The 72,089-nt window shown below is 37.8% G+C and overlaps 3 protein-coding genes across 6 annotated transcripts in view; all 3 read left to right on the top strand.

The window, feature by feature from the left end:
* The window catches only part of LOC130885842 (cathepsin Q-like), a 4,120-nt gene extending 2,809 nt beyond the window's left edge, over positions 1–1,311 (top strand). For both annotated transcript variants that reach the window (XM_057787641.1, XM_057787640.1), the window contains exons 6-7: positions 310–427; positions 1,212–1,311. In XM_057787641.1, coding sequence (XP_057643624.1) covers positions 310–427; positions 1,212–1,311 — 218 coding nt within the window. The remainder of the gene's footprint in view (positions 1–309; positions 428–1,211) is intronic.
* An 18,896-nt stretch (positions 1,312–20,207) lies between these two features.
* Positions 20,208–24,338, top strand: LOC130885843 (cathepsin Q-like). Of its 2 annotated transcripts, none has more exons than XM_057787643.1 (7): positions 20,208–20,333; positions 20,614–20,733; positions 20,825–20,971; positions 21,592–21,816; positions 22,563–22,725; positions 23,359–23,476; positions 24,239–24,338. In XM_057787643.1, the coding sequence occupies exons 1-7, from the start codon at positions 20,208–20,210 to the stop codon at positions 24,336–24,338; spliced, it is 999 nt and encodes a 332-aa protein (XP_057643626.1). The 2 variants fall into 2 exon arrangements, with proteins under 2 accessions (XP_057643626.1, XP_057643625.1); XM_057787642.1 differs by having other exon boundaries at positions 20,611–20,733.
* Positions 24,339–50,220: 25,882 nt separating this feature from the next.
* Positions 50,221–54,540, top strand: LOC130885802 (cathepsin Q-like). 2 transcript variants are annotated; one of them, XM_057787586.1, is made up of 7 exons: positions 50,221–50,346; positions 50,633–50,752; positions 50,847–50,993; positions 51,449–51,673; positions 52,708–52,870; positions 53,521–53,638; positions 54,441–54,540. In XM_057787586.1, exons 1-7 carry the CDS (start codon positions 50,221–50,223, stop codon positions 54,538–54,540), a joined length of 999 nt encoding a protein of 332 aa, XP_057643569.1. The 2 variants fall into 2 exon arrangements, with proteins under 2 accessions (XP_057643569.1, XP_057643568.1); XM_057787585.1 differs by having other exon boundaries at positions 50,630–50,752.
* Positions 54,541–72,089: the final 17,549 nt, after the last annotated feature.

The raw sequence follows: 72,089 nt of genomic DNA, 5'->3' as shown, positions 1-72,089 counted from the left end.
AATTTATGCCTTATAAGTTTAACTTGGCATTAGACACTAGTAGAAAAAGTTTAAAGTTCCAAGGAGTCATTTCGTATTCATGCAGTTTGTAGCTATCAATAAATCTCACTATTTTGAATATTTTCAGTTTTCTGTGAAACTTTATGTTTCTGTTTTTGTGTGTGCACCCATTAGCGTTTTTGTGAACAACTAACTGGCTCAAGTCTGTTTGTATCATTTCAATGATTGTTGAAATAGTTCTATTTTGGTGGCTATAGTCACTGCCAGGTGTCCTGTGCATCTTACATCAGTTTCTGTGTTATTTCTCAGGCATTTATCACGAACCAAATTGCAGCCGTTATAATTTGAGCCATGCAGTTCTGGTGGTTGGCTATGGATTTGATGGAAATGAAACAGATGGTAATAACTACTGGACAATTAAGAACAGGTATAAATTGCCATAAAAATCTTTATTTAAAATTTCGGGGCCTGGAGAGATGGTTAAGTGCTTAATGACACTGGAGGCACATCCAGGAGATTTTGATGAAATTGCAATTTTCAGGCAGTATTTTGATATAAAGTTAGAAGATTTTGTTTCGTTTAATTTGAACAAAATCTGTTCTTGTTTTCCCATGTTCATGGATGAGGTGTATTTGACTGTTTGCATGTCTGCAGACATGTGTGCACCAGTGAACATGTGTAGAGCTCTGATGTCAGCATCAATTGTTTCTCAATCACTATATAACTTCTATATTAAGACAGTGTTCTTTTCTGATCTAAAAGTTAACTATTTAATCTGGCTTACCAGCTTGTTCTTGGTATGTTCTGTGTCCATGTCTCAGGAATGAGGTTTACAGGCATACTATAATATCAATCTGGCTTTCCAGTCGCTCTTGAAACTAATCTCATCTCTTTAACGGCTGAGCTCCCTTAAGTTCTCAGAACGTACTAACAGTATGTTCTCAAAAAAATTTCCCAACCCTTCATTGCTATCTAGGGTATCAATGTCATGTGTGTTACATTGATTTTGTACAATGCTACACGTTTGATAGTTTTGAAACATGTAACAGTAGAAATGCATTCTATTGCGATGTTCACATTCCTGTGTGAGGCACATCTTGGTGCTCAGGAATAGACCCTCTGCCTTTCCTGATCATTTTGTTAGATTGGCCTCTTGACAAGTCCATCATGTGGTAAGCTTTGTCCTAAATGGAAAATATGATTTATTTCAGCTGGGGACAAAGCTGGGGCATGAACGGCTACATGAAAATTGCCAAGGACAGAAAGAACCACTGTGGAATTGCTTCATTTGCCCAGTACCCTCTTGTGTGAGCAGCCTGATGCCCACAAACAATCACTTGGCAGGAGACTGCATTTCCAGAGATGTTATATCCACTTCAAAAACCAGCCTTTGCTTAGTGTGTTAAACTGCTGAGTCTCTCAAGGTCCACACTGCAGTGTGAATTCTAGGAGCTTTCAAATACTTGAAATTACAAGCTTTATAACTGGTTCTCTAACTAATAAGTGTTTATGATTCCGGAGACAACGTTATTTTCACTCTTAATACCTGTGTAAATAAAATCATTTAAAATTAATTTCAACTGTCATTTCTAGTTTCTCATCTTTTTTGCAGTGACTTTATTGTGGTCAAACATGCAATTCACCTTGTAGTGGGGACTGAGTGTTGTGCTGGTGTCTGGAAGAAAGGGTGGGAGGGTCCTCCTTGATGGGTAGCATTCTTCATTGTTGTGGTTTGCTTTCAGTGTTCTGTTTTCCAACAGCAACCTTGCTCTGAAAGACTCTATGATAGTTTCTGGTTTTGACACTTTTAGCTGGCACACATGTGGGAGCCCACAGAAGTGGATCCATTCCACATTGACTACAGGTCAGAGAGTTCACATGTTTTCTTGCTTCTTCAATGCTATTGACAAGAGGGCGACTTAAGGTGTGGCTTTAAACAAGATAGCTTAGCTTATGGTGTGGTTGTTTGGTGTTTTGTGTATTAAGATGGCCCATAGAGGGAATCTCTTCCACCTTGACTGAAGGTCAGAAAGTTCAAGCCTATTCCTGCTCCTTCAAGGATATGACAGAAGGCTTGATCCAGGGAATGGCTGCATACAGGATACGTGGTCCAAGGTGTGATTGTTGCACTTCCTGCTTAAACAACATGTACTTAATTCCAAATACAGTCGTTTGATGTTTCAGTATTAATAAGGTAGGCTTGGGAGAGAAAAGAAAAAGGACAAAGACCTTAAAGAAGGGTCCTAACACTTTGAAGGCAGAGGCAGGTGAATCTCTATGAGCTAAAGGGCTTCCTGGTCTACATAGTGAGTTCCAGGACAGCCAAAGATACACAGAGTAATCCTGTGTCAAAAAAAATTTAAAATAAAAATAAAAAATAGAACTTAAAATAAAACCACATAAAGATGGTAATACACAGAATATGAATACTATATGCTATTGTGTTGTTTTCTAATTCTTTGATGGCTGAGGAAGAAGCTATAATTGCGAAAAGACATTTGATTATGAATGCTTCTGGATTAAACCAACACATATATTTTGAAAATGCCTTGACTTCAAAATTTAAGTCAAAAGGTATGTTACTTTGGAGAAGAGGTTTTGCTTTTGGTTTCACAGGAAATGACAGGCTGTGGATTCAATTTTTGCTAAAAAAAAAAAAAATCAGGTTGACCAAGGAAGACCCCTGAAAAATCTCTGATAGAAGTGGATGACCCAGGTGATCCAACATTTCAGAGGACCTCTGTTCTAGTTTCCTCTGAGTTCTAGAACCAAGACAGCCTCAAGTCTGCTGGATGAGATGATCAAGCCTCACTAAATATCCCAGTCAGGACTTGATCATAATTCTAAATTTTCTTTATGTTCCCATAAGATTACCAGCATCCCCAATCACCAAGAAGCAACCTGGAAAACTACGCTTACATTCCAAAAAAATGATTATGGATGTTTGTCTCTTTTAGAATGTTGGTTATAAGTTTTTATGGATAATGGTCAGGAAAAAAGATCTAAGCAGAGGAGATAGATTTAGAGTTCTCATTTTGCAAAAAAAAGGGGGGGGGAGGAAGAGTGCTATGAAACAATAATCTTGTATCCTGTAAAGATTTGTCAGTTGCATTGCTTTAATATAATGCTAATTGGCCAGTAGCCAGGTAGGAAGTATAAATGGGGGAACCAGAACTGGAGAATTCTGGGAAGACCAAAAGTGCAGTTTGCAATCATCATCCAGACCAAGAGGAAGAAAGATGAGACTGCCTCACTGATAACAGGTATCAAGCAATGTGGCTAACACAGAGAACAATAAAGCATTAATGTAAGATGTAAGAATTAGTTAATAAGAAGCCTGAGTTAACAGGCAAACCAGTTAATAACTAATGTAAGTTCTGTGCATTTCTTGGTACAAATGGCTATGGGAACAGGTGTAACAGAAACCTCTGTCAACAACCTAAAGCTGTAGAATCTTCTTAAAAATATACATACATTAAGTCCATACTAGGAAATAATCAAATTCTGGTTGAGAGTGGACAACTGTGACTCTCAAAGTATATCTTCTTGTGTGTTTTCTTCTTGGACTCTTTTCCTTTGTTTTAACCTATTCCGATATTTTTGCTTTTATTTTATTTTCTTATATTTAACTCTGTAATTATTTCGTATATAACTGTTTGTTTTGAAGAGACAGAGAAGTGTGGATCTGGATAGCAGGGGATGTGGGTAGGAATTGGGAAGAGAGGATGAGAAATCATAATCAGGGTATATTGAAAATAAAAAAGTTTATTTTCAACTAAAGGAAAGTTATATCAAAAAAATATAAAACCTCTATTTCATTATACTGTGAAGGGAATTTAGATACATATGACATTAAAATTAAGACAAAAAGAACTGAATCATTAAACGGATCTGTAATCAGCAATCAGGTTGAAGCAACAATAAATGTCTAAATAAATCAAGTCTACCCTCAACTCATAATTAAATCCCAGGGACAGATGGCTAACTATGAACTTCTTTTTTTTTAATTGCTTTTTTTTATTTTTATTCTTTTTTAATTAAAATTTCCACCTGTCCCCGTTTCCCATTTCCCTCCCCCTCCTCCCAAATATTGCCCCCTCCCGCACTCCCCTCCCCCTATCCCCACTCCTCTTCTCCTCCCCCCACTCCGTTCCCCCTCCCTCTCGATACTGAAGAGCAAGAGAAATTCCCTGCCCTGCGGGAAGACCAAGGTCCTCCCACTTCTATCTAGGTCCAGGAAGGGGATCGTCCAAACAGGCTAAGCTCCCACATAGCCAGTTCATGTATTAGGATCGAAACCCAGTGCCATTGTCCTTGGCTTCTCATCAGCCTTCATTGTCCGCCATGTTCAGAGAGTCCAGTTTCAACCCATGCTTATTCAGTCCCAGTCCAGCTGGCCTTGGTGGGCTCCCGATAAATCAGTTCCAATGTCACAGTGGGTGGGTGCACCCCTCGTGGTCCTGAATTCCTTGCTCATGTTCTCCCTCCTTCTGCTCCTCATTTGGACCTTAAGAGCTCATACAGTTGCTCCAAATTGAGTCTCTGTCTCTATCTCGATCCATCGTCAGATGAAGGTTCCGCTAGTTCCCAGTTTTTGGCCGGCAATCTTGTCTACTTCCCCTTTCCAGGCGGATGACTATACGATTTTCTTTGGGTTCACTTTCTTATTTAGCTTCTCTAGGATCACAAATTATATGCTCAGTGTCCTTTATTTATGGCTAGAAACCAATTATGAGTGAGTACATCCCAAGTTCCTCTCTTTGGGTCTGGGATACCTCACTCAGGATAGTATTTTCTATTTCCATCCATTTGCATGCAAAATTAGAGAAGTCATTGTTTTTTACCGCTGAGTAGTACTCTAATATGTATATATTCCACACTTTCTTCATCCATTCCTCCATTGAAGGGCATCTAGGTTGTTTCCAGATTCTGGCTATTACAAACAATGCTGCTATGAACATAGTTGAACAGATACTTTTGTCATATGATAGGGCGTCTCTTGGGTATATTCCCAAGAGTGGTATTACTGGATCTTGGGGTAGGTTGATCCCAAATTTCCTGAGAAATCGCCACACTGATTTCCCAAGTGGTTGCACAAGTTTGCATTTCCACCAGCAATGGATCAGTGTACCCCTTCCTCCACAACCTCTGCAGCAAAGGCTATCATTCGTGTTTTTGATTTTAGCCATTCTGACAGGTGTAAGATGGTATCTCAAAGTTGTTTTAATTTGCATTTCCCTTATCACTAAGGAGGTTGAGCATGACCTTAAGTGTCTTTTGGCCATTTGAATTTCTTTTGTTGAGAATTCTCTGTTCAGTTCAGTGCCCCATTTTTTAATTGGGTTAATTAGCATTTTAAAGTCTAGTTTCTTGAGTTCTTTATATATTTTGGAGATCAGACCTTTGTCTGTTGCAGGGTTGGTGAAGATCTTCTCCCAGTCAGTGGGTTGCCTTTTTGTCTTAGTGACAGTGTCCTTTGCTTTACAGAAGCTACTCATTTTCAGGAGGTCCCATTTATTCAATGTTGTCCTTAATGTCTATGCTGCTGGGGATAAACGTAGGAAGTGATCTCCTGTACCCATATGTTGTAGAGTGCTTCCCACTTTTTCTTCTATCAGGTTCAGTGTGTTCAGACTGATATTGAGGTCTTTAATCCATTTGGACTTGAGTTTTGTGCATGGTGATAGATATCGATCTATTTTCATTCTTCTACACGTTGACAACCAGTTCTGCCAGCACCATTTGTTGAAGATGCTCTCTTTTTTCCATTGAATACTTTTAGCTCCTTTATCAAAAATCAGGTGTTCATATGTTTGTGGGTTAAAATCAGGGTCTTCTACTCGGTTCCATTGATCGACTTCTCTGTTTTTATGCCAATACCAAGCTGTTTTCAATACTGAAGCTCTGTAATAGAGTTTGAAGTCAGGGATGGTAATGCCTCCAGACGATCCTTTATTATATAAGATTGTTTTGGCTATCCTGGGTTTTTTGTTTTTCCATATAAAGTTGATTAATGTCCTCTCAAGATCTGTGAAGAATTTTGGTGGGATTTTAATGGGGATTGCATTGAATCTATAAATTGCCCTTGGTAGAATTGCCATTTTTACTATGTTGAACTATGAACTTCTAAGAGAACCCAGAGAGCAGGGATTCATCTACGGCAGTGAGTGCCCATGAATGAAGCCTTGTCACAATTTTTAAACATCGAGTATGTTCTTTTTCAGTCATTCATGAACAATTATTACACTGAGGCATTTCTCTGCTGAGTTATTTTTCTATGTTTGGTTCATAACTGACAAAGAACATTTCAATTAGCCAGATATAGAGGTGAAAGGGTGTAAGGAAGTGAGCAACATGACAGAGAAAGAGAGTATAGGTTCTCCTTACGTCTATCAGGAGGCACTTGCGTAGATGTGACTCAGGAGAAGTGGATTGTTTTGGCCCAAGGCTTCCATACCTGTTGACTAGCTCGTTCATGCTGATTGTATCTAACTCTTAGGGCTCAGGGAGCATCTGACTCAAGGTCCAGAATCATTTGTCACTGGGACAGAGAGTGATGGAAGTTCATTATGACTTTCCAATTTCACTGTAATTACCTGATGCAATGTCACTCAAGTGGCTACATGTGTTCTGACAATTTTGTCTCCACAACTAACATATCCTGACCAATGAGGGTCTTAGTGGTATATGCTAGAGTTTGTAGAATGGGTCTCTACATTTGGACATAGAACAATAAAGAGAAGAAGCCCTTAGAGATCACCAAACAAATTCACAGTACAGAGTGAACTAGGTCTTCTGTTTAGCTACATGGATGAGGTGTGAGGTTTACTGTGTAACACTTCTGCTGGTAATGAAGAGGAAAGATTTCGTGCCATTCTCTCCTGCTCAGTGACTTCAGTTCTTCACACATGGGTGTATTTAAAAGGTTAGTGTGCTAATAGAATTTATCAAGCTCCCCTGATATTTGAGAACTGTGCCAAAATGATTCTTGTTTAAGAAATATAGAGTTACCAATTCAAGTCAATCTGTCTTTTCTTTTGAAATCCTCAATCTGATTTCTTTATCTGAGGAGGTAATGATTGGGGGTATTTCAAACACAAAGTGTACAGGGAGAGCCATCTTTCTACCCAGTATTTCCAGGATCTAGGAAATATATTAAAATTTAAGGATGAACAAAGAAAAAATATTAAAAATTCATAGGAAGCTGTAGTGCAGAGTCAAGTACACAATCGAGTAGTATTTGAGTAATCCATAAAAAAAAGTCAACATTACTGGAGTTAGTTGTTGGCCCTGTCAAAAATCTCAGAAAAGATGCACTTGGATCATATGCTATATTTTGATTACTGTTTTTGGCCAAGCAATATTCATTTTACTTCTTTGTCCAGGAGAAGACTAGAAGGTAAAAAGCCAGTTTTTATTTAATCTGAAATCACTGGAAATAGTTGGGACCAAACTATTGTGTGTCACAGGGTGTTCAAAGGTTCAATCGCCTTCCTTCTTCATTTGATATCAAGAAAACATATAACACAATTAAAATTGAGCTACAGCTCTACATAGAGAATTGTAAAAAGAGTTAACTCAATGGTTGAGAAACACTTAAAGAAATGTTCGGCACTTTTAGTCATCAGGGAAATGCAAATCAAAACTACCTTGAGGTAGCGTAGTATAGATATATGAAAAAGACAGATAAATAAATGGAAAAGAATAGAGGGGTCCAGAATCATTGGCTACTGGGACAGAGAGATGGAAGTTCATTTGTATATCTTTCGAAGGTAGAGTTCACTGTAATTGCCTGACCCAAAGTCACTCAAGTGATTTCATGTGTTCTGACCATTTACCCCACAACTAATATAAACTGAAAAGTGAGGGTCCTAGTGGTATATGCTAGAGTTTGTAGAATGGGTTCCTAAATTTGGAAACAGAAAAATAAAGAGGAGAATCCTTTAGAGATCAGCAAACAAATTCACACTACAGTGTGGACTAGATCTTCTGTTTAGCCACATAGATGACTTGTGATGTTTACTGTGTAATACTTCTGCTGGTAACGAAGTGGAAAATTTTCCTGCCATTCTCTCCTGTTCAGTGACTTCAGTTCTCCACACATGGGTGTCTTTCAAAGGTTAGTGTGCTAAGAAAATTTAACAAGTTCCACTGATATTGGAGAACTGTGCCAAGGTGATGATAGTTTAAGAAATATGAACTTACTAATTCAAATCAATCTGTCTTTTCTTTTGAAATCCTCAGTCTGACTTCTGTATCTGAGGAGGTAATGATAGGGGGTATTTCAGATACTAAGAGTACAGAAAGTGCCAACTTTTCCCAGTATTTCCAGGTTCTAAAAATATATTAAAAATTAAGGATGAAGAATTTTAAAAATAATTTAAAAACTCACAGGAAGCTATAATGCAGAGCCAAGTACAATATTGAGGAGTATTTGAGTGATCCATGAGAGAGCCAATTTTACTGGAGTGAGTTGGTGGTCTTATCACAAATCTCAGAAAAGATGCATTTGCACCATAGGTTATATTTTGATTAGTGTTTTTGGTCAAGTAATATTCATTTTACTTCTGTGTCAAGGAGAAGAGTAGAAAGTCAAAAGCCAGTTTTTGTTTAATAAGAAATCAGAGGGAATATTTGGGACCAACTAACTCTACATCCAACAGAGAATTAGTGTCCTGAATATGCACAAAACTGAAAAATGATAAACAAGAAACAAACCAATTAGAAAGATAGGCTTTCTAACTGGACATAAAGTTCTCAAAAAAAAAGAAAGAAATAGAAATGTCTAGTAAATACTTTTAAAAGTTTTAAAAATACTTACATACTTGGGAAATGCAGATTAAAACTACGTAAATAATTCTGTCTGATGTCAATCATGATGGCAATGATCAAAAAGACACATGACATATTCTAAAGGGGAAAAGTGTAGGAAAGGGCACCTTTACACACTGTTCCTGGCAAAAGAACAGCTCCATTTAGTGATCATACCAGGCTCAAACACATTTGAACAGACGTGCCAGTCATTCTTGGGAGGGTTAGACTTCACAATAAGAAAGTGAGAGAGGATTCTAGAAACCCAAATATGTAGCAGGAATTCAAACAGCAATGCCACCACTGACAGCACTCATTCTCACACCTCTGGGAGGACACCCCAGGATTAGATGTAGATAAGTATGACCCTTGGACCCAATGCAGATATAGTGAATGGAAGGGGGCAGACACAGTCAGCAAGAAATACGAAAATACTGGCTTTTTTTTATGTCAAGTTGATATAGACTGGAGTTATCTAAAAAAAGGGGGGGGGAGCACCTCAACTAAGAAAATGTCTCCTTAAGATTGACCTTGTGATGGGGCCTTTCTTACCGATTGATGGGGTTGTGTCCAGTTATTCTATATTGTGTCACTTTGATTTGATGATCTTGGGGTCTATAACAAGCAGGCTGTGCAACCATGATGAACTAGGCAGTTGTCAGCACTCCTCCTTCAGATCCTCATCAGCTATGTCTTCAAGGTCCCAACCCTGCTTGGGTTTCTGTTCTGACTTCCTTTGATGATGGACTGTGGTGTAGATGTATACTCTGAATGAAGCTTTTCGGCCCTAGAGCTTTTGGTCATAGTGGTTTATCACAGCAACCTTAACTCTAAGACAGCCAAGAGATTAGCATTTCAAAGTCTGGCAAATAATGACATAAAAGCAAATTTCTATCTTTTGTCTATATAAATGCAATATATTTAGATTCAACTACATTTGATATTTAACCCTAGTCTGTATATAAGGCATGTTAAAAAGATGTGTTAAGGAAAATGAGGCCACTCCCATGAAGATTTACTTCCACCAGGTGTATGTGATTTGCCTTTCATTAGACAAGAAGTGAGATATATTGATATGAGTAGAATAAACAATTACTACACTAGTATGGAATGCCTTAGTAGCAAAATTGGTCAATTGGACAGATAATATCAAGCCTTGAAGATAAGAAGAGGATCTAGACAGTCAATGAAAATTATGAATAAAGAACTTTGGTAGACCATGAAAGGCAACATCTATGAACTGTCAGCAGAGAAGGAAATGAATTCCAGCTGGATGGCGTAGACCAGATCTTCAACATGTTCCCAAAAGACAACGTCACGAATTGCTCAAACTAAGAGAAGTCATACCCGTTCAAAACCAAAAAGACAGAACAACAAATAGCACCAGAACAGAAACTCCACAACAAAAAGAGGAATTGAAAACTATGAGAGAAAATTCACAAATCACAAACAAGGGCAAACCCATTAGAATAACAAGTAAATCCTCAATAGAAACTACAAGATGAAAGGGATTATCAGAATGTACTCCTATTTCTAAGAGATCACAGATGCCAGTCCAGTAACATTATCAGCAAAACTATGTGACAGAGTTGAAGGGCAGGGAAAAATTCTCCATGATAAAGGCTAGCAGACTATGTTTACCAAACCAGCGTGATGGTTAATTCTGTTTGTAACTAAACATACATGGGAAAGAAACCCTCTTTTGAGAAAGAGCTTCCATCAGATTGGCCTGTGGGCATGTGTTTGGGGTTTTGTCTTGATTGGTAATTGACACGGAGGGGCCCATCCCACTGGGAGTGACACCATTCCCACACAGAGGGCCTGGACTATACAAAAACTGTAGCTGAACATGGGACTGGGAGTAAGACAGAATTAGACATTTGAGCATACTTTTTACTTCAAACATGTGCCATGTATCCCATTTGTCCCAATGATGATCTATAAATTGTCAAATCAATTCTTTATTATCCTGGTCATGATGTCTAGCATAGCAACAAGAGCCACAATAGAACCAATTGGTGATGTTGAAATAGGTTTTTGCGATGGCAGTTCTGACTGCATTGTTTTGGAGGATTGTGGTTTCCAATCAAGCTTTTCCTGTACAAGTCATTTTGAGCTCAGAGCTTAATGGACAGTTCGGTGGATTCTATAAATTATGTAGAATTTCAGATTCAAAAAAAATGTTGTTCATTGTAATTCTCCTAGGTCAATCTGAGTGTGAAGCAATGAGGGAAGAGATGATTGCATAGTGTGAATATTAATTATGTCTAGGAAAAAACACACAATATCCTACCATATGTCTCTGAATTTAGATTCTACCAATGCAAGGAAGAAAACTGATAATTTATGAACCATGTTGTGTGAGTGGGAATGATGTAATGCATATGGTATCAAAGTATGGCACCAGTGACTCTGGTAAGAGCTAGGCATCATGAGCAAGCTACAGGCAGGGCACTAGGCAGCTCAAATATGAGCCTAGCCCAGGATATATCTGAGATAAGCTAATGAGCTAAATCCAGCTGGTTCTGATGTGTTAGGAAGGCAGAACCAAGCTGTGAGCCCTGATAGTACAAAGCTAATGCCTAATTAAAGGATTAAAAATAATGGAACTATGGGAGTGGTTGTAGGATGATACTACTGTCCTCCAAAGACATGAGTTCTCTAGCCTGGGTGTTGATGCCCATTTTAGAGAGGACTAAAGATTCCATGCAGGGCCCTGGCCTCAGTGACCACTGACTTTCAGATTGTAGGTAGGCCTACATAGGCCTCCTGTAAGTCATAACCATTCTCTAAGCTCAAAAGAATATCCTGTATGGCTACCATTGCCACCCTCATGATGCTGCAAATGAAGGACTTCACAGCTCAGGTGAGTCAAGCCTGAAGTCTTCCAAGAGTGCTCTCCAGAGAATTTCTCCAGAAGAATCCAGCAACAGCAGTATTACTACACAACAGATGTTTCCTGCCCGCTGAAGTATCTGTTTACCATTTATGCTGGTATCATATTATAAGGAATATTTGTATGACCATACTGAATATATTCAAAAGACAAATCTTTTGTTGACATGCTAAAATCTTAATGTCTTACAGTCCATACGCTTCAGCACTCTGCAAAAATGGTGGGTCATTTTGGCAGCTGAGCATTGTGCTTGATGTGAAAAACAGATTATTCGTCCCTTATAAGTGAAGTTATCCTGGTGGTCAGGAATTCAGAGCAGCAGGGATTCATCTATGGCATTGAGTGCCCATAAATGAGGCCTTGTCACAATTTTTAAAAGTGGAGTATGTTCTTTTTCACGCATTCATGAACAAATATTACACTGAGGCATTTCTTTGTTGAGTTATTTTACTACATTTGGTTCTTAACTGACGAAGGATATTTCAAAAAGCAGTTAAGGAAGTGAAAGGGTGTAAGGAAGTCAGCTACATGACAGAGAAAGAGAGTATAGGTTCTCCTTACGTCTATCAGGAGGCACTTGCGTAGATGTGACTCAGGAAAAGTGGATTGTTTTGGCCCAAGGCTTCTGTTCCTGTTGAGTAGTTCCTTCATGCTGATTGTATCTATTTCTTAGGGCTCAGGGCACATCTGACTCAGGTCCAGAATCATTTGTCACTGGGACACAGAGTGATGGAAGTTCACCTGTATGACTTTTCAAGGTAGGGGTCACTAGAATGGCCTGGTCCAAGGTCACTCAAATGTTTTCATGTGGTCTGACCAATTTTCCCCAACCCAACTAACATATACTGCCAAATGAGGGTCTTGGTGGTATAAACTTGAGTTTGTAGAACTGGTCTCTACATTTGGACATCAAATAAAGAAGAGAAACCATTAGAGAAGAGCAAAAAAAAAAATTCAAAAAGGTAGATATGGGAGCAGGGAAGAAGATATCTTAATTAAGGGAGCCATTTTAGGGTTGGCAAGAGATTTGGCTCTAGAGGGGTCCCCAGGTGTCCAAGGGATGTCCCCAGCTAGGTCCTTGAGCAGTAGAGGAGAGGGTACCTGATCTGGCTTTATCCCATATTCACGCTGATGAATATCTTGAATATCACCATAAAACCTTGAATGGAGGTAAAGACAGAGACCCACATTGGAGCACTGCACTGAGCTCCCAAGGTCCATTTGAAGAGCAGAAAGAGGGAGAAGATGAACAAGGAAGTCAGTACCACGAGGGGTTTGTCCACCCACTGAGACCATGTGACTGATCTAAGAAAAACTCACCAAGGCCAACTGGACTGGGACAGAAAGAGCATGTGATCAAACCAGACTCTCTGAATGGGGCTGACAATGGGGGCTTACTGATAAGCCAATAACAATGACACTGGGATTTGATTCTACTGTTTTTTTTTTAATCCTCGTCTGTTTGGATGCACACCTTCCTAGGCTTGGGTGGAGGGGGGAGGGCCGTGGACTTCCCACAGGGCAGGTTACCCTGCCCTCTCTTAGGACTGGAGGGGGAGGAGGAAGTGGGAGGGAAACAGGAGTAGTAGAGGAGGTAAAAATTTTGAAAAATTAATAAAGTATTAAAAAAATTCAAAGTACAAGGTGAACTGGGACTTCTGTTTAGACACATAGATGATATGTGAGGTTTACTGTGTAACACTTCTCCTGGTAATGAAGAGGAAAGATTTCCTGCCCTCCTCTCCTGCTTGGTGACTTCAGTTCTTCACACATGGGTAACTTTCAAAGGTTAGTGTGCTAATAGAATTTAACAAGCTCCCCTGATATTTGAGAACTATGCCAAGGTGATTATAGTATATGAAATATAGACTTACTTATTCACATCAATCTATCTTTCTTTAGAAATCCTCACTCTGACTTCTTTATCTGAGGAGGTAATGATTGGGGGTATTTTAGACACAAAGTATACAGGGAGAGCCAACTTTATACCCAGTATTTCCAGGGTCTTGAAAATATATTAAAAATTAAGAATGAAGAATTTTAAAAACACACAGGAAGCAGTAACGCAGAGCCAAGTACACCATCAAGTGATATTTGAGTAATCCTTAAGAGAGAGCCAATATTACTGGAGGAAGTTGGTGGTCGTATCACAAATCCCAGGAAAGAAGCACTTGGACCATAGGTTATATTTTGATTAGTGTTTTTGGCCAAGCAATTTTCATTTTACTTTTGGGTCAAGGAAAAGACTCGAAAGTCAAAAGCCAGTTTTAATTTAATCCTGGGAATAGTTGGGACCGAACTATTGTGTGGTACAGGGTGTTCAAAGTTGAAGATCAGACAATCACCTTCCTTCTTCATTTGATATCAAGACAACATACTACAATTAAAACTGAGGTACAGCTCTACATAGAGAATTCTGAAAAGAGTTAACTCAATGGTTGAGAAACACTTAAAGAAATGTTCGGCACTGTTAGTCATCAGGGAAAGACAAACCAAAACTACCTTGAGATTTCATTTTCCATCTGTCAGCTAAGACAGATATTTAAGGTCAACAAAAGAAGGGGCAGTTCATACTGATGATGATGTTGAATAATGGGACAGGCAGTCATACATTGGTTTCAGACTGCAAACTTGTAAAATCTCTATGAAAATCTGTGTGAAGATGCTTCAGGAAGTTAAGAATCGATTGACCTCACGATTCAGCTCTACCACATTGGGCATGTAACAAAAATATGCTTCATCCTACCACAAAGGTACTTGATAAACCAAGATCATTACTGGTCTAGTAACAATATCAGAACTTTGAAACAATGGAGGGATCTTTCAGTAAATGAGGTCCAAAGAAAATGGGTATACTTACACAATGGAGTATGACTTGGCTGATAAAAAATAAATTCAGAGGTAAATGGATGTAAGTAAAAATCGTATTTATTGGGGTAGCTAAGACCCATAAAGACAGATATAATATATTTTCTTCTATATGTGATTAGCTGTGAAGTAAATGTTAAACAAGTTACCATCCATAGAACATGGAAGATAGGTACAAAGTAATGTTCTTGGGGGTACTGATCAATTTTCTCAGGAAGGACAAAAATTAATAGTAATAGTAATTGAGAGCAGGGTAGTGAAACAGGAGACTCAAGTGGGGATCAGAACACATGCTGGGATGAGACAGAGAATACAGAGAAAGACAGTTAAAGTTAAGGGTCACTTGAGTGTTAGTATGGCAACCTAATACTGTAGAAACTTCCTAAATGATTTATATATTTGAAAGATATCTATTCCTATTTGCCAAGTAATCAAAAGAAAGGACGACTGTGCCACTAAGTCCATATCTGTTTCTTCTACACTTTATTGGACTGTTTTCCTTTATTTTATTTATTGGTTTGTATATTTTTCCCATTCTGATTTGTATTTATTATGTCTTATGTTTTATTTTACTTTAGTTCCCTTTTGTCCCTTACATTTCCTACAAGAGACAGAACGGCTGGCATCAGAAAGTCAGTAAATGTGAAAAGGAATTGGGAAGATTGATGGAGCAGGAAACATAATCATGACACATAATATGAAAAAAAATCTATTTTCAGTAAACAAAAGAACATACATACGCATGAAATGAAAAAATATTGCATTAGTAATAGAAATACCTAAATATCTAGATATATGACTTAACAAATTTGAGACAAGAAAACCTAAAATCCTTAGAGTCTTTCAGCAATAAGGTTCAGGAAATATATTATGTTTCACTGAACTATATCTGCCTCATCACCCCCCAAAAGGCTCAGGACCATATGGTTAACTAGGGACTTGTAACAGAACTTTATCAAATTGACATTACCAATGCTCAAATTATTACACAAAACAGAACAGGCAAATGGCCTTCGCTTTATTCCCTCAATAATAATGCCCTTACACACTCCTCGTATCCTCTCACATTAATGCCTCTCATTCCAAATTTTTTAAATCTTTATGAATTCATTATTACTATTGGACCAAAACCAAATATGGACTCATAGAAACCACAGGAAAATTAGACACCTATCTCCATGATCTACAAGGAGTCTAAAATTTCTCAATAAAATGATTACAAACAAAATCCAAAGACACATCAAAAAGATCATTCTTCATGACCAAATTGTCTTTAATCCAAAGATTCAGTAGCAGACTAACATTTGGAAATCAAAAGTCATATCAATCACATATATTGATTCAGTAAAATACCTAAGATCATTCTTGTAGTAGAGGAGATAGTAAACCAACTAGACATCATACGTTACCAAATAAACCAAGTTCTAAGTATGAGTTTCATCTTTTTGAATCATAATGTGGCATGTCCTTCGGTATATGTGTTGCTTTTATTGGTTGATGAATAAAGCTGTTTTCACCAATGGTCAGTTAAAATACAGCTAGACAGTAAGTTCAAACAAAGATACATGGAGAGTGTAAGTGGAATTAAGGTGACTCTGTGTAGTTACTGAAGGAGAATGATGCCAAATTACAATCAGTATGCAATACATAGATTAATAGAACTTGGTTAATTTATGGTTTAAGAGCAAATAAGGAATTTCCTGAGTGATTATCCAAACAGTGTTGTACTTAATGCAGTATCTGTGTGATTATTTAAGTGGGGGCCATCATGAAATGAAAGTGCATTCTCCAATTACATAATCATATGGCCTATCTTAGTCAGTGTTCTGCCATTACAGAGAGATGACATGCCTGTGGAAACACATATAAAGGAAGCTATTTAATTGGGTCTTACAGTTTCAGGGTCATTGCCCATTGTTATCGTGGCAGGGAGCACAGCAGTATAAAGGCAGACAGGCATGATACTAGATAAGTAAGTGAGAATTTCAAATTCAAGTCTGCAATAAGTATGAAAAGAGAGTGACACTGGACTTGGCCTGTACTGTGAAAACCTCAAAAGCAACTCCCAGTGATGTATTTCCTCCATTAAAGCTATACCTCCTAATCCCTTCAGATACTTTCATTCACTGATGAACTCTAACATGAGGGCCTACTTGTGGGGGTTTGTGTTCTGCCCAGTTCCCACAGCAAGTAGGGCCCAAAGAAAATCACACAGAGGTCTCCATAAGTTATAAACCCATTGGCCCATTAGCTCAGGCTTCTTATTAACTCATAACTTATATTAAGCTATTATTCTTGCCTATGCTAGCTACATGGCTCAGTACCTTTTTCAGTGGGGCAGGTCACATCCTGATTTTCAGTGTCTAGACAGGCCTGGAAAAAGAGCTTCTTTCTTCCCAGAATACTCCTGCACTCATTGCTTCACCTCAACTCCCTGTCTGGTTGTCCCACCTATAATTCCTGCCTGGCTATTGGCCAAGAAGTGTTTATTTAGGACATAATTGAAAGAATACAGAATTGTTCCATGCCAGTGAACAAGCATCCAAATCTATGAGATTGTGGGAGAGATATTCTCTTCCATATCACCTCATTCCTCTCCCTGGAGTCATAGGCTTATAGCCACATCAGAATGCAGAAATGCATTCAATTCAAATTAAAAATATTCCATAGTCTATGACAGTCTCAACACTCTTTAAAAGTCCAATGTTCAAAGTCTCTAATACTTGTGTCAATGTCTTAACTGTAATCCCTTGTAAAATTAATCTTAAAGGCAGATCAAATCTTTCTTTTTTTGAACTATTTATATTCACTTTATTTTTTTAATTTTAAACATGAGCATTGTGTCCATATCACTCCTGCCCCTCCCTCTCACCACTAGCTTCTCCTGTGTCCCACCCCTACTTCCAGAATTAATGATCTATTATTTCATTATTATTGTTACACATATACATACATGCATATGCACAAATACAAACTGATATAGATTGTATAATCTACTGAGTCCATTAGAATTTCTAAAATGTACAGTCACATGTGGCTGACCACTTGGCATTAGATAAACCATAGGGAAGCTCACTACTGGGAGAAACTGATTCTCACAGCAGTCATTGATTACATGTAGTAATCAATGGATGGGATCATATGGAATGCCCTCTCTCCATGTTGTCCTGTCAACTGGCAGGGTTATTATGTTGGTTTTTTTTTTTTCTTTTTCAATGGTATGGGTAATATATTGCAATTACAAAGGTAAAGAGAGAGTTTATAGTAAGAAAATACTATACCAAAAAAGCAACTAAAGCTTGAAGGGAAAACTTCAAGTTCTATATCTCTATGTCTGATGTTAAAGTATTCTTCAGATTTCAAAATCCTTTAGCTTTGCTAACTGCAACACACTTCCCTCCCTTGGACTGGTTCCACAACCTGTTACCAGCACTCATTATTGGGTATCTTCTGACTCTGGCATATAGAACATCTTGCTGTTTCTAAGACCATGTGGGTTTTACCATCACAGCTTCACACAATAACCTCCATTGATTTCTAGGCACGGACGCTTCAGACACATGCCTTGCCTGAGCAGCTTTCCTAAGTCACAAAGGAATTGCACAAGCTCTTTTTATATCCTTGGCCCTAAAGACAGAACCATGGAGGCAAATTAGCTCAGTCCTTATGTTTTCTGGGACTGGAACATAGTCCCTTAATTCTGAATGCCTCTAGGTACTAATTTCAATACAATGTGAGTGACTGTCCCTAGCCCACCAGGATAGGTCCTGAAGCAGTAAATATAGTAACTTTGAATTGATGCTGTGCTCGGACAATGAAGAATGCCAGGTAAATAGTGCTTCTAGATGGCAGGCCCATGTAACATCCAAAAGAGAAATGTCAGAGAGTTTCAAGAGATCCAGCCAGAGCCTGCCATTTATTTCCCCTCTTGTACTTCAACCTTGAAAACCACTTGCCCCCTTGAGCTTCTTGTCTCCTAAATGTCTTGTGAGATGCAATGTATTACACACGGACATATGGAAACAGAGCATCCCAAGAATCTGTGTCCTCTAAGATCCAACCATAGCTGAGGAGTAAACACAAAACACTATGCACTGATTAACTCCTGCCAGGAATGGTAACCAAAGCCGCCCATTCTAATGGTGAGGGGACACCACACATCTTTTCCAGAAAGTGTGCTAAGAAAACAAGCAGCTCAGTATAATGTGATCCAAAGCCTACAGGACTGCTATTCAACTTACTTTGTCAAGGATCACAAAGTCAGATTCCTCTTTTCCAGAGAGGTATTCCAGAGCCATGCTAGAGGGAAAGTCAGAGGTTATCTCTCAGAAAGAGCCTGAAGTACTAGTGTTTGAAGACTTATTCATGTCAGTAACACAGCCAATCAAAGGGAGAGCATGATTGATGGGTGGGTTCAAATGGATATATATTTGAGATTTATAGCATGAGTAAGTTACTGCTGTGTCAGACTCTGGAACCTCAACAACCTCTGAAGACTTGAGACAGTGGAGTGGACTAAGGCAGTAGCCATCACGACAGAGAGGTAAGACCATGACTTTCCAAGGCAGGATGTCAGGTACTTGTGGGGTGAGGGTTGAGAGACTCCAGGGAAAATCAAGTAAATAGCAAAGACTATAGTCTAATCCTCAGAAACGCTGGTGTGTATAGGTATAGTGGAATAGATGGCAAAGACAAAGATGACACCAGATCCCTTATAGATCTGTTTGTGTGGGGTCCCATTATGTGAAAGTCTGGATCTGCCCACAGAGATTTACACCAGGTCCTTTGAATACCAGTAAACATCACTGGCACCTGCTGGTTCAGAAGAGATCATCTCTTCCACACAACCCCAGAATGGATCTGTTTTCAGTTCACATGGACAGACGTAGTAGCAGATGGTATGTTCCTATCAAGTGCTATGGGCAGTGTTGCTTTAGAGATCCAGCAAGTTCAGAATCTGATAATCACACAATCAGCTTGCTATTGTACTCCACCTACTCCCAGGGTTCTGGCCTCCTGTTGGTTTTTGATATAATACTATTCTGATATAGGTAGTGAGCTGAGAATATGATTTTACAGTTCCAAGGGTAGAACACAAGGAATAGTAAATGACTCATCCAAAATTCTTATAGACGATATTTTAAAATGTTGTACTAAAAAGGGGAGGGTTAAAGTCAATCCCACTACTTTCTGCATATTAGAAAGGCTTATGATGCTGTGTAGTCCCAATCCTTACATTCATCTTGAAAGTAGAATCCAATACCATGTGACAGAAGTTTTGCTTGGTATAAACAAGGACTCAGTGATATCCTGACTATGATAGCTTTTTTGCTTCTGTTCCTTATAGTGGATGAAGACATTTCTGAAGTAATAAGAAGCATTTCACCTAAAGTTTTCATTGCTAGAATTCTGGGCTCATGTTCTTCATTTTGTATAGAATCTAATAATCATCATTTCATGACTCAGTTCAAACACATCCTACAACTTTTCTGCAGTCTCTCAAAAATTATTTGGAAGAATAATTTAAAACTTTTATTGACCACAATGGATTAATTTATTATGGTGTAAGAATACATGAAATTATTTCTGTAATTATGTCTTCATTTCTCTTTCTTATCCAGGATCTTCAGCTATGACTCCTGCTGTCTTCCTGTTCGTCCTGTGCTTAGGAGTTGGGTCACGTGTTTTAGCACTTGATCCCAGTTTGGATGCTGAATGGGAAGAGTGGAAGATACTCTATGAAAAATCATACAGCCTGGTTGGTATCCTGGAAACTGTCCAGAAGGGCCCCAGCTGTCTAGGCATAGTAGAGGTCATAGGTGCCCCACCACAACTACCACCACTGAGGTTGCTTAATCATGACCATTGTGAGCAATGGGTTGCCAGATTCCCGTTCGTCAGAATGAGGAGAATGTGTGACTATTGTGTCCTAGACTAGCTCTCCTGGGCCTCTAATCACCTGGACAGCAAATCTACATCAGCTTGTACAGGAGTTTAATTATAAAGAAATGTCACCCATTTTGGTTCTTATCCAGGAGGAAGAAGCACTGAGGAGAACAGTATGGGAAAAGAACATGAAAATGATTAAACATCACAATGGGGAGAATGGCCTGGGGAAGAATGGCTACACCATGAAAATGAACGCCTTTGGTGACATGGTGAGCGTGACATGCATTACTTCACACTGTGCTCTCTTGTGTTTACATGGAGTCCTTTCTTTTATAATCATTTATGTATGCTTTCTTGAAGACCGATGCAGAATTCAGGAAAATGATGGTTGATTTCCCAATGCAAAGTCACGAGAGGGGGAAAGGCATCTGGAAACGATCTCTTAGTGATGTACCCAAATTTGTGGATTGGCGAAAAGAAGGATATGTGACCCCTGTGCGGTACCAGGTTTGACAGTGCCACCTGCCCTTCTTCTTAAGCCATATTGAAGAGGAAAGAACTTAGTGTCTCTGTTTTCTTATTGAATGGGGAGAGATTTGCAGCTCATTTTTAAATTATTTTTTATTTTATTCTTTTTTAATTAAAATTTCCCCTCCTCCCCATTTCCCTCCTCCTCCCCCCATTCCCCTCCTCCTATCCCTGCTCCTTTTCTCCTCCCCCAGGGAATTTGGACTGCTCTTCAGTATCGAGAAGGAGGGGAATGCAGCTCATTTTTTAAATAATATTTTTCCTCTTTGCAATCTTCATACATTTTCCAATATTTATTGATCTTAACAGTCCACCAAACACATTCTATGGATAATAACTTCTACCACATCTCACTGTAGAGTTCATGTCGCTTCTGTTATCATTAATAACTTATAAAGCAAGAAGTCTTTCACAAATGTGGTGGGGGGACCCACAGGAGCATGTGCACACTACCAGCGTCCAAGTCCTCTGGGAAACTGACCACTCCTTTCTAGACATCTGTAAACTGCCATTTCCTCATTTTAATGAATTATTCACCTGTCTATTTTGTTCCCCGAGTTAGCATTTGTTTGTGAAAGACCGTATTTTCTTCACTTTAGGGTAACTGCAGTTCTTGTTGGGCTTTTGCTGCAACTGGTGCCATAGAAGGACAAGTGTACAAAAAGACAGGCAAACTCATTCCTCTGAGTGTGCAGAACCTAGTGGACTGTTCTAAACCTCATGGTAATCATGGCTGTGATTGGGGTAACACATACTTTGCCTTTTTGTCTGTTTGGATCAATGGAGGATTGGAGGCTGAGGCGACCTACCCATATGAAGGAAAAGTAAGTGGACCTCATATGTTGTCAATTCAGTTCAACCTATAGCGAGGGACAACTGTAGATATGATACACTATCTTCAGCACTCAGATTAGATAGTAGAATCTCTCTCTGTACTCTTATTTCAGTCATTAAGTATCGATCTTTGCATATATTTTTGGTGTGATGATTTTGGTGTAGTTCCTTTCTGTGTACATATAGAATATAGAATTTATTGTACATAGAATAGAGTCTCTGTCGTGAGAGAGAGAGAGAAAAAGAGAGAGAGAGAGAGAGAGAGAAAGAGAGAGAGAGAGAGAGTAATAAGTGTGAAGGTGATTACAGGTAGCTGCTGAAGAAGAAAGAGGTCAGAACTTTACTGGTAAGCCACATCTTTGTGGCAATACATAGATCATAGAAATGGGTTAATTTAAGATATAAGAGCTAGCTATGAATATGCCTGGGCCATTGGTTAAACATTGATGTAACTAATATAGTGTCTAGATGATTATTTGGGATATGAAAGCACATTCTCAACTTACACAGCAGCAATAAAAAATTCTTATGGATAGGAGGAAATATTGGTTGTCACTGAGGACAAGAGAACTTATTTTCAATTCTAGCTATTCCAGTATCATTTCACTTCCTGGGATGATTTATAATATTCCAGTTTTTGTGTGCTCAGTTGCAAAGAGCAGAGTGTGTTGGTTGTGATTCTCTCCCAGGACATGGAGGGTAGAAACTAAATCTCTTATATCTTCACCTTTTAAAGGAAGGACCCTGCAGGTACAATCCTCAGAATGCATCTGCTAAAATCATATCATTTGCGGAACTCCTAGAATTTGAGGATATCCTAATGGATATTGTAGCAACTGAAGGGCCCGTTGCTGCTGCAATTGATGCGCTCCATGATTCTTTTAAGTTCTACAGTGAAGGTTAGAAAATTTTCTTCTAGATATAAAGAAAAAGGCATTGGGACATCTCCATGTCATGACAAGCTCTCAGACTGGCTGCTATGTAAAAATGTGATATGAATTGTTAAGTTTCTAGATTTTACTCATCTCCGTATAATTGTCCTGGGTACTGAATTTCAACTGGTATGAACCATCAGATGAAAGTTAATGTTTCCAATTTAATAAAATACATTGGTTAAGTAATTTCTCAACTCCTCTTCTTTTCGTGGACCTTTTATTTGTTTATAGAAATTGATTATCTGAAATAGAATTGAAACAGAGACTTTAAATTAAATAATTTAGTCCTGTAATTTTAACTTGGCATTAGACACTAGTAGAAAAACTTTAAAGTTCCAAGGAGTCATTTCGTATTCATGCAGTTTGTAGCTATCAATCAATCTCACTATTTTGAATATTTTCAGTTTTCTGTGAAACTGTATGTTTCTGTTTTTGTGTGTGCACCCATGTGTGATTATTAGCATTTTTGTGAACTATTAACTAGCTCAAGTATGATTGTATCATTTCACTAATTGTTGAAATAGATCTATTGTTGGTGGCTATAGTCACTGCCAGGTGTCCTGTGCATCTTACATCAGTTTCTGTGTTATTTCTCAGGCATTTATTATGAACCAAATTGCAGCCGTTATAATTTGAGCCATGCAGTTCTGGTGGTTGGCTATGGATTTGATGGAAATGAAACAGATGGCAATAACTACTGGACAATTAAGAACAGGTATAAATTGCCATAAAAATCTTTATTTGAAATTTTAGGAGCTAGAGAAATGGTTCATTAATAACACTGGAGGCACGTACAGGGGATTCTTGATGAGATTGCAATTTTGAGGCAATATTTTGATATAAGTTAGAAGATTTTGTTTCGTTTAAGTTGAACAAAATCTGTTCTTGTTTTCCCATGTTCATGGATGAGGTGTATTTGACTGTCTGCATGTCTGCGGACATGTGTTCACCAGTGAACATGTGTAGAACTCTGATGTCAGCATCAGTTGTTTCTCAATCACTATATAACTTCTATATTAAGGCAATGTTCTTTTCTGATCTAAGAGTTCACAATTTAATCTGGCTTACCAGCTTGTTCTTGACATGTTCTGTGTCGATGTCTCAAGAACGAGGTTTACATGCACACTATAATGTTAATCTGGCTTTCCAGTGTGGCTATTGAGACTGATCTAAGCTCTTTAACTGCTGAGTTGCCTAAAGTTCCAAGAATTTACTAACAGTATGTTCTCACACCCTTCGTTGGTTTCTAGGGTATTAATGTCATGTGTGTGACATTGATTTTGTATAATGTGACATATAGGAGAATTCTGAAATATGTAATGGTAAAAAGGTATCCTACCATGGTTTTCACATTCCTGTGTGAGTCACGTCTTGGTGCTCAGGAATAGACCCTCTGCCTTTTCTGATCATTTTGTTAGGTTGGCCTCTTGACAAGTCCATCAGCTTTGTACTAAATGGAAAATATGATTTATTTCAGCTGGGGAGAAAGCTGGGGCATGAACGGCTACATGAAAATTGCCAAGGACAGAAACAACCACTGTGGAATTGCTTCATTTGCCCAAATCCCTCAAGTGTGAACAGCCTGATGACCAACTAGAAGTGCTTGGCAGGAGACTGTATTTTGAGAAGGTTCATCAACTTCAAAGACCAGACTTTGCTTACAGTGTTAAATTGCTGAGTCTCTCATGGTCCACACTGCAGTGTGAATTCTGGGAGCTTTCAAATATTTCAAATTACAAGCTTTATAACTGGTTCTCTAACTAATAAGTGTTTATGATTCCGGAGACAACGTTATTTTCACTCTTAATACCTGTGTAAATAAAATCATTTAAAATTAATTTCAACTGTCATTTCTAGTTTCTCATCTTTTTTGCAGTGACTTTATTGTGGTCAAACATGCAATTCACCTTGTAGTGGGGACTGAGTGCTGTGCTGGTGTCTGGAAGAAAGGGTGGGAGGGTCCTCCTTGATGGGTGGCATTCTTCATTGTTGTGGTTTGCTTTCAGTGTTCTGTTTTTCCACCAGCAACCTTGCTCTGAAAGACTCTATGATAGTTTCTGGATTTGACACTTTTAGCTGGCACACATGTGGGAGCCCACAGAAGTGGATCCATTCCACATTGACTACAGGTCAGAGAGTTCACACGTTTTCTTGCTTCTTCAATGCTGTTGACAAGAGGGCAACTTAAGGTGTGGCTTAAAACAAGATATCTTAGCTTATGGTGTGGTTGTTTGGTGTTTTGTGTATTAAGATGGCCCATAGAGGGAATCTCTTCCACCTTGACTGAATGTCAGAGAGTTCAAGCCTATTCCTGCTCCTTCGAGGATATGATAGAAGGCTTGACCCAGGGAATGACTGCATACAGGATACTTGGTCCAAGGTGTGATTGCTGCATTATCTGCCTAAACAACAAAATAACTAACTCGGGATACATTTGTTTGATGTTTCAGGTATTAAAGATGTAACTGCTCTGTTTCTTTTTTATATCAAGTTAAAGCAGTCTGTTGACTTTTGCCCCACTTTCTGGATTGGATACATAGGCATATGGAAAATAAACGTGTTTATCCAATGATATGGGACCCCACAGATATTGCCCCAACATGGGACCCTGATACACAATTTCATCCAGTTTCAATTATTGCCCCCTCTCTGCTTTGCAATGTTACCGTGTGATACTCCAATGCATTGAACTGGGCTGTGACTCTCCCTCAGTCAGTAATTAACCTTGTGTTAGTGTTGTAATATGAGCGGCGGGGCTGCGTCCCCGGCACCCAGCCGCCCGCATGGCTAGCTTATGCCCCGAAATAATTACACGGAAACTGTATTCTTTTAATCACTGCCTGGCCCATTAGTTCCAGCCTCTTATTGGCTAGCTCTTACATATTGATCTAACCCATTTCTAATATTCTGTGTAGTACCACGAGCTGGCTTACCAGGAAAGATCTTAACCTGCGTCTGTCTGGAGTGGGAGAATCATGGCGACTCCTTGACTCGGCTTCTTTCTCCCAGCATTCTGTCTGTTTACTCCACCCACCTAAGGGCTGGCCTATAAATGGGCCAAGGCAGTTTCTTTATTATTTAACCAATGACCTTCCTCCATCATTTCCCCTTTTTCTGTTTAAACAAAAAAAGGCTTTCATTTTAACATAGTAAGATTACATATAGCAAAACAGTTATCAAGCAAGAATTACAGTTACAATATTTATATCTATTTTATCTTTTATCATAACTAAGGAAAACTATAACTATAACTAACCATTCTTCAACTCCATCAAAGACTCCAGAAGGATACAATATTACCTAAGTAAACAAGAAATAAGAAACTTCAAACTCTAGAAATGACAGAGACATCTTGCTGCCTGGACAGTCACCCAAAGTTCTTTTGTACCATTGGGGCATCCATCTTTGGCCTACAGGCCCATAGTATCCAGCAGACATTTTTATGAAGCAGGAAATTCCAAAGACAGTTCAGTCACTTTCTGCTGTGTCCTGCAGAATGTCTCGCAGACTCTTTCATGAATCAGGAACCCCGAAAATCCATCTCACCTTTAGGCAAGTTCAGCAGTCCTCTTTTTGCGGGTTCTCTGTGTCCAGTTTATGCAACAGTCCAGGCAAGAGCAGTTTCTTGCCCAAATGGCTATCAAACTCCTTAAGGAGCCTCTTTGGTGCCCATCTTCCTCTTGAAGTAGATTGGTGCTGCCAGGAGCAGACGTGTCTCATTTTTATAAAAAGCCCTAAGTTATTAAAACATTAAATGCCATATTTTGCAGTCTTTGAAAGATATGAAGAATGCCTATCTAGCTGAAATATATCTATGCACATCTAGAAAATCTAACTAACATGATTAAAAGCTTGACAATTATTGATTATTATCCATTAACAACCTATATTCATTACATTTTTAAATGAACTATACAATCACAATACCTTAATCAAGATTAGAAATACATATACATATAACAAAATTGACCTTAAAACCTATACCAATGCAAATTATTCATACCTATATCATTTCCCCCTTTAAATGTAAAAGAACATTTATAAACCATATTTGGGAACATGGGCGCAGTTTTTTTTTTTTCCAAACTGCTTTCTGCTGAATGGGGGCGCTGTTATTTAGGTCTTTCATGGTATAACCTGTGTGCCAGGTTCATCTTAGTGGGCAGTTGAGTGAAGCAATTTTTTGAGGGTGTTCACAGCAACCTTTCAGGAGGGCGTGGTCTATCATACCATATCGGGATAGACGCAATCCACAGAGTCTCATCCTCTGTGAAAACAAAAGAAGACCCTCTCCAAAGCATCATATCCTTAGACCCATATTCTGAAATCATAATACCCTTATATCCATTCTGGTTTAGCTTGGCAGCCCATATAATGAAATGTCTCTCTGCACTTAGCTCCTTTACAGTCAAAAATTTTAAAGAAAACACAATGTACATAATCCAGACTCTCTGTGAATTTTCCATTTTTACATGGCTTATTTTTTTTTAATCTATACGTATCTGTACTCTGTCTCTTTAAAGACTTTACCCTTTTTTAAGACATTAACTTTATTTTTTATATATATATTTTTCTCTCTCTCAAGCCTACATACATTTATCCAACAGTGTCTGAATCAGTTCTATTGTGAATCTGTAATTTTTTTACTATCCAGGAGCATTTTTTAAAATGTTAAGCACTTCTTAAAAACTTAAGTTGCACCATGTAGGGGTAATATGGTACTGCCTGTGTCCTGCCCAGTCTAAACCTTAACTGCGCTGTTATTATGGTAATTACGGTAGTTCCTGCCTGAGACCAGCACAGTTCAGCATGGCGGAGTTGAGCTGCTTTTGCCTCAGAGCCATTTGGTGCCCCAGAGTCACACACAGTTTTAGGCACACAGCAGTCCACATTGCCATCAAGCTGTAGCACTTTACTCCAAATGCTCCATTTAAAGACTCTGTCTTCCATAGGAGCCAGACAGAGATCGTGATGGCGGCACAGCCCAGAAAGCCGGCATTTTAAAACAGCCAATTTTTTTCTGCTGTTGAGTCAGGACAATTTCTTTGCGGCACGCAACCCAGAAACAGCAAAAAGCTGTCTTAAATTCTCTCTCTCTCCTTTTCAAGCCCTCTCAGGTTTTACGTGGAGTTCATTAGCACGTTGGGTGCCACTCTGTTGTAATATGAGCGGCGGGGCTGCGTCCCCGGCACCCAGCCGCCCGCATGGCTAGCTTATGCCCCGAAATAATTACACGGAAACTGTATTCTTTTAATCACTGCCTGGCCCATTAGTTCCAGCCTCTTATTGGCTAGCTCTTACATATTGATCTAACCCATTTCTAATATTCTGTGTAGTACCACGAGCTGGCTTACCAGGAAAGATCTTAACCTGCGTCTGTCTGGAGTGGGAGAATCATGGCGACTCCTTGACTCGGCTTCTTTCTCCCAGCATTCTGTCTGTTTACTCCACCCACCTAAGGGCTGGCCTATAAATGGGCCAAGGCAGTTTCTTTATTATTTAACCAATGACCTTCCTCCATCATGTTAGCACCCAGTAGAACCTAGCAACTCTACTAATGTAGGCTCTGATCAGTACAACATAGCTGAAGCCCAAAGAATTGAAAATAGCCTTTATGACTATGATAGAATTTCTTAAAGATGGAATGAAGAAGTCAATGAAGAGGGAAACAGTCAAAGAAAATGAATAAATTAGTTCAGGACATAAGAGCAGATATAGGATCTATAAATAAAACTCAAATAAAGAAAATGCTGAAAATTTAAAATTTAGGAACGTGAAAATAAACCTCAGAGAAAGTCTTATTAACAGGTTCTAAAAGAAGGAAGAAAAACACTTAATAAATTGAGAAAATATAAAAAAAGATCAAGGATACCATAGTCAGAGAATATATTAAATCTAAAAAAAAAACTGTAACACCATGAAAAAGACCAAACCTAAGAATAATTTAAATAAAGGAAGGAGAAACAGAAATGTCACAGAGAAAATTTAATAACATCAGAGAAGAAAATAACCTAAACTAAAGGAATAAGTACCTGTCAAAGTAAAAGAAGTATACAGAACAGAAAATAATTGGAAAAAGAAAAGAAATCTGCCTCAACACATAATAAGTAATACACTAAGCATGCAGAACAAAGAATGAATATTAAAGGTTGCAAGTAAAAAGACCAAGTAACATAAAAAGACAGGACTATTAGAATAATATATTACTTCAAAATTGAGACTTTAAGATCAGAAATGCCTGAAAATTGTTTCTAAAAACACTAAGGGAACAAAGAAAGTAACTCAGCCTACTATGTCCAGCAAATCAGTCAATCAAAATAGATGGAGAAAGACATTTTATGACAGGTCTAAATTTAAACAGTACCTGTCTAAAAACCAGCCCTATTATAAGTGCTATAGGAAAAGCTTCAACCTGAACAAGTTAGCCAAACTTTAGAAAACACCGGAAAATAATAACCTAAGACAAAAATTAAAAGAAGGGACAATACCACAACATAAAACAAAAACAAAACCAGGAATCAATAAATACTGCTCATTGATAAATCTCAACACAAATGATTTAAATAGACTCAAAGACCACCGAATGGCTGCAAAAAAAAATTCATCCATTCTTCTGCTGAGTACAAGAAATAGACATTAACAACAGCCTGGTAAAAGGATTTAAAAAGATATCTCAAGAAATGGGCCCCAGACAAAAGTTGATGGATTCAGTTACTATCTGACGAAACAGACTAAAAACTAAAGCTAACAGAAGAGATAGAGGATACTACTCCAATCAGAGTTTATCACCATCAAGGGGACATTTCAATTTTTAACATCTATGCATGAAGTCAAGTTCACAAACACAACTACAACTTAAATCACATACTGACCCTATAAACTGGCCCTTACACACCATACAGTGGGTGGAATCAATGGTGTACACTCACTAATAAACAGGATATCCAGAAAAAATAAACACAGAAATTCTGGAATTAACTAACATCTTAAACCAAAAAAAAAGAACCCAACAGATATTTATAGAAAATTTTACCCTTTACAAAAGAATATATCTTCTTCTAAGAAACTAATGGAACTTTCTCCACTTTTGACCACATACTCAAACACAAAGCAAGTCTCAACAGACATAAGAAAGTTGAAATAACACCCTTTATCCATCCGATCTGATAGATTAAAACTGGTATCAACAATAGGAGAAACAATAGAAGCTTACAAAACCAATGAAAACCAAAGAAGTGATTATTGAATAAATAATGGGTTAAGATATTAAAGACTACCTAGTATTGAATGAAAAAAGAATACAAAAGATTATGGAACAAAATATAGACTTTTCTAATAGACAAGTTCATAACAATAAGTCTCTTCAAGAAGAAATTGGAGAAATTTCATACTGGTAACTTCATAGCATACTTGAAAACTTTAGAACAAACAGAAGAAATAACACCAAAAAGAGTAAATGTCAAAAGAATCAAATTAAAGGGTAAGGGCAATAAAATGAAGCAACAAAAACACAATACAAAGAATCAATGAAACTAAGAATTGGTTGTTGGAGAACAACAATAAGATTGACAAGTTTAGTGAATCAGCAAAAAGGCAGAGAGAGAGAATCCAAATTTAATAAAATTAGACATGAAATTGGGAACATAATTACAGACACCTAGAAAACTCTAGATAATAATGAGGGCATACTTTAAAATCCACTACTCCACCAAATAGAATGGATAATTTTTTGACATTTCTCAGTTACCAAAGTAAAATAAAAATCAGGTAAGCAATTTAAACAAACCTATAATCCCTCCAGAAATAGAAACATTCATTAAAGTCTTTTTTTTCTTTTTTTCTTTTTTTTTTGAAAAAAAAATTTCTGCCTCCTCCCTGCCTCCCATTTCCCTCCCTCGCCTCCCACCGCTCTCCCCCTCCCCCCACTCCTCTTCTCCCTCTCCAGTCGGAAGAGCAGTCAGGGTTCCCTGCCCTGTGGAAAGTCCAAGGTCCTCCCCCTTCCATCCAGGTTTAGGAAGATGAACATCCAAACTGGCTAGGCTCCCACAAAGCCAGAACATGAAGTAGGATCAAAACCCCGTGCCATTGTCCTTGGCCTCTCATCAGCTCTCATTGTCTGCCATGTTCAGAGAGTCTGGTTTTATCCCATGCTTTTTCAGTCACAGTCCAGCTGGCCTTGGTGAGCTCCCAATAGATCAGCCCCACTGTCTCATTAAAGTCTTAAAACTAAAAATAGCTCAGGATCATTTGAATTTATCACAAAATTACATCATATTTCCAAAGTAGGGTTAAAGCAAATACTCCATAAATTTTTCTACAAAATTGAAACAGAAGGACTATTGCCCAATTCATCTTCTGAGGTCACAAGTAACCTGAAACCCAAAGCCATATAAAAACCCCACAAAGAAAGAAAACAACATACCAATTTTCCTTATGAACATATATGTAAAATTCCTCAATAAAATACTGGCAAACCAAATCAAAGAAGGAGATGCAGGGTACTTCAGAATATTTAAATTGATAAATGCAATCCACCATATAAGTGGACTGAGAGAAAAATAAATGTATCATCATCTTATTAGATGCAAAAAATTCTCTGACAAAAATCCAACACTGTTTCATTTAGAAAGAAAGTACTGCAGAGATTGGGAATACATGAATAGAAGATACATCTCAACATAATAAATGCAGTTTACAGCAGGCCCATAGCCAATATCAACTTAAAAGAAAGCTTGTCCGCTTTCCATACTTATTCAATAAAGTACTTGGAGTTTAATCTAGAGTAATAATACAACTGAAGTAGATCAAGTGAGTAAAAATTAGAAAAGAATAACTCAAAGTATCTATGCTTTCAAATAATCTAATAGCACTCATACAACTGAAAACACCTTTGACAATGCACTAAGATAGAAATTTTACTCACAAAAATGAGAAACCTCATTTTTCCTATACAAATGACAAATGTACTAAAAGAGTACAGGAAAAAAAATCTTCACATTAGACTGATGTGGGATCCCCCCCCCCCCCGTATGCTGTGAATAGCATTGGTTAATAAAGAAAACTGTCTTGGGCCTTCACAGGGAATAGAGGTAGGTAGGAAAAAGTAAACTGAATGCTGGGAGAAAGAAGGAGTGAGAGAGCAGCCATGTAGCCCTGCTTGACACAGATGCCAGAACTTTACCTGGTAAACCAAAGCCATGTGGCAATACACAGATTACAAGAAATGGGTTAAATTAAGATATAAGAGTTAGCCAGTAAGAAACTAGAATTAATGGGCTGAGCAGTGATTTAAATAATTTAGTTTCTATGTGATTATTTTGGGTCTGAGCAGCCGAGCAGTCAGGAACAAACAAGCAGCCCTCCTTACAAAAATAGCCTCAAATATATAGAGATGAATATCATACCATGGGGTTACTGTAACCAAGCAAGTGAAAAACATGTATGATAAATAAAAACTTTAAGACTTAGAAAATAGAAATTGAAAAAATATCAGAATATGGACTACATCCCTATCTCATGGATTGGTAGGATGAATACAGGCAAAATGTTCATCCCAAAAGCAATATAGACAGTTGATGCAATTCACATGAAAATTTGAATACAATTTTTCACTGAAATTGAAAAGACAAATTTCAATCTTATATAGAAATAAAAGACCAGGTAAACTAAAAGTATTCTGAATAATGAAAGAAATGCTGCAGGTATCATAGTTCCTGACCCCAAATTATACTACAAACTATGGTGATAGAAACAGGGTGATATTGCACAAAAACAGATATGCTGATAAGCAGAATCTAATAGAAAATCTAGACATAATTCCACATACATATGGAGAACTGGAATTTAATAAAGAAGCCGAAAATATACATTGGAAAAGGCAGGCACCTTCTTCAACAAGTGGTGATCATAAAATAGTGTAGTTTCATGTATATAAATCCACATAGATCATCCTGCAAAAATCACAAGTCTAAATGGATCAAAGACCAACCATCAAACCAGATTCACTGAACCTGATAAAGAAAGTGAGAAATAGCTTTGAATGCATTTACACTGGAGACGATTTCATGAACAGAACACAAAAAGCAATACCACAGGCACTAATATTAACAATTAATAAATAGAGTCTCATGAAACTGGAAAGCTTCCATAAGGCAAAGGACATGTATTCAAGCAAAGCAGCAGCCTACAGAATAGGAAAAGATTTTTTATCAACATTGCACCTGACAGACAAATAGTATCCAAAATATATAAGGATTTATGAACCTGGATATTAAGAAAACAATTAAATTTTAAAATGGGATACAAATCCAAACAGAAAATTCTCAAAAGAAAGAACTCAAATGTCTGAGAAACATGTAAGGAAATGTGCAGCATCCTTAGACATCAAGAAAATGCAAACCAAGGTAACTACTTGAGATGTCATTTTACAGCAGTTGAAATATCTAACATCAACAAAACAAGTGGCAGCTCCTGCTGGTGATGATGTGAAGTAAGATGCATACTCACCCTTTGCTGAGGAAACTGCAAACTTGTAAAACCACTATGGAAACTGATGTGGTGTTTTCACAGGAAGATGGCAACCAACTACCATAAGATGGAGCTGCAACACTACTGGGTATGTAGCCAATGAATCCTCAATCCTACCACAGAAATACTTGCACAAACTTGCTCACTACTGGTCTGGTCATAATATTCAGAATTTTGAAGCAACTGAGCTATTGTCAGTGAAAGAAATGACAAAAATATGGCACATTTACACAAAGTAGTATTAATCTGCAAATAAAAATATAAAGTAATAAAATTTACACGTTAGTGAATAGAAGTAGAAACAAAGTTATCATGAATTAAGTATCCCCAAACCAGAAAGGCAAACATTGTACTCATTTATATGTGGATTTTAACTGTTAAGTAGATGATAAGAAAACTATTATTCATAGAAAAAAAGAGATTGGCATACTGTAAGGTGGGGATAGATCTCCCTAAGGAAAGAAAATATAATATATAGTTATGGATATAGATAGGTAGACTCGAACAGGAGGTACAAGTGACGATGTGAAGGAGGAGAGATGAGAGGGACTTGGGAGAGAATACAGGAGAGACAACTAAAACTAAGGGTCATTTGGATGGTAGTATGAAAACCTAGTGTTGTGGGACAATGGTCTTGTACCCTGTGAAGATTTGTCAGTTGTATTGCTTTAATAAACTGCTGATTGTGAAGTGGTCTGTCCTGTCTCTTTAAGAGACAAGCCACTCCTACTTCCTAACCCCCACCCCCATCCACTGAGTCAGGCAGATCTTCCTCCCTGCTTGCAACCTGAGTCTCTTTCTTTTCCATCTCCCTCTCAAAATGGAAGCTTCTGCCTCTACCTAATTCTCCCATTTCCGCCTTCTTCCTCTCCCCCTGCTATCTCTGCCTCTCTGCTCTCTTCATCTCCATAACCCACTAAATAAATATCCAACCTCACTCTGCATGGCATGCCTCCTGTCTGTCTCTTGCCTGCTGCCCAGGACCAGCTGTCTTTGGCGGCCCGTGGCGTGGTCTCACGTGTGCCCATCTGGCAGACTTTCCACATGGCTTGCTGCAACTACTCAAGGATCTGTGCCATCACTCTCTGGGATTGGCTGTTCTTGGGACTGCTGGGGAGCCTGCAGCATTTTGAATTAATCCATTACATTTGGCGCACAGCATTTTGAATTGATCCATTACAGATTGGCCAGTAACCAAGTAGGAGGTATAGGTGGGGCAAACAGAACAGTAGAATTCTGAGAAGAGGAAAGGTTCAGCCTGAAGTCATCACCCAGACAAAGAGGAAGTAAGCTGAGACTGCCTCACTGATAAAAGGTACCAAGCCATGTGACTAACACATACAAGAATTATAGGTTATTGTAATATGTAAGAATAAGTTAATAAGAAGCCTGAGCTAATAAGCCAACCAGATTATAATTAATGTAGAACTTTGTGTATGGGGTAGGAGTGGGGGGGGGAAGAGCTAGGACAGAAACCTCTGTCAACAAATGGCACCAGCATGGACAACTACATCCACACAGAACCTGAGAGAGCTTAGGAACTAAATCTAGACACAAAAGAACAATTAAGCATGGCTTCTTGGTTGCAGCATTTTCTCAGTTGAGCTCTATTTGCTAGAGGTGAGCCTATCTCATTTAAGAGAGATTTCCTGACTCAGCTTTAGCTGCAAAAACCTTGCACCTCTTTTAAAAGACCCCATCATGAAACACCTAAATGGTTTTGATGAATAGCTGACAGCATGCTTTTTGGTGGTGGCAGTGACCTTGAAACTCCACAGAGTGGTGGAAATGAACATGGCTCTGGCCAGCACATCTGCCATGAGGAAAGACTCTCAGAAAGGTAAAGAAATGGGCTGGATTCAGTCAACAAAACCATAGCTTTAATCCTAGCCATATCAGTTAGCAAATTAAAGTCTTATGTGATTATAAAAAGAGAGATATACAGTAAAGATAGATTCAGTAAAAACTTTAAATTGTTTACAGTATGCTAAAAAATATATGTAGGCTTGGGAAAGAAAAGAAAAAGAACAAAGACCTATTGTGTTGTTTTTTAATTGTTTGATGGCTGAAATAGAAGCTTCAATTGCAAAAAGACATTTGATTATGAATGCTGCTGGATTAATCAAACCATATATATTTTGAAAATACCTTGACTTCAAAATTTAAGTCAAAAGGTATGTAACTTTGGAAGAGAGGTTTTGCTTTTGGTTTCACAGGAAATGACAGGCCCTGGATTCAATTTGTGCTAACAAAAATCAGGTTTGACCAAGGAAGACCCCCTAAAAATCTCTGATAGAAATGGGTGACCCAGGTGATCCAACATTTCAGAGGACCTTTGTTCAAGTTTCCTCTGAGTTCTAGATCCAGGGGAGCCTCAAGACTGCTGGATGAAATGATCAAGCCTCACTAAAGATCCCAGTCAGGACTTGATCATAATTCTAAATTTTCTTTATGTTCCCATAAGATTATCAGCATCCCCAATCACCAAGAAGTAGCCTGGAAAATTATGCTTACATTCCAAAAAAAAATGATTTTGGATATTTAACTGATTTAGAATGTTGGTTATAATTTTTTATGGATAATAGTCAGGAAAAATCTAAACAGAGCAGATTAAATTTATAATTCTTATTTTGTAAAAAAAAAAGGGGGGGAGTGCTATGGGGCAATAATCTTGTATCCTGTAAAGATTTGTCACTTGTATTGCTTTAATAAAATGCTGATTGGACATGATTGGCCAATAGCCAGGCAGGAAGTATAAATGGGGCAACCAGAACAGGAGATTTCTGGGAAGAGCAAAGGTGCAGTTTGCAATCATCACCCAGACCTAGAAAAAGTAAAATGAGACTGCCTCACTGATAACAGGTATCAAGCAATGTGGCTAACACAGAGAAGAATTATGCATTAATGTAAGATGTTAAGAATTAGTTAATAGAAGCCTCAGCTAATAGGCAATCCAGTTAATAATTAATGTAGGTTCTGTGCATTTTGTGGTATAAATGGCTGTTGGAACAGGTGTAACAGAAACTTCTGTCAACAACCTAAAGTTGTAGAATCTTCTTAAAAATATACATACAAGAAGACCATATTAGGAAATAATCAAATCCTGTTGGAGAGTGGACAACTGTGACTCTTAATGTATATCTTCTTGTGTGTTTTCTTCTTGGCTCTTTTTCTTTGTTTGTTTTGATCTATTCTGATATTTTTGCTTTTATTTTATCTTCTTATATTTAACTCTGTAATTATTCCTTATATGACTATTTGTTTTGAAGAGACAGAGAAGTGTGGATCTGGATAACAGGGGATGTGGGGAGGAATTGGGAGGAAAGGATGAGAAATCATAATCAGGGTATACTGGTTGAAAACAGTTTATTTTCAACTAAAGAAAAATTGTATCAAAAAGATATAAAACCTCTATTTCATTATATTCTGAAGGGAATTTAGATACATATGACATCAAAATTAAGACAAAAAGAAATGAATCATTAAACGGATCTGTAATCAGCAATCAGGTTGAAGCAACAATAAATGTCTAAATAAATCAAGTCTACCCTCAACTCATAAATAAATCCCAGGAACAGATGGCTAACTATGACCTTCTAAGAGAACCCAGAGTAGCAGGGATTCATTTATGGCAGTGAGTTACCCATGAATGAAGCCTTGTCACAATTTTTAAATGTCGAGTATGTTCTTTTTCAGTCATTCATGAACAATTATTACACTGAGGCATTTCTCTGCTGAGATATTTTTCTATGTTTGGTTCATAACTGACAAAGAACATTTCAATTAGCCAGATATAGAGGTGAAAGGGTGTAAGGAAGTGAGCAACATGACAGAGAAAGAAAGTATAGGTTCTCCTTAAGTCTATCAGGAGGCACTTGCGTAGATGTGACTCAGGAGGAGTGGATTGTTTTGGCCCAAGGCTTCCATACCTGTTGACTAGCTCGTTCATGCTGATTGTATCTATCTCTTAAGGCTCAGAGAGCATCTGACTCAAGGTCCAGAATCATTTGTCACTGGGACAGAGAGTGATGGAAGTTCATTATGACTTTCCAATTTCACTGTAATTACCTGATGCAATGTCACTCAAGTGGCTACATGTGTTCTGACAATTTTGTCTCCACAACTAACATATCCTGACCAATGAGGGTCTTAGTGGTATATGCTAGAGTTTGTAGAATGGGTCTCTACATTTGGAAACAGAAAAATAAAGAGGAGAATCCTTTAGAGATCAGCAAACAAATTCACAGTACAGTGTGGACTAGATCTTCTGTTTAGCCATATAGATGACTTGTGACGTTTACTGTGTAATACTTCTGCTGGTAACGAAGTGGAAAATTTTCCTGCCATTCTCTCCTGTTCAGTGACTTCAGTTCTCCACACATGGGTGTCTTTCAAAGGTTAGTGTGCTAAAGAATTTAACAAGTTCTGCTGATATTGGAGAACTGTGCCAAGGTGATGATAGTTTAAGAAATATGAACTTACTAATTCAAGTCAATCTGTCTTTTCTTTTGAAATTCTCAGTCTGACTTCTGTATCTGAGGAGGTAATTATTGGGGGTATTTCAGATACTAAGAGTACAGAAAGTGCCAACTTTTCCCAGTATTTCCAGGTTCTAAAAATATATTAAAAATTAAGGATGAAGAATTTTAAAAATAATTTAAAAACTCACAGGAAGCTATAATGCAGAGCCAAGTACAATATTGAGGAGTATTTGAGTGATCCATGAGAGAGCCAATTTTACTGGAGTGAGTTGGTGGTCTTATCACAAATCTCAGGAAAGATGCATTTGCACCATAGGTTATATTTTGATTAGTGTTTTTGGTCAAGTAATATTCATTTTACTTCTGTGTCAAGGAGAAGAGTAGAAAGTCAAAAGCCAGTTTTTGTTTAATAAGAAATCAGAGGGAATATTTGGGACCAACATCCAACAGAGAGTTAGTGTCCTGAATATGCACAAAACTGAAAAATGATAAACAAGAAACAAACCAATTAGAAAGATGGGCTTTCTAGCTAAAAATAAAGTTCTCAAGAAAAGAAATAGAAATGACTAGTAAATACTTTTTAAAGTTTTAAAAATACATTCTTGGGAAATACAGATTAAAACTACATAAATAAATATGTCTGATGTCAATCATAATTGCAATGATCAAGAAGATACATGACAACAAATTCTTATGTGGATGTGGGAAAAGGAACCTTACACACTGTTCTTGGTAAAAGAACAGCTCCATTTAGTGATCAAACCAGACTCATACAGATTTGAACAGACATGCCAGTCAGTCTTGAAAGGCTTAGATTTCCCCATGAGAAAGTGAGAGAAGAGTCTAGAAACCCAAATATCTAGCAGGAATTCAAACAGCAATGCCACCTCTGATAGCACTCATTCTCACAAGCTCGGAGAGGACACCCCAGGATTAGATGTAGATAAGTATCACCCTTGGACCCAATGCAGATATAGTGAATGGAAGGGGGCAGACACAGTCAGCAAGAAATATGAAAATGCCAGTGTGCTGGCTTTTTTAATGTCAAGTTGATATAGACTGGAGTTATCTATAAAAAGGGAAGCACCTCAACTAAGAAAATGTCTCCTTAAGATTGATCTTGTGATGGCGCCTTTTTTACTGATTGATGGGTTTGAATCCAATTATTCTTTACAATGTCACTTTTGATTTGATGATCTTGGAATCTATAACAAGCAGGCTGTGCAACCATGATGAACTAGGCAGTTGTCAGCACTCCTCCTTCAGATCATCATCAGCTATGTCTTCAAGGTCCCAACCCTGCTTGGGTTTCTGTTCTGACTTCCTTTGATGATGGACTGTGGTGTAGATGTATAATCTGAATGAAGCTTTTTTTCCCCAGGAGCTTTTCGTCAGAGTTGTTTATCACAGCAACCATAGCTCAAAGACAGCCAAGAGATTAGCATTTCAAAGTCTGGCAAATAATGACGTAAAAGCAAATTTCTATCTTTTGTCTATATAAATGCAATATATTTAGATTCAACTACATTTGATATTTAACCCTAGTCTGTATATAAGGCATGTTAAAAAGATGTGTTAAGGAAAATGAGGCCACTCCCATGAAGATTTACTTCCACCAGGTGTATGTGATTTGCCTTTAATTAGACAAGAAGTGAGATATATTGATATGAGTAGAATAAACAATTACTACACTAGTATGGAATGCCTTAGTAGCAAAATTGGTCAATTGGACAGATAATATCAAGCCTTGAAGATAAGAAGATAATCTAGACAGTCAATAAAAATTATGAATAAAGAACTTTGGTAGACCATGAAAGGCAATATCTGTGAACTGTCAGCAGAGAAGGAAATGAATTCCAGCTGGATGGCGTAGACCAGATCTTCAACATGTTCCCAAAAGACAACGTCATGAATTGCTCAAACTAAGAGAAGTCATACCCGTTCAAAACCAAAAAGACAGAACAACAAATAGCACCAGAACAGAAACTCCACAACAAAAAGAGGAATTGAAAACTATGAGAGACGCTGGTACCTTGGGCAACTGAGGAGAGGGAACCTGAAATGACCCTATCCTATACTGATAAATATCTTACATATCACCTTAGAACCTTCATCTGGCGATGGATCGAGGTAGAGACAGAGACTCAATTTGGAGCAACGGTCTGAGCTCTTAAGGTCCAAATGAGGAGCAGAAGGAGGGAGAACATGAGCAAGGAAATCAGGACCACGAGGGATGCACCCACCCACTGTGACAGTGGAACTGATTTATTGTGAGCCCACCAAGCCCAGCTGGTCTGGGACTGAATAAGCATGGGTTGAAACTGGACTCTCTGAGCATGGCGGACAATGAAGGCTGATGACAAGCCAAGGACAATGGCATTAGGTTTCGATCCTAATACATGAACTGGCTTTGTGGGTGCTTAGCCTGTTTAGATGCTCACCTTCCTGGACATAGATAGAAGACCTTCGTCTTCCCGCAGGGCAGAGAATTTGGACTGCTCTCCAGTATCGAGAGGGAGGGGGAATGGTGTGGGGGGAGGAGAAGAGGAGTGGGGATAGGGGGAGGGGTGTGGGGGGAGGGGGCAATATTTGGGAGGAGGGGAGGGAAATGGGAAACGGGGAGCAGGTGGAAATTTTAATTAAAAAAGAATAAAAAAAATTAAAAAAAAAGAAAACTATGAGAGAAAATTCACAAATCACAAACAAGGGCAAACCCATTAGAATAACAAATAATCCTCAATAGAAACTACAAGATGAAAGGGATTATCAGAATGTACTCCTATTTCTAAGAGATCACAGATGCCAGTCCAGTAACTTTATCAGCAAAACTATGTGACAGAGTTGAAGGGCAGGGAAAAATTCTCCATGATAAAGGCTAGCAGACTATGTTTACCAAACCAGCCGTGATGGTTAATTCTGTTTGTTAACTAAACATACATGGGAAAGAAACCCTCTTTTGAGAAAGAGCTTCCATCAGATTGGCCTGTGGGCATGTGTTTGGGGTTTTGTCTTGATTGGTAATTGACACGGAGGGGCCCATCCCACTGGGAGTGACACCATTCCCACACAGAGGGCCTGGACTATACAAAAATTGTAGCTGAACATGGGACTGGGAGTAAGATAGAATTTGACATTTGAGCATACATTTTACTTCAAACATGTGCCATGTATCCCATTTGTCCCAATGATGATCTATAAATTGTCAAATCAATTCTTTATTATCCTGGTCATGATGTCTAGCATAGCAACAAGAGCCACAATAGAACCAAATTGGTGATGTTGAAATAGGTTTTTGCGATGGCAGTTCTGACTGCATTGTTTTGGAGGATTGTGGTTTCCTTTCAAGCTTTTCCTGTACAAGTCATTTTGAGCTCAGAGCTTAATGGACAGTTCAGTGGATTCTACAAATTATGTAGAATTTCAGATTCAAAAGAAATGTTGTTCATTGTTGTAATTCTCCTAGGTCAATCTGAGTGTGAAGCAATGAGGGAAGAGATGATTGCATAGTGTGAATATTAATTATGTCTAGGAAAAAACACACAATACCCTACTATATGTCTCTGAATTTAGATTCTACCAATATAAGAAAGAAAAATGGGTAATTTATGAACCATGTTGTGTGAGTGGGAATGATATAATGCATATGATATCAAAGTATGGCACCAGTGACTCTGGTAACAACTAGGCATCATGAGCAAGCTACAGGCAGGGCACTAGGCAGCTCAGATATGAGCCTAGCCCAGGATATATCTGAGATAAGCTAATGAACTAAATCCAGCTGGTTCTGATGTGCTAGGAAGGTAGCCCCAAGCTGTGAGCCCTGATAGTACAAAGCTACTGCCCAATGAAAGGATTAAAAATAATGGAACTATGGGAATGAGTGTAGGATGATACTGCTGTCCTCCAAAGACATAAATTCTCTAGCCTGGGTGTTGATGTTCATTTTAGAGAGAGCTAAAGATTCCATGCAGGGCCCTGGCCTCAGTGACCACTGACTTTCAGATTGTAGGTAGGCCTACATAGGCCTCCTATCAGTTATAACCATTGTCTAAGCTCAAAAGAATATCCTGTATGGCTACCATTGCCAGCCTCATGATGCCGCAAATGAGGGACTTCACAGCTCAGGTGAGTCAAGCCTGAAGTCTTCCAAGAGTGCTCTCCAGAGAATTTCTCCAGAAGAATCCAGCAACAGCAGCATTACTACACAACAGATGTTTCCTGCCCGCTGAAATACCTGTTTACCATTTATGCTTGTATCATGAGAAATATTTGTATGAATATACTGAACATATTCAAAAGACAAATCCTGTGTGGACAACCTAAGTGCCTAATGTCTTACAATCCATACGCTCCAGCACTCTGCAGAAAGATGGGTCATTTTGGCACCTGAGCATTGTCCTTGCTGCCAAGAAACAGATTATGAGTGAAGTTTATCCTGGTGGTCAGAAATTCAGAGCAGCATGGATTCATCTACGGCAGTGAGTGACCCATGAATGAAGCCTTGTCACAATTTTAAAATGTGGAGTATGTTATATTTTGCTCATTCATGAACAAATATTACACTGAGACATTTCTTTTCTGAGATATATTTCTACATTTGGTTCTTAACTGACGAAGGACATTTCAACAAGGCAGATAAGGAAGTGAAATGGTGTAAGGAAGTCAGCTACATGACAGAGAAAGAGAATATAAGTTCTTCTTACGTCTATCAGGAGGCACTTGTGTAGATGTGACTCAGGAGGAGTGGATTGTTTTGGCCCAAGGCTTCCGTTCCTGTTGACTAGCTCCTTCACTCTGATTCTATCTATCTCTTAGGGCTCAGGGAGCTTCTGACTCAAGGTCCAGAATGATTTGTCACAGGGACACAGAGTGATGGAAGTTCACCTGTATGACTTTTCAAGGTAGGGTTCTCTGCAATTGCCTGGTCCAAGGTCACTGAAGTGTTTTCATGTGTTCTATTTTTCTCCTCAACTAACATATACTGCCAAATGAGGGTCTTAGTGGTATATGCTTGAGTTTGTAGAATTGGTGTCTACATTTGGACGTCAAATAAAGAAGAGAAACCATTAGAGAACAGCAAAAAAAAAATTCAAAGGGTAGATATGGGAGCAGGGAAGAAGATATCTTAATTAAGGGAGCCATTTTAGGGTTTGCAAGAGACTTGGTTCTAGAGAGGTTCCCAGGTGTCCAAGGGGATGTCCCCTGCTAGATCTTTGGGCAGTAGAGGAGAGGGTGCCTGAACTGGCCTTGTTCCATAGCCACACTGATTAATATCTTGAATATCACCATAGAACCTTCGTCTGATGAATGGAGATAGAGACAGAGACCCACACTGGAGCACTGCACTGAGCTCTCAAGATCCAGTTGAAGAGCAGAAAGAGGGAGAAGATGAACAAGGAAGTCAGGACCATGAGTGGTTTGTCCACCCACTGAGATGGTGTGACTGATCTAAGGGGAGCTCAACAAAGCCAACTGGACTGGCACTGAAGGAACATGTGATCAAAGCGGACTCTCTGAATGTGACTGACAATGGGGGCTAACTGAGAAACCAATGATAATGGCACTGGGATTTGTCTCTACTGCATGTACTCTTTTTTTGGGATCCCAGTCTGTTTGGATGCACACCTTTCTAGGCCTGGATGGAGAGGGGAGGGCCTTGGACTTCCCACAGGGCAGGGTACCCTGCCCTCTCTTAGGACTGGAGGGTGAGTTTGGGGGAGTGGGAGGGAAATGGGAGGAGGGGAGGAAGTATAAATTTTGAAAAATTAATAATGTATTAAAAATATTCAAAGTACAAGGTGAACTAGCTCTTCTGTTTAGACACATAGATGATATGTGAGGTTTACTGTGTAATACTTCTCCTGGTAATGAAGTGGAAAGATTTCCTGCCCTTCTCTCCTGCTTGGAGACTTCAGTTCTTTACACCTGGGTGTCTTCAAAGGTGAGTTTGAACAGAGAATTTAACAAGCTCTCCTGATACTTTAGAACTGTGCCAATGTGATTCTAGTATAAGAAATATGAACTTACTAACTCACATCAATCAATCTTTCTTTAGAAATCGTAACTCTGACTTCTTTATCTGAGGAGATAATGATTGGGTGTATTTTAGACACAAAGAGTACAAGGAGGGGCAACTTTCTACCCAGTATTTCAGGATCTTGAAAATATATTAAAAATTAAGGATGAAAAATTTTAGATGTTTTTTAAAACTCAAAAGAAGCTGTAATGCAGGGCCTAGTACACCATTGAGGAATATTTGAGTAATCCTTAAGAGAGCCTATATTACTGGAGTGAGTTGGCAGTCCTATCACCAATTTCAGGTAAGAAGCACTTGGACCATAGGTTATATTTTGATTAGTGTTTGTGTCCAAGCACTTTTCATTTTACTTTCAGATCAAAGAGAAGACTTGAAAGTCAAAAGCCAGTTTCTATTTAATCCAAATTCACTGGAAATAATTGGGACTAAACTATTGTGTGATACAGGGTATTCAACGTTCAAGATCACAAATCACCTTCCTTCTTCATTTTATATCGAGAAAACATATAGCACATTTAAAATTGAGCTACAGCTCTACATAGAGAATTCTAAAAATAGTTAGCTCAATGGTTGAGAAACACTTAAAGAAATGTTCAGCACTGTTAGTCATCAGGGAAAGACAAACCAAAACTACCTTGAGATTTCATTTTCCATCTGTCAGCTAAGACAGATAGTTAAGGTCAACAAAAGAAGTGGCAGTTCATACTGATTATGACATTGAATAACAGGGAACAGGCATTCATACATTGCTTTAATACTGCAAACTTGTAAAACCTCTATGAAAATCTGTGTGAAGATGCTTCAGGAAGTTAAGAATTGATCAACCTCATGATTCAGCTCTACAACATTGGGCATGTAACAAAAATATGCTTCATCTTACCACAGAGGTATTTGATAAACCAAGATCATTACTGGTCAAGTCACAATATTAGAACTTTGAAACAATGGAGGGATCTTTCAGTGGATAGAAGTCCAAAGAAAATGGGTACACTTACACAATGGAGTATGACTTGGCTGATAAAAATAAATAAATTTACAGGCAAATGGCTGTATCTTAAAAAATCATCTTTATTGGAGTATCTAAAACGTAAAAAGACAAATATGGTATATTTTCTTCTATATGTGATTAGCTGTGAAGTAAATGTTAAACAAGTTACCATCCATAGAACATGGAAGATAGGTACAAAGTAATGTTCTTGGGGGTACTGATCAATTTTCTCAGGAAAGAAAAAAATTAATAGTAATAGTAATCGAGAGCAGGGTAGTGAAACAGGAGACTCAAGTGGGGATCAGAACACATTCTGGGATGAGACAGAGAATACCGAGAAAGACGGTTAAAGTTAAGGGTCACTTGAGTGTTAGTATGGCAACCTAATACTGTAGAAACTTCCTAAATGATTTATATATTTGAAGGATATCTATTCCTATTTGCCAAGTAATCAAAAGAAAGGATGACTGTGCCACTAAGTCCATATCTGTTTCTTCTACACTTTATTGGACTGTTTTATTTTTTTTCATTTATTGGTTTGTATATTTTTCCCATTCTGATTTGTATTTATTATGTCTTATGTTTTATTTTACTTTAGTTTCCTTTTGTCCCTTACATTTCCTACAAGAGACAGAACGGCTGGCATCAGAAAGTCAGTAAATGTGAAGAGGAATTGGGAAGATTGATGGAGGAACATAATCATGACACATAATATGAAAAAATGTATTTTCAGTAAACAAAAGAACATATATAAGCATAAAAATGAAAAAATATTGCATTAGTAATAGAAATACCTAAATATCTAGATATATGACTTAACAAATTTGAGACAAAAAAACCTAAAATCCTTAGAGTCTTTCAGCAATAAGGTTCAGGAAATATATTATGTTTCACTGAAGTATATCTTCCTCATGAACCCCAAAAAAGCTCAGGACCATATGGTTAACTAGGGACTTGTATCAGAACTTTTTCAAATTGACATTAACAATGCTCAAATTATTACACAAAACAGAACAGGCAAATGGCCTTTGCTTTATTCCCTCAATAATAATGCCCTTCACACACTCATATCCTCTTACATTAAAGCCTCTCATTCCAAATTTTTTAAATCTTTATGAATTCATTATTACCAAGGAACCAAAATAAAATACAGACTCATAGCAACCACAGGAAAATTAGACACCTATCTCCATGATCTACAAGGAGTCTAAAATTTCTCAATAAAATGATTACAAACAAAATCCAAAGACACATCAAAAAGATCATTCTTCATGACCAAATTGTCTTTAATCCAAAGATTCAGTGGCAGACTAATATAAGAAAATCAAAATGGGGGCTGGAGAGATGGTTCAGTGGTTAAGAGCATTGCCTGCTCTTCCAAAGGTCATGAGTTCAATTCCTAGCATCCACATGGTGGCTCACAACCATCTGTAATGAGGTTTGGTGCCCTCTTCTGACCTTCAGGCATACATGCAGACAGAATATTATATACATAAAAGATAAATACATATTTTTAAAAAAGAAAATCAAAAATGATACTAATCACATATATTGATTCAGTAAAATACCTAAGATCATTCTGTAATAGAGGAGATAGTAAACCAACTAGACATCATATGTTACCAAATAAACCAAGTTCTAAGAATGAGTTTCATCTTTTTGAATCATGATGTGATATGTCTTCTGTATATGTGTTGCTTTTATTGGTTGACGAATAAAGCTGTTTTCACCAATGGTCAGTTAAAATACAACTAGTCAGTAAGTTCAAACAAAGATACATCGAGAATATAAGTGGAATTAAGGTGACTCTGTTAGTTACTGAAGGAGAATGATGCCAAATTACTATCAATATGCTGCAGATGTGGCACTACATAGATTAATAGAACTTGGTTAATTTATGGCTTAAGAGCAAATAAGGAATATTCCTGAGCGATTAACCAAGCAGTGTTGTACTTAATACAGTTTCTGTGTGGTTATTTAGATTAGGGGGATCATGAAATTAAAGTGCAGTCTTTATTTACATAATCATATGGACTGTCACTGTTCTGCCATTACAGAGAGATGACTGTGGAAACACCTACAAAGGAAGATATTTAATTGGGTCTTACAGTTTCAAGGGCATAACCCATTGTTATCATGATAGGGATCACAGCAGTATAAAGGCAGGCAGGCATGGTACTAGATAAGTAACTGTAAGTTTCACATTTGAATCTGCAAGCAGTACGAAAGGAGAGTGATATGGGACTTAGCATGTACTTTTTAAATCTAGAAACCAACTCCCAGTGATGTATTTCCTTCATCAACGCTATATCTCCTAATCCCTTCAGATAGTTTCATTCACTGGTGAACTGTAACATGAGGGACTGCTTGTTGGGGTTTCTGTCCTGCCCAGTTCCCACAGTTTTTATGCTCCAAAGAAAATCACACAGAAGTCTCCATAAGTTATAAACCTATTGGCCCATTAGCTCAGGCTTCTTATTAACTCTTATAAATTGTATTAACCCATTCTTATTCCCTATGCTAGCCACTTGGCTCAGTATCTTTTTAAGTGGGGCAGGTCACACCCTGCTTCTTTTGTGTCTGGAGTGGACTGAGGAAACAGCTTCCTTCTTCCTAGAATACTCCTGCTCTCATTGTCCTGCCTCAACTTTTTGTCTGGTTGTCCCACCTATACTTCCTGCCTGGTTACTGGCCAATCAGTGTTTATTTAAAACATAATTGACAGAATATAGAATTGTCCAATACCAGTGAACAAGCATGCAAATCTGTGAGCTTGTGGAAGAGATATTCTCTTCCATATCATCACATTCCCCTCCCTGGGGCCATAGACTTATATTCACATCAGAATGCAGAAATGCATTCATTCCAAATTAAAAATATTCCATAGTCTATGACAGTCTCAACACTCTTTTAAAGTCCAGTGTTCAAAGTCTCTAATACTTGTGCCAATGTTTTAACTGTAATCCCTTATAAAATTAGTCTTAAAAGCAGATCAAATCCTTTTAACATACAATGGCACAATACATTTACAAAGGCAAAGAAAGAGATATTAGTGAGGAAAGACTATACCAAAAGAGGAACTAAAATAGGAAGGGAAAACTCCAAATTCTACATCTTTATGTCTGATGTAAAAGAGTTCTTCAAATTTCCAACTACTTTAGCTTTGTTGACTGAAACAGAGTTCTCTCTCTTGAGATGGTTTCACACCCTGTTCTCAGTTCTCTTAATGGGTATTCCTTCATGCTGGTATCCTCAATGTCTTGGTGTTTCTAAGCTAAACAGGATTTCACTTTCACAGCTTCACACAATGACTTCCCTTGACTTCCAAGCAGGGACACCTCAGACACCTGTCATGCCTGAGCAGTCTTCCTAAGTCACAAATGGATTCTGCAACCCTTTTTTTATATACTTAGCTCTAATGACAGAACCATGTAGGCAAATGTGCTCAGTCCTTATGTTTCCTGAGCCTCAAATATGTTCCTTAATTCTGAATGCCTCCAGGTACTGATTGCAATACAATGTGAGTGTCTGTCCCTGAGCCCACCAGGATGGGTCCTGAAGCAGTAAATACAGTAACTTTGAATTGATGCTGTGTTGAGACAATGAAGAATGCCAGGTAAATGGTGCTTCTAGATGGCAGGCCCATGTAACATCCAAAAAAGAAAAGTCAGAGAGTTTCAAGAGATGAGGCCACAGCCTAACATTTATTTTTCCTCTTTTACTTCAACCTTGAAAACCACTTGCCCCTTTGAGGTTCATATCTCCTAAATGTCTTGAGAGATCCAATGTTTTAAATATGGACATATGGAAACATAGCATCCCAAGAGTTTGTGTTTCCTATTATCCAACCATAGCTGAGGAGTAAACACAAAACAGTATGCATTGATTAACTTCTGCCAGGGATGGTAACCAAAGCCGCCCATTCTAACTGCAAGGGCACATCACACATCTTTTCCAGAAAGTGTGCTAAGAAAACAAGCAGCTCAGTATAATGTGATCCAAAGCCTACAGGACTGCTATTCAACTTACTTTGTCAAGGATCACAAAGTCAGATTCCTCTTTTCCAGAGAGGTATTCCAGAGCCATGCTAGAGGGAAAGTCAGAGGTTATCTCTCAGAAAGAGCCTGAAGTACTAGTGCTTGAAGACTTATTCATGTCAGTAAAACAGCCAATCAAAGGGAGAGCATGATTGATGGGTGGGTTCAAATGGATAGATATTTGAGATTTATAGCATGAATAAGTTACTGCTGTGTCAGACTCTGGAACCTCAACAACCTCTGAAGAGTTGAGACAGTGGAGTGGACTAAGGCAGTAGCCATCACGACAGAGAGGTAAGACCATGACTTTCCAAGGCAGGATGTCAGGTACTTGTGGGGTGAGGGTTGAGAGACTCCAGGGAAAATCAAGTAAATAGCAAAGACTATAGTCTAATCCTCAGAAACACTGGTGTGTGTAGGTATAGTGGAATAGGTGGCAAAGACAAAGATGACACCAGATCCCTTATAGATCTGTTTGTGTGGGGTCCCATTATGTGAAAGTCTGGATCTGCCCACAGAGATTTACACCAGGTCCTTTGAATACCAGTAAACATCACTGGCACCTGCTGGTCCAGAAGAGATCATCTCTTGCGCACAACCCCAGAATGGATCTGTTTTCAGTTCACATGGACAGATGTAGTAGCAGATGGTATGTTCCTATCAAGTGTTATGGGCAGTGTTGCTTTAGAGATCCAGCAAGTTCAGAATCTGATAATCACACAATCAGCTTACTATTGTACTCCACCTACTTTAATGGTTCTGGCTTCCTGTTGGTTTTTCATATGACACTATTCTGATATAAGTAGTGAGCTGAGAATATGATTTCACAGTTCCAAGGGTATAACACAAGGAATAGTAAATAACTCATCCAACATTCTTATAGAAGACATTTTAAAATGTTTTATTTTAAAAAGAGAGAGTTAAAGTCAAGCCCAGTACTTTATGCATATTAGAAAGTCTTATGACGCCATGTAGTTTCAATACTTAAGCTTACCTTGAAAGTAGAATCCAATAAAATGTGATAGAAGTTTTGCATGGTATAAACAATGACTCAGTGATATACTAGACGATGATAGATTTTTTTGGTTCTGTTCCAAACAGTGGGTGAAGACATTTCTGAAGTAATAAGAAGCATTTCACCTAAAGTTTCATTGCTAGAATTCTGGGCTCATGCTCTTCATTTTGTATAGAATCTAATAATCATCATTTCATGACTCAGTTCAAACACATCCTACAACTTTTCTGCAGTCTCTCAAAAATTATTTGGAAGAATAATTCAAAACTTTTATTGACCACAATGGATTAATTTATTATGAAGGAGTAAGAAGGCATAAAAATTATTTCTGTAGTTATGTCTTCATTTCTCTTCCTTATCCAGGCTCTTCAGCTATGACTCCTGTTATCTTCCTGGTTGTCCTGTGCTTAGGATTTAGATCAAGTGCTTCAGCACTTGATCCCAGTTTGGATGCTGACTGGGAAGAGTGGAAGATACTCTATGAAAAATCATACAGCCTGGTTGGTATCCTGGAAACTGTACAGAAGGACCCCAGAGTGGAAGTGTCTGGACATTTTAGAAGTCACAGATGCTCCACCACAACTACCACAACTGAGATTCCTTAATCACAAACATTGTGGGCAATGGGTAGCCAGATTCCCTTTCATCAGTATAAGGAGAATGTGTGACTATTGTGTCCTAGACTAACTCTCCTGGGCCTCTAATCACCTGGACAGCAAATCCACATCAGCTTGTACAGGAATTTAATTATAAAGAAATGTCACCTATTATGTTCTTATCCAGGAGGAAGAAGCATTGAGGAGAACAGTATGGGAAAAGAACATGAAAATGATTAAACATCACAATGGGGAGAATGGCCTGGGGAAAAATGGCTATACCATGGAAATGAACGCCTTTGGTGACATGGTAAGTGTGACATGCATTACTTCACACTGTATTCTCTTGAGTGCTTTACATGGAGTCTTTCCTTTTATAATCATTTATGTATGCTTTCTTGAAGACCAATGAAGAATTCAAGAAAATGATGGTTGATTTCCCAATGCGAACTCTCAAGAGGGGGAAAGGCATCTGGAAACGATCTCTTAGTGGTTTACCCAAATTTGTGGATTGGCGAAAGGAAGGATATGTGACCCCTGTGGGGAAACAGGTTTGAATTTGCCACCTACCCTTCTTCTTAAGCCATAGTAAAGAGGAAAGAACTTAGTGTCTCTGTTTTCTTATTGAATGAGGAGAGATTCACAGCTCATTTTTTACATATTATTTTTCCTTCTTTGAAATCTTCATACATTTTTCAATATATATTGATCTTGACAGACCACCAAACACGTTCACCAGATAATAACTTCTACCACATCTCATTGTAGAGTTGATTTCCCTTCTATTGTCATTAATAACCGATAAAAGCAGGAAGTCTTTCACAAATGTGGGGAGGGGAACCCACATAAGCATGTGTACACTACTAGTATCCAAGTTTTCTAGACTGACAATTCCTTTCTAGGCATCTATCAACTGCCAGTACTTCTTTTCACAAATTATTCACCTGTCTATGTTGTTCCCTGAGTTAGCATTTGTTTATGAAAGACCATATTTTCTTCACTTTAGGGTAACTGCAGTTCTTGTTGGGCTTTTGCTGCAACTGGCGCCATAGAAGGACAAATGTACAAAAAGACAGGCAAACTCATTCCTCTGAGTGTGCAGAACCTAGTGGACTGTTCTAAACCTCATGGAAATAATGGCTGTGATTGGGGTAACACATACTTTGCCTTTCGGTATGTTTTGCACAATGGAGGTGTGGAGGCTGAGGCAACCTACCCATATGAAGGAAAAGTAAGTAGACCTCATGTTTTTATTTCATCTCAACTTGGAGTGAAAGACAACTGTAGATAAAATACAGCATCTTCGGCACTCAGATTGGATGGTAGAATCTCTCTCTACACTGTTATTTAGTCATTAAGTATCGACCTTTGCATATATTTTTGGTGTGATGATTTTGGTTTATTTCCCTTTTATATACATAGAGAATATAGAATGTAGGGTACATATAATAGAGATCTCTTCAGTGATGTAGTTATCCTATTGTATATGTGTTACTTTTACTGATTGATAAATAAGGCTGTTTTGGCCAGTGACATAGTGAAGTAAAGCTAGGTGGGAAATGCGAACACACACACAGAGAGAGAGAGAGAGAGAGAGAGAGAGAGAGAGAGAGAGAGAGAGAGAGAAATCAGTGTCAAGGTGATTCCATGTGGCTGAACATTACTGGTAAGCCACAGTCATGTGGCAATACATAGATTCATAGAAATGGGTTACTTGAAGATATAAGAGCTAGCCATGAATATGCCTGAGGCATTGGCCAAAATATTGATGTAACTAATATAGTTTCTAGATGATTATTTGGGTCTGGTGGCTGGAATATGAAAACACATTCTCAACTTACACTGCAGCAATAAAAATTCTTATGGATAGGAGGAGGTATTGGTTGTCACTGAGGACAAGAGAACTTATTTTCAATTCTAGCTATTTCAGTATTGTTTCACTTCCTGGGATGATTTACAACAATCCAAACTTTTATGTTCTGGGGGCTGGAGAGATGGCTCAGAGGTTAAGAGCACAGCCTGCTCTTCCAGAGGTCCTGAGTTCCATTCCCAGCAACTACATGGTGGCTCTCAACCATCTGTAATGAGATCTGGTGCCTTCTTCTGGCCTGTAGGCATACATGGAGGCTGAACCCTGTGAAAAAAAAAGGATAACAGCCAAACTTTTATGTGCTCAGTTGCAAAGAGCAGAGTGTGGTGGTTGTGATTCTTTCTCAGGACATGGAAGGGAAGAAACTGAGTCTCTTATCTCTTTACCTTTTAAAGGAAGGACCCTGCAGGTACAATCCTCAGAATGTAGCTGCTAAAATCAGAGAATTTGTGGCCCTCCCAGATGATGAGGATATTCTAATGGATGCTGTAGCAACTAAAGGTCCCATTCCTGTTGGAATTGATGCTTACCATGAGTCTCTTATGTTCTACAAAGATGGTTAGTATATTTCCTTCTAGATTTGAAGAAAAAGCCATTGTGGCATCTCTGTCATGACAAGTTCTCAGATTGGCTGATATGTAAAACTGTGATGTGAATGGTTAAGTTTCTGGATTTTATTCATCTCTGCATAAGTGTCCTAAGTACTGAATTTCAGTGGGTATGAACCCCCATATGAAAGTTAATGTGTCCCATTTAATAAAATATATTGGGTAACTAATTTCTCAGCTCCTCTCATGGACCTTTTAGCTGTTTATAGAAACTGATTATCCAAAATCTAATTATAACAGAGCCTTGGAACTAAATAATTTTTGTCCTGTAAGTTTAACTTGGCATGAGACACTAGTAGCAAAACTGTAAAGTTCTAAGGAGTCATTTTATATGCATGCAGTTAGTAGCTATCAATAAATCTCACTAGTTTGGATTGTTTCAGTTTTCTGTGAAACTGTGTATCTATGTGTGTGTGTGTGTGTGTGTGTGTGTGTGCGATCCATATGTGAGTATTAGCATTCTTGTGAACAATTAACTAGCATAAGTCTGATTGTAGTTTATTTCATCTCAGTGATAGCTGAAATAGTTCTACTGTTGGTGGCTGTGGTCACTGCCAGGTGTCCTGTGCATCTCACATCAGTTTCTGTGTTATTTCTCAGGCATTTATCTTGAACCAAATTGCAGAAGATATAACTTGAGTCATGCAGTTCTGGTGGTTGGCTATGGATTTGATGGAAATGAAACAGATGGCAATAACTACTGGCTGGTCAAGAACAGGTATAAATTGATATATTTTATATTCATAAAAATATCTGAAGTTCCAGGAGCTGGAGAGATGGTTCAGTGGTTAATGACACTGGATGCACGTCTAGGGGATTTTGATGAAATTGCAATTTTCAGGCAGTATTTTGATATAAAGTTAGAATATTATGTTTCATTTAATTTGAACAAAATCTTTTCTTGTTTTCCCATGTTCATGGATGAAGTGCATTTGACTGTTTGCACGTCTGCGGACATGTGTTCACCAGTGAACATGTGTAGAGGTCTGATGTCAGCATCAGTTGTTTCTCAATCATTATATAACTTCTATATTAAGGCAGTGTTCTTTTCTGATCTAAGAGTTAACTATTTAATCTGGCTTGCCAGCTTGCTCTTGGTATGTTCTGTGTCCATGTCTCAGGAATGAGGTTTACGGGCATACTATAATATCAATCTGGCTTTCCAGTCGCTCTTGAAACAGATCTCAGATCTTTAACTGCTGAACTCCCTGAAGCTCTAAGAACTTACTAACAGTATGTTCTCATAAAATTCCCAACCCTTCATTGGTTTCTAGGGTATCAATGTCATGTGTGTGACATTGATTTTGTACAATGGTACATGTTTAATAGTTTTGAAACATGTAATGTTAGAAAGGTATTCTGCTGTGATGTTCACATTCCTATGTGAGGCAACACTTGGTACTCAAGATTAGACCCTCTGACTTTCCTGATCATTTTGATAGGTTGGCCTCTTACCAGTATCCTAACAAATCCATCATGTGGTAAGTTTTCTACTAAATGGAAAATATGATCTCTTGCAGCTGGGGAGAAAGCTGGGGCATGAATGGCTACATGAAAATCACCAAGGACAGAAACAACCACTGTGGAATTGCTTCATTTGCCCAATACCCTCTTGTGTGAGCAGCCTGATGCCCACAAACAATCACTTGGCAGGAGACTGCATTTCCAGAGATGTTATATCCACTTCAAAAACCAGCCTTTGCTTAGTGTGTTAAACTGCTGAGTCTCTCAAGGTCCACACTGCAGTGTGAATTCTGGGAGCTTTCAAATACTTGAAATTACAAGCTTTGTAACTCTTCCTCTAAATAATGAGTGTTTATAATTCCTGCAGGAACTTTATTTTCACTTTTAATGCTTGTGCAAATAAAATCATTTAAAAATTAAAATTCAAGTATCATTTCTAGTTTCTCATCTTTTTTGCAGTGACTTTATTGTGGTCAAACATGCAATTCACCTTGTAGTGGGGATTGAGTGCTGTGCTGGTGTCTGGAAGAAAGGGTGGGAGGGTCTTCCTTGATGGGTGGCATTCTTCATTGTTGTGGTTTGCTTTCAGTGTTCTGTTTTCCAACAGCAACCTTGCTCTGAAAGACTCTATGATAGTTTCTGGATTTGACACTTTTAGCTGGCACACATGTGGGGGCCCACAGAAGTGGATCCATTCCACATTGACTACAGGTCAGAGAGCTCACATGTTTTCTTGCTTCTTCAATGCTATTGACAAGAGGGCGACTTAAGGTGTGGCTTTAAACAAGATGTCTTAGCTTATGGTATGATTGTTTGGTGTTTTGTGTATTAAGATGGCCCATAGAGGGAATCTCTTCCACCTTGACTGAAGGTCAGAGAGTTCAAGCCTATTCCTGCTTCTTCAAGGATATGACAGAAGGCTTGATCCAGGGAATGACTGCATACAGGATACTTGGTCCAAGGTGTGATTGTTGCATTTCCTGCATAAACAACATATCCTTAACTCCAGATACAGTTGTTAGATGTTTCAGGTATTAAAGAAGTAATTCCTTTGTTTGATGTTTATATCAAGTTAAAGTGCTCTTTTGCCCTTTTCCCAACCTTCTGGATTGGGTATATAAGCATATGGAAAATAAACATATTAATCCAATTGAGGATGGATCCCAACAGATGTTGCCCCAACATCGGCACCCTTCCCACAAATTCACTCAGTTTCAATTCTTGTCCCCACTCTGCCTTGCAGTGACACCATGTGCTCCTCAAATGCATTGAACTGGGCTGTGACTGTCCCTCATTCATTAATTAACCATGTATTAGCACCCACTAGAGCCTATCAACCCTACTAATGTATGCTCTGATCAGTACAACATAGCTGAAGTCCAAAACTATGAATTGGAAATATAGCTTTTATGACTATGATAGAATTTCTTAAAAATAAAAGAAGTCAATAAAGAGAGAAATATTCAAAAAAATGAATAAAGTAATTCAACACCTAAAAGTAGATATAGGATTTATAAATAAAACTCAAACATAGATAATGCTGAAAATTTAAAACTTAGGAAGTTAAACATGACCCTCAAAGAAAAGCTCATTCACTGGACTGATCTCCCAAGGTTCAAATGAGGAGCAGAAGGAGGCAGAACATGAGCAAGGAAGTCAGGACTGCGAGTAGGGCACCCACCCACTGTGACAGTGGGGCTGATCTATTGGGAGCTCACCAAGGCCAGATGGACTGGGACTGAATAAGCATGGGATAAAACTGGACTCTCTGAACATGGCAGACAATGAAGGCTGATGAGAAGCCAAGGACAATGGCACTAGGTTTTGATCCTACTGCATGAACTGGCTTTGTGAGAGCCTAGCCTGTTTGGATGCTCACCTTCCTGGACCTGGATGGAGGGGGGAGGACCTTGGACTTCCCACAGTGCAGGGAATCCGGACTGTTCTTCAGACTCCAGAGGGAGGGGGAATGGAGTGGGGGGAGGGGAGAGGAGTGGGAAGAGGGGGAGAGGGTTGGGGAGAAGGGTAGAGGAGTAGGGGGAGGGGGAGAGGAGTGGGAGGTGGGGAGGAGGCCGAATTTTTTTCAACAAAAAAAATTTAAAAAAAGAAAAGCTCATTAACAGATTATAAAAGAAGGAAGAAAAACACCCAAGAAATTGAGACAATAGAGAAAAACATGGATACCCCAGTCAGAGGATATATTAAATCTAAAAAACTCCATGTACAAACATACACACAAAAAAACTAGAACACCATGAAAAGACCGATTCTAAGAATAATAGAAATAAAAGAAGGAAAAACACAGGTTAATGGCCCAGAAAATTTTTTCAAGAAAATTCCTCTAAACGAAAGTAAAAAGTGCCTATCGAATTAAAAGAAGTGTTTAGAACACCAAATAGATTGAATCAGAAAATAAATTACTCTCAACACATAATAACCAAAACACTGAGCATGTAACAAGGAAAGAATATTAAAGGTTGCAAGGGAAAAAGACCAAATAGCATAAATACACAGGACTATTAAAATAATCTTTACTTCTCAACTGAGTCTTTAAGATCAGAAATGCCTGAACATTAGTTCTGAAAACACTAAGGGAACAAAAATGTAACTCAATCTGCTATATCCAGCAAAGCAGTCAATCAAAATAGATGGAAAAAGACATTTTATGACAAATCCAAAGTTAAACAGTACGTGTCTAAAAACCCAGCCCTATTATAGGTGCTGTAGGGAAAGCTTCAACGTGAACAGGTTAGCCAAACCTTAGAAAACACCAGAAAATAATAACCTCAGACCAAAATTAAAAAGAAGGGACAATACAACAACATAAAACAAAAATAAAACCAGGAATCAATAAACACTGCTCATTGATAACTCTCAACACAAATGATCAAAATAGACTCACAGACCACTGAATGTATCAAAAAAAAGAAAAATAATCCATTCTTCTGCTGAAGACAAGAATTAGACACTAAAAACAACAGGGTCAAAGAACTGAAAAATATATCTCAAGAAATGGGCCCCAGATAAAAGTTGATGGATTCAGTTACTATCTGACGAAACAGACTAAAAACTAAAGCTAACAGAAGAGATAGAGGATACTACTCCAATCAGAGTTTATCACCATCAAGGGGACATTTCAATTTTTAACATCTATGCATGAAGTCAAGTTCACAAACACAACTACAACTTAAATCACATACTGACCCTTATAAACTGACCCTTACATACCATATAGTGGGTGACAGCAATGCTGTACACTCACTAATAATAAATATCCAGAAAAAAATAAACAGAAATTCTGGAATTAACTAACATCATAAACCAAAAAAACCCCAACAGATATTTACAGAAATGTTTACCCTTTACAAAAGAATATATATTTTTCTAAGCAACTAATGCAACTTTCTCCATTTTTGACCACATACTCAAACATAAAACAAGTCTCAACCGAAATAAGAAAATTGAAATAACACCCTTTGTCTTATCTGATAGATTAAAACTGGTATCAACAACAGCAGAAAGAGCAGAAAGCTTACAAACCCATTGAAACAAAAGAAGTAACTACTGAATGAATAATGGGTTAAGACAGAAAGATATTGAGAATGATATTAAAGACTACTGAGTATTGAAATAAAAGAGAATGCACAAGGTTATGGGACAAAATATAGGCTTTTCTAATAGACAAGTTCATACCAACAAGTGTCTTCATGAAGAAATCTGAGAAATTTTATACTGGTAACTTCATAGCATACTTGAAAACTTTAGAACAAAAAGAAGAAATCACACCAAAAACAGAGTAAATGACAAAAAGTAATCAAATTAAAGGATAAATGCAATAAAAATAAAACAACATAAAATGCAAAGAATCAATGAAATTTAGAGTTGGTTGTTAGAGAACAGCAATAAGATTGACAAGTTTAGTGAATCAGCAAAAAGGCAGAGAGAATCCAAATTAATTAAATTAGACATGAAAGTGGGAAAAACTGGATAAAACTTATAAAACTAGATAATAATGATGATGTACTTTGAAATCCACTACTCCACCAAATAGGAAAACTAAACTAATGGACAATTTTTTGACAGTTCTTATTTATCAAAGTTAAATGAACATCAGATAAGTAATTTATTATTTTTTTTTAAAATTTATTTATTATGTATACAATATTCTGTGTGTACGCCTGCAGGCCAGAAGAGGGCACCAGACTCCATTACAGATGGTTGTGAGCCACCATGTGGTTGCTGGGAATTGAACTCAGGAACTTTGGAAGAGCAGGCAATGCTCTTAACCTCTGAGCCATCTCTCCAGCCCCAGATAAGCAATTTAAACAAACCTATAATCTCTCCAGAAATGAAAGCATTCATTAAAGTCTTAAACTAAAAATAGCACAGGACCGGTTGATTTTATCACAAAATTACACCAGATTTCCAAAGAAGTATTAAATCAAATACTCTATAAATTATTCTACAAAATAGAAACAGAAGGACTCTTGCCCAATTCATATCGGAGGTCAGAAGTAACCTGAAACAGCCATATAAAAACCCCACAAAGAAAGAGAACAACATACCAGTTTCCCTTATGAACATATATGCAAAACTTCTCAATGAAATACTGGCAAACCAAATCCAAGAAGGAGATGCAGGGTACTTCAGAATATTTAAATTGATAAATGCAATCTACCATATAAGTGATCTGAAAGAAAAAAAAACATGTCATCATCTTATTAGATGCATAAAATCCTTTGACAAAAATCCAACACCATTTCACTAAAAAAAAAAAAGACTGAGAGATTAGGGATACATGAATAGAAGATATATCTCAACATAATAAATGCATTTTACAGTGGGCCCATATCCAATATCAACTTAAAAGAAAGCTTGTCCACTCTCCATACCTATTCAATACAGTCCTTGAAGTTTAATCTAGAGCAATAAGACAACTGAAGTAGATCAAGTAAGTAAGAATTAAAAAGGAATAAGTTAAACTATCTATACTTGCAAAGAATCTAATAGCATCCATAAGTTACCTGAAAAGCACCCTGGGAAACTCATATAACTGAAAAGCACTTTGACAAAACACTAAGATAGAAATTTTACTCGCAAAATGAGAAACCTACTCATATAAAAATGACAAATGTACTTTAAGAGTTCAGAGAAATAAATCCTTCACAATAGCCTGATGTGGGAGTCCCCTCTGCATGCTGTGAATACCATTGGATAATAAAGAAAACTGTCTTGGGTCTATGCAGGGAATAGAGGAAGACAGGGAAAACCAAACTGAATGGTGGAATGCTGCGGGAGAACATTCTGCTCCTTCAGCCAATAGCCTTTAAGATACCAGCCCACTGAAGTGTGGTATTTTTTTTTTTTGAGACAGGGTTTCTCTGTGGTTTTGGAGCCTGTCCTGGAACTAGCTCTTGTAGACCAGGCTGGTCTCGAACTCACAGAGATCCACCTGCCTCTGCCTCCCGAGTGCTGGGATTAAAGGCGTGAGCCACCACCACCCGGCTGAAGCGTGGTATCTTATACTTTAAAAAGGAGTAGGAACCATGTGTTCTCTTTGCTTCTGGCTCCCGTTCCGGCTGCTAGACTCCATTTCCTGTTTGCAATGAGAGAACTATTGTTTGGGATGGTGATCTGTAAGTTTTTCCCCTTAAATACATAACCTTTTTTTATTATCCATAATTATTAACTGATGTGGGATTGTTTTGCAGCTTCATCTGGTGCCCAATGTTTGGTTTTAGAACCCTTCCCCCCGCCTCTACTGCCTGCAGCCACCTCTGAGCGTTCCCCGCTTGGTGAGAGCCCTTCCTCAGCCAGCGGAGGCCTGTGCATGAAGCCAGCAGTTCATACAGAGTCTCTCGCACAGCCTATGGATCAGCCACAGTTCTTTTCTCTTTACACACCTTGGTTGGCTTCAAGTACCCATGCACCCTACCATTTGCCTCCCACCTGGGCGTACTGCAAACATTTTGGTGAGACGTGGGCTTCCCCCATCTGAGCCAGCTGTTCTGCGGCATTCTAAGGATTTGTTTGCATTTACCTATTCTATTGCTCTAGACATCTGCAGAGCACACAGTCTTTATCTTTTAGCATTCTGCTCTAAAATCAGATTTCAGACTGGTCACAGGTGAATTCACATGTACCACTAGGCCCCGCTTGATTAGATTTGTAGGTGGACCGTGACACCTACTGGCAGGTTATACTTATTGCACCTAGTCCAGCTAATTGAACCACAGGTAAGATTTAATATTCTAAATATAGAGCATAAGTCGCTAATTTAAAGGGACAATATGTCAGACAATCTAACCATGCAAGGTTTCAATAGCCTTTTTACTTGCACCATGTGGGAGTTTTATCAATTGCTTTGTGTTCTTGTACAGCCCAAATGGCTGGTGTTCTTCGTCTGTAATATTTTCTAATATTTTCCTCAGAAACAAAAGTTTTTGGGGTTGCATGAATATTAATCTAGGTATTCCATTACTGCAATAGGTCATGACCCCGCAAATTCACTGCAATATTGGCTATATATGGCCTTTGTCTTCCTATTTGTCCTTCTGGCCCTATGCATTTGTTTTACCTGAGATAGGGTTCCAATTCCCAGAAAATGAACATCTACCTCTTGAAGAGGTCAGTTCAGATGCCAAGATTTTGGAGTAATGATACATCTGCACCTGTGTCTAATAGGCCTTCAATAAAAATGCCATTTATGCAAACTCTTAGCATTGGCCTTTGATCATTTATAGAAGTCTGCCAAAATATACGTTTCTTCTGTTGTAGTAGAATTTTTGACTCATCCTCCACATTAAACTCATCATTCAGACCAATATTGCTTTTTATATCAGGCATTGGATTTTTTAATTTTCCTGGTGAGACATGTTCTCCACAGTAACTGAGAATGACTGGACCACATTCATCACGGGGGCCTGCGAGAGGCCCCCCATGGAAAATCCCAGTGGTATCGGGTTGCCTTGTCTATCTGTCCTTGAACTACATTCATTGGTCCAATGTCAACCTTTGCCACACCTCCTACATATACCTGGAGGATGAGTCCTCCTATTTCTGCCACTCCCAGAGGAGGCATTATTCCTGGGAATCTGTTGTCTACAATCCTTTTGCAGATGTTCCATTCTACCACAATTAAAACATCTAGTATTCTGATGTCTTCTCTTACCATTGGAAATTGCTTCTCCTACCCACTCTTCAGTACCATAGTCAAGTGTCTCAACATTCATTGTATGCCAGACCCATTTATCTCTGGGTGCTGATCTGATCTTTAAAGGCCCAAGGATCTGTTTGCACTCACTGTTGGCATTCTCATAAGCCAAAGATTCAATTATTATACGTCTAGCTTCTGGGTCAGTTACCCCTATTTGTACAGCCCTAGTTAGTCTATGCAAAAAGTCACTAAAAGAGTCTCTCTAACCCTGTTTAACCCTAAAATATGATTCAACTCTATTTCCTGGTCCTGAATCCTGTCCCAAGTTTTTAAAGCTGCTGTGGTACATAGGGACAAAGTGTGGTCATCATAAAGAGCTTGATCCTGAGAATCAGAGTAAAGTCCTTCACCTAGAATTTGATCTAGGGAAATCTCAAGTCCTTTTGCTTTTTCTTGTTGCTCTAAACTTCTTGCTTCCTCTTTTAAAAATCACCTCCAAAGCAATTGTGGTCCACTTTCTAGGACTTCTGAGATGAACTGAGCCCAATCTTGAGGCATGGTTTTGCTACTGAAAGCCCACGTTTTGAACATTTCCCTAACAAAGGATGAATGTAGTTTGTAAGGTACAATTTCTTGTTTAATTTCTTTTAGATCAGTCATACGTAAGGGCTCCCATGTATATTCCTTGGCAACCTTAGGGTACTTGGAGCCAGATACTTTTTCTGGAAAGGCAGACAGAACTCTGGGGAAGCTTTTGTTTACCTTTTGTTCCTGGTCATCAAATTTGATAATTTTCTCAATCTTTTCAAATATGTTTACTACTGCCTTTTGTAATGTCTAGATCTCCTGCTCTAATGCCCTCATTGAGGATTCAAAGGTATGAAGTCTGTCCAGTAGAGATAATGTCTCATCCTTGGACATAATCATTATAGCATGCCTATTACCTTCCTGGAGAGACATTCTAACAATCTGTCATACCCCTTCAACAGAGTAAGATTAAGACATTCAACAGTGCAAATTCTCTCAAATAATTTTTCAGCACCCACTGTCATTGTTTGGTTTTTATTTGCCAAATCGGTTGTTTCCTTCTCTAGAGTGCTGAATCTTCCTTTAAATAAATTATATCAGTCTGTACCATTTCCAAAAGTATCTCAGTTGACTGAGTTTTGTTAGTTAAGTTGGCCATATCTTTCTTCAGATTTCCAACCCCTTTCCTGAGAAGTGTGGTTTCAGTCTGAAAATACTGTACCATTTCTAAAAACACCTCAATCCTAGCCCTATTGTCAAACCATTTTTAAAGAAAAAAATATTGAGTAGACTAATCCCCAGAAACAAAATAGTGAACTAGAAGGGACATCGTCATATAAGTCTTTTAAACAGAAATAGTGGGTAATAGAGTGAATACTTGTGAGCTATTATTTATGGATAATTTCCATTGGGATAGTTTTTGTTTATTGATATAAGTTCAAATTATATTGTTACTTTTGCTTACATTATTGTACATATATACAAAGTTATTTTGTCAGATTGTATATATGCATGTTTCTATCTCAGTTTAGGGCATTTTGTATATTGATACAACTTTTAGGGTATATTTTTGTATTATTATAGGTCAATAGTTGTTCATGTTTGTTGTACATACAGTTAGATCAATTATGTTCCTTAGATACACAGAGATTGTATTCTGTCTAGACAGGTATTCTTCAACCACTTCAAGGATCTGTGGCATTTAAATGAGATGTGATTGCTTCTGATGGCACCAATCTATTCCCAAGAGAATGTTGAGCACTGAAGACACTCCACTTGGAGCTTGTTTTCTTCTTGGTAAAACTGGCCTTTGAGCAAGGAACTAACAATGCCTTAACCATTGACAAGTTACATAGTATTTGGAAATGGATAAACAGGACTGTCAAATCTTGCCAAGACAGGGTAAAATAGTTTTGAAAAATTTCCTGTCTCTGAAAATGGTCTGTCAGTTACACTAGGCCTTAGCCAAAGTTGTTTACTTCAACGTTGCAAAATGAGACTTTGGTTGATTTCTCAAGTAGCTAATTGTCTCTGTCATATAGTTTTCACTTGATTGTACTTTCTGCCTGCTCAGGTAATATTATCTCCCTTCTCAGGCTTTTGATGGGATTGAAGATTAAATAGTCATAGTTACTGTACTCTTACGATCTATCCAAGCCATTCCCTATACAAGACTTAGACTCCATAGGATTGAATGTTTATTAAATCGTTTAGCATATGTTCCTTGCTTAATACTGTTTATGCTGAATGTAATTCTAATTATATTTGATATCTGTTGCTAGTGATATAGTTTTGTATTGGGTTTGAAAGTCTCTTATTTAAACAAAAAGGGGAGGTGCTGCAGTAGCACATTCTGCTCCTTCAGCCAATAGCCTTTAAGATCCCAGTCCACTGGGGCATGGTCTCTTATACTTTAAAAAGGAGCAGGAACTGTGCACTCTCTCTCTTGCTTCTGGTTCCCATTCCAGCTGCTAGACTCTCTGTTTCCTGTTTGTGACAAGAGGACTGTTATTTGGAATGGTGAGCTGTAAGTTTTTCCCCTCAAATACATAACCTTTTTTATTATCCATAATTTTTAACTGGTGTGGGATTATTTTGTGGCTTCAGTGGAAGAAAGAGGAGGGGTGAGAGAGAAGTTAGGTGGCACCACCAGACATAGCCTGGTAAGCCACAGACATGTGGTAATACACAAATTACTAGAAATGGATTAAATTAAGATATAAGAGTTAGCCAATAAGAGGCTATAGCTAATGTGTTGTGATAAGAGTGGCGGGCTACGTTCCTGGCACCCAGCTGCCCACACGGCTAGCTTTATCTGAAATAATTACATGGAAACTGTATTTTTTTAAACACTGTTTGGCCCATTAGTTTTAGCCTCTTATTGGCTAGCTCTTACATATTGATCTAACCCATTTTTAATATTTTGTGTAGCACCACGAGCTGGCTTACCAGGAAAGATCTTAACCTGCGTCTGTCTGGAGTGGGAGAATCATGGCGACTCACTGACTCGGCTTCTTTCTTCCAGCATTCTGTTCTGTCTACTCCGCCTACCTAATTTTCTGTCCTATCAAGGCCAAGCAGTTTTCTTTATTAATTAACCAATAAAAGCAACAGATAAATACAAGACCCACCTCCATCATTTCCCTTTTTTCTATTTAAACAAAAAAGAAAGGCTTTAACTTTAACAAAGTAAAATTACATATAACAAAAGTAAGAATTACAGTTACAATATTTATATCTATTTTATCTCTTATCATAACTAAGGAAAACTATAACTATCTATCCATTCTTCAACTCCATCAAAGATTCCAGAAGGATATAATATTACCTAAGCAAACAAGAAGTCCAAAACTCTAGAAATGACAGAGACATCTCGTTGCCTGGACAGTCACCTAAAGTTCCTCTGACTCGGCTTCTTTCTCCCAGTATTCTGTTCTGTCTACTCCGCCTACCTAATTTTCTGTCCTATCAGGGCCAAGCAGTTTTCTTTATTAATTAACCAATAAAAGCAACAGATAAATACAAGACCCACCTCCATCACTAATGGGCCAAGCAATGATTTAAATAATATAGTTTCTGTATGATTATTTCAGGTCTGAGCTGCCAAGAAACCAGGCACAAACAAGCAGCCCTCCTTACAAGAATAGCCTCAAATATACACAGATGAATATCATACCATGGGGTTACTGTAACCAAGCAAGTGAAAAATATCTATGAAGAGAAAAAACTTTAAGACTTTGAAGAAAGAAATTGAAGAGATATCAGAGTATGGACTAAGTCCCTATCTCATGGATTGGTAGGATGAATACAGGCAAAATGTTCATCCCACCAAAAGTAATATACACATTTGATACAATTCACACCAAAATTTGAACACAAATCTTCACAGAACTTGAAAGGACAAATTTCAATCTTATATGAAAACAAACAAAAAAAAAGCCAGGAAAGCTAAAACAATTCTAAATAATGAAAGAAATGCTATAGATATCATAGTCCCTGACCTCACATTATACTACAAACTGTGATGATAGAAACAGGGTAATGGTAATAGAAACACTGGCAAAAAAAAAAAGATATGCTGATAAATAGAATTGAATAGAAAACCTAGACATAATTCTACACACATATAAATAGCTGAATTTTAAAAAGGAAGCCAGAAATATATACTGGAAAAAACAGGCACCATCTTCAATGGTGATCATAAATTAGGGTGGCTTCATCCTGCAAAAAAACAGAAGTCTAAGTGTATCAAAGACCTCAACATCAAACCAGATTCACTGAATCTGATAAAGAAAGTGAGAAGTAGCCTTAAATACATGGCACTGGAGATGACTTCATGAACAGAAAACAAATAGCAATACCACAGGCACAGCCATCAGCAATTAATAAATAGAGTTTCATGAAACTGGAAAGCTTCCATAAGGCAAAAGACACATATTCTAACAAAGCAACAGCCTAAAATGAGAAAAGATTTTTATCAACTTTGCACCTGACAGACAACTAGTATCCAAAATAATAAGGATTTAATAACCTGGATAATGAGAAAACAATTCAATTTTAAAATGAGATACAAATTCAAACAGAAAATTCTCAAAAGAATAAACTCAAATTTCTGAGAAACACATAAGGAAATGTGCAGCATCCTTAGACATCAGGGAAACGCAGATAAAAATGACTATTTGAGATGTGATTTTTACACCAGTTGAAATATTTAAGATCAATAAAACTCACCCATTGCTGGTGGAACTTCAAACATGTACAACCACTATGGAAACTGGTGCAGTGGTTTTGAAGGAAGATGGCAACCAACTACCACAAGATGGAGCTGTAACACTGTTGAGTATGTAGCCAAAGAATCCTTTATCCTAACACAGAAATACTTGTACAACCTTGCTCACTATTGGTCTGGTCATAATATTCAGAACGTTGAAGCAACTGAGCTATTGTCAGTGGGTGAAAGGACAAAGAAAATGTGACACATTTACAAAAAGTAATATTAATCAGCAAATAAAAATACGAAGCAATGAAATTTACAGGTAAATGAATAGAAGTAGAAACAAAGTCATCTGAATTAAGTATCCCCAAATCAGAAAGGCAAATATTGTACTCATTTATATGTGGATTTTAGCTATTAAGAAGATAAGTAAGCTACTATTCATAGAAAAGAAGAGATTGGCATACTGTAAGGTAGGGATAGATTTCCTAAGAAAAAAATATGATATATAGTTATGGTTTAAGATAGGTAGACTGGAATGGGAGAATCAAGTGATGATGATGAGGAGGAGGAGGAGGAAAGATGAGAGGGACTTGGGAGAGAAGACAATTAAGGATTATTTGGATGGTCATAGGAAAACCTATTGCTGTGGGACAATGGTCTTTTACCCTGTGAAGATTTGTCAATTTTATTGCTTTAACAAAATGCTGATTGGTCAGTAGCCAGACAGAAAGTATAGGTGGAGCAACCAGAACAGTAGAATTCTGAGAAGAGAAAAGGTTCAGTCTGCAGTCATCACCCAGACCAAGAGGAAGCAAGATGAGAATGCCTTGCTGATAAAATGAACAAAACCACATGGCTAACAAGAATTGTGGGTTAATGTAAGATGTAAGAATTAGTTAATAAGAAGCCTGAGCTACTAGGTGGACCGTTTAATAATTAATATAGACATCTGTGTATTTTGAGGGACAAATGGCTGCAGGAATGGGTGGGATAGAAACCTCCTGTCAATAAATTGCACCGGTGTGGACCACTACATCCACACAAAACCTGAGAGAGCATGGGAAGTAATTCTAGACACAAAAGAACAGAGTTAAGCATGGCTTCTTACTAGCAGCATTTTCTCAGATGGCCTTTGTTTGCTAGAGGTGAGCCTGTCTCTTTTAAAAGAGATTTCCTGACTCAGCTTTAGCTGCAAAAATCTTGCAGTTCTTTTAAAAGGCCACACCATGAAACACTTAAGTGGTTTTGATGAATAGCTGACAGCATGCTATTTGGTGGTAGCAGGGACCTTGAAACTCCATAGAGTTGTAGCAATAAACATGGCTCTGGCCAGTACATGTGCCATGAGTCTAGACTTTCAGAAACCTAAGGAATGGGGTGGATCTATCCATCAAAGCCATGACTTTAGTCCTATCCATAATACTTAGCAAATTAAAGTCTGACATGGTCAAAAAAAAAGAGATATACAGTAAAGATAGATTCAGATTTTTAAAAATGATATATATTTAAAAAGTTAACAGTGTGCTTAAAATATATGTAGGCTTGGGAGAGAAAACAAAAAGAACAAAGACCTTAAAAACAGAGAGTAGTTGGGTGTGGTTTCATACACCTTTAATCCCAGCATTTGGGAGGCAGAGGCAGGCGGATCTCTATGAGCTCAAAAGCTACCTGGTCTACAGAATGAGTTCCAGAACAGCCAAAGATACACAGAGTAATCCTGTCTCAAAAAAATTAAGAATAAAAATAAAAGAAAAAGACTTTAAAATAAAGCCACAAAAAGATGGAAAATATGCAGAATATGAGTACTATATGTTATTGAATTGTTTGATGGCTGAGGAAAAAGCAACACTGCTAAGAGACATATGATTATAAATGCTGCTGGATTAATCCAACATATATATTTTGAAAATGCCTTGACTTCAAAATTTGAGTCAAAAGATATGTTACTTTGGAGAGAGGTTTTGTTTTTGGTTTCACAGAAAATGACAGACTGTGGACTCAATCTGTGCTAACAAAAATCAGGTTTGACCAAGGAAGACCCCCTGAAAAATCTTCAATAGAAGTAGATGGCCAAGGTGATCCAACATTTCAGAGGACCTCTATTGGAATTTCCTCTGATTTCTACATCCAGAACAGTGTCAAGACTGCCGCCTGAGATTGTCAATCCTCACAGAATTTTTCAATCAGGACTTGACCATAATCCTAAATTTTCTTTAGGTTCCCATAAGATTATTAGTGTTCCCAATCACCAAGAATTAGCCTAGAAAACTATGCTCACATCCCAGAAAACAGATTATGGGTTTTTTTTTATAATGTTAGTTATAAGATGTTATGGATAATGGCCAGGAAAAAAATATAAACAAAGGAGATTAGATTTAGAGTTCTTGTTTTAAAGGAAAAGGGATAGGGGAAGTGCTATTGTCTTGTACCCTGTAAAGATTTGTCAGTTGTATTGCTTTAATAAAATTCTGATTGTCCAGTAGCCAGGCAGGAACTATAACTGGGGCAACCAGAACAGAATTCTGGGAAGAGCAAAGGTGTAGTTTGCAGCCATCATCCAGACCAAAAGGAAGCTAGATGATACTGCCTCACTGATAAAAGGTACCAAGCCATGTGGCTAACACAGAGAAGAATAAAGCATTAATGTAAGATGTAAGAATTAGTTAATAAGAAGCCTGAGTTAATAGGCCAACCAGTTAATAATTAATGTAGGCCTCTGTGTATTTCTTTGGGACAAATGACTATAGGACCAGGTGGATCCAAAAGCTCTGTAAACAACCTACAACTATAGAATCTTCACAAAAATATACATACATGAAGACCACATTAGTAAATAACCAAATCATGGTGGAGAGTAGTCAACTGTGTCTCTCAATATATATCTTGTGTGTTTTCTTCTTGGACTCTTTTCCTTTTGTTTGTTTTGACCTATTTCAATATTTTTGATTTTATCTCATCTTCTTATATTTAACTCTGTAATTATCCCTTATATGAATATTTATTTTGAAGAAGAGACAGAGAAGTGTGTATCTGGATGTAATAAAATATGGGGAAAATTGGGAGGAGGAGAGGGTTGAGTAACCATATCAGGGTTAATTGTATAAAAAAAGGTGTATTCTCAACTAAAGAAAACTTATAGCAAGCAAAAAGATACAAAACCTCTATTTCATTATATTGTGAAGGGAATTTAGATACATATGATATCAAAATTAAGACAAAAAGAAATAAATCATTAAACAGAGACATAATCAGCAATCAGGTTGAAACAATAATAAATGTCTAACTAAATCAAGTCTACCCCTCCACTCATAAATAAATCCCAGGGTCAGATGGCTAACTGTGGACTTCTAAGAGAACTTTTAAAATAATATTAATGATACTCAATTTATTGAATGAAATATACATGAAGCTTTTCAAATATTTTTCTTTTTACTTTTTTTCAAAATTAAATTACATAATTTATTCCTTTTCCATTATTCCCTCAGCATCTATGCTCTTCACTCACTCACTTCCTCTCTAATTCAAGCCCTTCATTTCTTAATTGACAAACAAATTAGGAGGGCTGGGACCAAACTCAGATAGATATTCCTCAACAACAGCATCAGCAGCAAAAATTAAATCCCTAAGCATGAGAGATTCTAAAAGCAGTCAATAAAAACCTGACAAACCTAATCCAAGGTTGTATCAAAAATATCATTCATCAGGACCAAGTTATATTCATTTGGGAAATTTAGAGGGAAAGCGGCATATGAAAATGGTACCAATCACATCTGTTGGTTCAAGATAGAACTCACAAAACAGCATCTGTCTTTGAAAAAACCTGACATCATTCTGAATTCTTGGAGGTGGGATCACAATTTCAGATTGAGGTTGTTGTAAAAGCCAGAGGCTGGCTGTTTTGCTTTTCTGACCTTTAGGTAGAACACCTATTTTTTCTCTGTGTTTTTATTAATTATGCTTCAATTGGAGCCCAAAGTTTGGGGCATGAATTTACAAAAAGACTGATTTCATGAAACCCAGGCCAAAGCTGGGATTAGAATTCCAGTTCTGGGAATTGGAACCCAAGATTAGCCACCTGGAATTGGGAGAAGGACTAGAGCTCTCAGCTCCCATCCACCCCAGCTTAGCATCCTCTCCTGTCATACTTGTCCTTAGTGCCACCCACAGGGAGCACCACACAGTTTCCTGCAGCCCTCCTGTACCTTCTGTGGTTTCTGTGTCCCCATGGCTTGCCCCTAGCTCCACATACCTGAGACTCTCAAGTCACTATGCAGCTTCCCCTGACTCCTGTGTTTTGTGTGCAACTGCTGCACAGCTGCCCTGACTAGCATCTCTTTAAAGAAATTCTATTCAGTTTGGTTCTGAGTTCTGCTTAGAAAACTCACAGGTTTTTCTGGTTCACATTGTCATTACACCTTAAAGTCTCAAGTAAACTAGGATTTTAACATAAGTAAGTCATTTGCTAAATGTAATTTTTTTTTTGTAATTTGTAAACCACTGCAAAGATATTTGTAGATAATATCCCATCCAAGAATTTAATAACCTTTTTGTTTCTATTATTTATGGAATTCTAGGAGAGGTATGTGATCTACATGGGATGTATACCTTTTTAGTCAGAGCTGCTATTGGCTTGCTAATTTATATTATACCCTTAAAGACATGCCTTGATAACAGAATCAAGAATGAGAAACTTTTGGAAATGAGTCAAACTTTACAGACTAGTCTTGAGAAGTTGACTGAAATGATACATAGCATTGAAAACAGTAACAATAATTTGACAGGCAAAATTCAATTCATGTGGATGGCTTATGAAACCTTACAAAATGGTACTAAGAGATTATCTGAAAGGATTCATACTGTTGAAATTGACAATGAAAATCTGTTAAAAAGTTATGTCAAGCTAGCAGATAGGATATCTTTCCTGGAGAACAATCTACAAGCCATCAAAATAATCTCTAAGCAAGAGAAAATATCATTAATGGAAAATTTTAAAAACTTGGAATCACATATACACAATGAGAACTAGAAATTAATTGGTTTGATAAAATCATTAGAAATATTCACAGGTCAAAAGATTCAGATTTTACAAAAGACAGTGATAAAAAGATTTGAATCATTTGAGGTAAATTGTGAAATAAATCCTTTTTAAGTCAATTTTCTTTTGGTCATGAAGTCTTTCATAGTAACAAAAGCAACAATATAACCAAAATTAGTGTTAGAAAAATTGGGTGTTGCTATGATAGATCTGACTATATTGTTTTGGAGGATTGTGGTAGCATTTGGGAGCTTGTTTTGTACAAGTCACAGTGTGTTCAGAACTTAATGTGCTTATGGAATAGTTTATAAACTATGTGGAGTTCAGAGTAAAAACAAATGTTGTTTATTGTTGTAGTTCTCCTAGGTCTGTCTGTGTGTGGAGCACTGAGGGAAGAGATGACGACACAGTGTGAATATTGTGTCTAGGAAGAGACACACAATACCCTAACATATGTCTGTGAATATAGATTCCACAAGTGTAAGGAGGAAAAAATAATGTTAAATTACAAACCATGTTGTGTGAATGGGAATGATGTAATGCATATGAGATCAAAGTGCTGTGGGAGTTCCTTCTGCTCCTTCAGCCAATAGCCTTGAAGACACCAGCCCACTTGGGTGTGGTTTCTTATACTATAAATGCAGCTGTATAGCCTGTGTTTGCTCTCACTTCCGGCTGCTAGATTCTGTTCTCGTTCCCCATTTGTGCAGAGGACTGTGATCTAGAACAGTCATCTGTATGATGGAGGAAGGTCATTGGTTAAATAATAA

Source organism: Chionomys nivalis, chromosome 13 (genome assembly GCF_950005125.1).
Source record: "Chionomys nivalis chromosome 13, mChiNiv1.1, whole genome shotgun sequence".
Taxonomy (NCBI): Eukaryota; Metazoa; Chordata; class Mammalia; order Rodentia; family Cricetidae; genus Chionomys; species Chionomys nivalis.
The sequence above is the reverse complement of the archived record's forward strand: the minus strand, read 5'-3'. Positions and strand labels throughout refer to the sequence as shown.

Bases quoted from the DNA above. Each gene is read 5' to 3' on its own strand.
- LOC130885843 (XM_057787642.1), top strand. From the start codon at position 20,208: ATGACTCCTGCTGTCTTCCTGTTCGTCCTGTGCTTAGGAGTTGGGTCA. The intron at 22,726-23,358 runs GTTAGAAAATTT...GTTATTTCTCAG, and splicing joins TTTTAAGTTCTACAGTGAAG to GCATTTATTATGAACCAAAT. The intron at 23,477-24,238 runs GTATAAATTGCC...GATTTATTTCAG, and splicing joins TACTGGACAATTAAGAACAG to CTGGGGAGAAAGCTGGGGCA.
- LOC130885802 (XM_057787585.1), top strand. From the start codon at position 50,221: ATGACTCCTGTTATCTTCCTGGTTGTCCTGTGCTTAGGATTTAGATCA. The intron at 50,753-50,846 runs GTAAGTGTGACA...GCTTTCTTGAAG, and splicing joins TGAACGCCTTTGGTGACATG to ACCAATGAAGAATTCAAGAA. The intron at 52,871-53,520 runs GTTAGTATATTT...GTTATTTCTCAG, and splicing joins TCTTATGTTCTACAAAGATG to GCATTTATCTTGAACCAAAT.